This window comes from Staurois parvus, unplaced genomic scaffold (genome assembly GCF_062004578.1).
Source record: "Staurois parvus isolate SC_StPar_1 unplaced genomic scaffold, SC_StPar_1.0 ptg000847l, whole genome shotgun sequence".
Lineage (NCBI taxonomy): Eukaryota > Metazoa > Chordata > Amphibia > Anura > Ranidae > Staurois > Staurois parvus.
In genome coordinates, this window is record NW_028318643.1 from 1 (window position 1) to 72089 (window position 72089).

Sequence of the window (72089 nt, forward strand, 5' to 3'; positions counted from 1 at the left end):
AAAAAAAAAAAAAAAAGACATTTTATTTTACATATGTGAGTAAGGGAGCCTCAACATAGGTCAACCTGCAAAAGAATGTGCATTTATTATTTTTGTCCGAAAAGGTGAACCTTATCCTTTAACATTCGGCGCCGTCAGCCCTCCTGCTTCCTTGGCAAGATGCAAGATTTCAAGTTTGATTCTTAAAGCGGAGCTCCAGGCTCCCCCTCAAAAAAAATTCAAAGTCAGCAGCTACAAATACTGTAGCTGCTGACTTTTAATGTGAGGACACTTACCTGTCCAGAGATCCAGAGCCATCCTCACCCCGAGCCGATTCTTCAATCAGTTGTTGGGTGCTAGCGCCGCCATCTTGACAAAGGGAAACCGGCAGTGAAGCCTTGCAGCTGGTTTCCTACTGTGCATTAGCGAGTCGCGCTGCGCTTTGTGAATGGGCGCAGTGCTCTGGGAACTGTGAAATGTCCTAGAGGTCTGCGGGGGGATAGGGGGTGCAACTTCCGGCTCAGTTCCCTGCAACGAACTGAGCCAGAAGTGGGAGCGGGTACCTGTCAAAACCAAATGTGGTACCGGAGGGGGGTTTGAAGGAGGCAGATAAATTAGTGATTCCAAAAAAATGACTTCATAACACATCGTCACAAATTTTATATCTTGGCTATGAAACAGCAAAGCCCCTAAATCAACGGCTGCAAGGATTACCGATGATCCCCAGAGAACGTACCATTAAGGAAATCTAGAGAGTCCGCAGATATGGTGGGGATCATAGGCAGTGGATAGTCCTTTCGTTGCTGTTCCAGACGTTTCAGTCTTTCCAACTCCTCCTGCTGCGCGGTCTTGGTCTGAGCCTCTAGCTGATCTTCACGGAGAAGTTTTCTGCAACGCAAAGAAGTAAAGAATAAAAAGAAGGAAGAAACTAGAACTAAAAGTAGTTTTAAACCCTGTAAAAGCACATCTCTATTTAAGTACATTTGTGGTCTATCATACATCAATTATTTTGCTTGTAAAACTCCTAAAAACATTTAGTTTCCAGAAATGTCACCTGTGTGGTGGTTCTGGAGCAGCACTACTAGAATTTTGGTCAGGAAGCACGCAAACAATCTCTATTTGAAGCCCTGATGTTGAAACTACATGTTCTGGTGAATTGCTGTACCTTTAGGATGAATAGACTTGCCTCCAGGTGAGCCTGCTCTCTGTATGTGCATTGCTGTATATGTCCCATAGCGTGAAACTCAGATACTTCAAAGTTAGCCGTCACATTGATCAGAAGTGCCTTGAAGAGACAGAGTGGCTTCCACATGTATTTGTAAATGTACGGAACTACAACTTCTACTTTTATCCTAAGTAGCTAAAACGGATTAGTTGTGTTATTTTTTGTTTTTTTACAGGCAAGCATGAAAGTGTGTTGGAGAACCCTTTTGTACTATGTTGCCCTGTCCATGTGCACTTCTCTTTTTTGCTGGTTTCTAAGAGATCAGGCTGGCTGCCATCTTTGCTTTTGTGGATTTGGTGCAGACATACTGAAAAACTTCAGTTGCCTATAAGGGCCATGTCTGGGCTTCCAGTGTGTTGCTGTCCCTTTGAGGAAGGGTTGGCTCCAGGTTAGCCTGCTCTCTGTTTGCGCATTGCTATATATGTCCCATTGCTGGGAACTCAGATGAAACAGATTTTGTTTTTGTTACTGGCTGCTTGGGGTGTGTGCTGGGGACCCCCTTTTGTATATTGCTCTGGTCATGTGCACCTTTCTTGATTGTTACAACCAGATCAGGGTGGCTGCCATCTTTGCTTTTGTGGATTTGGTGCAGACAGACTGAAAAACTTCAGTTGCCTATAAGGGTAATGTCTGGGCTTCCGGTGTGTTGCTGTCCCTTTGAGGAAGGGTTGGTTCCAGTTAGCCTTCTCTCTGTTTGTGCATTGCTATATATGTCCCATAGCTGGAACTCAGATAGCTTAGTATTAGGGACCCCATTTATCAGAGGTGACTCAACGCAGTGACGTGGTTTCTACATGTATTTGCAACTAAAAACTTCTGTTTTAAACTCGAGTAGATGAAACAGATTTTTGTTTTTGTTACTGGCTGGCTTGTGGGGTGTGCTGGGGACCCCCTTTTGTATATTGCCTTGCTCATGTGCACCTTTCTTGATTGTTACAACCAGATCAGGGTGGCTGCCATCTTTGCTTTTGTGGATTTGGTGCAGACAGACTGACATTTTTCCATTGCCTATAAGGGCCATGTCTGGGCTTCCGGTGTATTTCTGTCCCTTGAGAAGGGTTGCCTCCAAGTCAGCCTGCTCTCTGTTTGCGCACTGCTATATATGTCCCATTGCTGGGAACTCAGATGAAACAGGTTTTTGTTACTGGCTGGCTTGGGGTGTGTGCTGGGGACCCCCTTTTGTATATTGCCTTGCTCATGTGCACCTTTCTTGATCGTTACAACCAGATCAGGGTGGCTGCCATCTTTGCTTTTGTGGATTTGGTGCAGACAGACTGAAAAACTTCAGTTGCCTATAAGGGCCATGTCTGGACTTCCAGTGTGTTGCTGTCCCTTTGAGGAAGGGTTGCCTCCAGGTGAGCCTGCTCTCTGTTTGCGCATTGCTATATATGTCCCATAGAATGGGAACTCAGAGAGCTTAGCATTACGGACCCCATTTATCAGAGGTGACCAAATGTAGTGACGTGGTTTCCACATGTATTTGCAACTAAAACTTCTGTTTTAAACTCAAGTAGATGAAACTGATTTTTGTTTTTGTTACTGACTGGCTAGGGGGGGGGGGGTGCTGGGGACCCCCTTTTGTATTGTTTTGTATATTTGCCCTGTTCATGTGTACCTTTCTTGGTTGTTACAACCAGATGAGGGCAACAGCCATCTTTGCTTTTGTGGATTTGGTGCAGACAGACTGAAAAAATTCAGTTGCTTATAAGGGCCATGCCTGGGCTTCCGGTGTGTTGCTGCCCCTTTGAGGAAGGGTTGCCTCCAGGTTAGCCTGCTCTCTGTTTTTGCATTGCTATATATGTCCCATAGCTGGGAAAGCAGATGAAACAGATTTTTGTTTTTGTTACTGGCTGGCTTGGGGGGGGGGGGGTGTGCTGGGGACGCCCTTTTGTATATTGCCCTTGTCATGTGCGCCTTTTTTGATTGTCACAACCAGATAAGGGCGGCTGCCATCTTTGTTTTTCTAGTCTTATGATGGATGTGCTCACACGTCTTTCAATAGGTTCCTTCTTTTCTTGCATTACTGCCCCAATATCTTTTTTAAAATGATCAGATTAGAGCCAAATATATAATAATTTTATAACAGCGTGTGAAAATAATGCACGCCATGTAACGAGCGGTCTACCACCTCTATGGGGATGGATACAACAGGGACAGGTGAACAGGTAAGACTAGGTATTTCTGTAAGTTTCCGCAATGGATTCATTCATTCTTTTATGTCCTTTCGGCTGCTGTCACCATCCTCTGCATTATAGGAATCTGCATCCTCCAGATACAAAAGTTTACAAGTGATCCCTGGTACTGGGGTTGCCTTGGTAACAAATGATTAATGAGCAGTCACTATGGCGTTAGAGTAGGAAGGCCTCTACTGTCTGCCGCCTGTCGGTTATTAGACATATCAACGTGCGAAATGCTACATACCACAATGGGGGGGGGGGGGGGGGGGATTTATCAAAATGCAGCATCTGTGCAAGGCACTCAGAAGAATTACATCTTTCATTTTCAAACCTTAAAGGGACAAGTCCACCTTTTTTTAAAAAGAAAAATAAGTCCATGCACAAATTCTTGCAGGAAAAAGAAAAAGATGTGCATTTATTATTTTTTTTTGCAAAGCATTGCACCCAAGATCAGAAATTCACTTCGCAACTTGTTACCTGCTACACCAGTGGTCTCCAAACTGCGGGCCCAGAGGCCGGGTGTGGCCCTTTGCTTGCCTTTATCTGGCCCTCAGGACACTTTCTCCCCACTGATATAAGACACTATCCCTTTCCGCCCACCAACAATGGGACATAATTATTACTTCTGATGTCAACAATGAGAGACTATTTCTCCCACTGACACCAATGATGGGGCACTATTCCTCCCACTGACACCAATGATGGGACGCTATTCCTCCCACTGACACCAATGATGGGGCACTATTCCTCCCACTGATACCAATGATGGGGCACTATTCCTCCCACTGACACCAATGATGGGACGCTATTCCTCCCACTGACCACCAATGATGGGGCACTATTCCTCCCACTGATACCAATGATGGGGCACTATTCCTCCCACTGACACCAATGATGGGGCACTATTCCTCCCACTGATACCAATGATCGGGCACTATTCCTCCCACTGACACCAATTATGGGGGCACTATTCCTCCCACTGACACCAATGATGGGGCACTATTCCTCCCACTTACACCAGTGATGGGGCACTATTCCTCCCACTGACACCAATGATGGGGCACTATTCCTCCCACTTACACCAGTGATGGGGCACTATTCCTCCCACTTACACCAATGATGGGGCACTATTCCTCCCACTTACACCAATGATGGGGCACTATTCCTCCCACTGACACAAACGATGGGGCACTATTCCTCCCACTGATACCAATGATGGGGCACTATTCCTCCCACTTACACCAATGATGGGGCACTATTCCTCCCACTGACACAAACGATGGGGCACTATTCCTCCCACTGATACCAATGATTGGGCACTATTCCTCCCACTGACACCAATGATGGGGCATTATTCCTCCCACTGACACCAACGGTGGGGCACTATTCCTCCCACTGACACCAATGATGGGGCACTATTCCTCCCACTGACACCAATGATGGGGCACTATTCCTTCCACTGACACCAACAATGGGGCATTATTCCTTTCATTGACACCAACGGTGGGGCACTATTCCTCCCACTGACACCAACGGTGGGGCACTATTCCTCCCACTGACACCAACGGTGGGGCACTATTCCTCCCACTGACACCAATGATGGGGCACTATTCCTCCCACTGACACCAATGATGGGGCACTATTCCTCCCACTGACACCAACGATGGGGCACTATTCCTCCCACTGACACTAACGATGGGGCGCTATTCCTCCCACTGATACCAACGATGGGACACTATTCCTCCCACTGACATCAGTGATGGGGCGCTATTCCTTCCACTGACACCAACAATGGGGCATTATTCCTTTCATTGACACCAACGGTGGGGCACTATTCCTCCCACTGACACCAATGATGGGGCACTATTCCTTCCACTGACACCAACAATGGGGCATTATTCCTTTCATTGACACCAACGGTGGGGCACTATTCCTCCCACTGACACCAACGGTGGGGCACTATTCCTCCCACTGACACCAACGGTGGGGCACTATTCCTCCCACTGACACCAACGGTGGGGCACTATTCCTCCCACTGACACCAATGATGGGGCACTATTCCTTCCACTGACACCAACAATGGGGCATTATTCCTTTCATTGACACCAACGGTGGGGCACTATTCCTCCCACTGACACCAACGGTGGGGCACTATTCCTCCCACTGACACCAACGGTGGGGCACTATTCCTCCCACTGACACTAACGATGGGGCACTATTTCCCCCCAATAAAACCAACAATAGGAAACTATTCCTCAAACTGCCAACAACCATCGGGCACTATTCCTCCCACTTACACCAATGAAGGGGCGCAATTCCTCCCCCCAATACCAAGGATGCGTTCTTTACTTGCACTGATGCTGAGACAATTTCTACTCCCTATGGCCACAGTCCGGCCACCCGAAAGTCAGATGGACAGTAAGCTGGCCCTATGTTTAGAAGGTTTGCAGACCCCTGGGCCACACCCTGGGGTTGATTTACTAAACCTGGAGGGTGCAATATCTGGTGCAGCTGTGCATGGGAGCCCATCGGCTTTTATCTTCAGCATGAAATAAAACCTGGAAGCCGATTGGTTTCTATGCAGAGCTGCCGCAGATTTTTGCACTCACGAATTTTAGTAAATCAACTACCCCAAGTACAGTTGTGACCAATCACATGGCAGAGGCGGAGTCAGCGGAGCAGGCTGAAGTGTGAAGAGTATTGGTTGCCATGCGCAGCTGCTCTAGTTTTGAAAAATCCCGGAACGCCTTTCCAATCCATCTCACCGAATGTTGCGTCTCAGATTTGAAGGTTTCAGAATCCGATTCGTCGCCTCGTCATTAGACGCCTTCTCCTCCTGTCCACTCTGGCCTGAGGTAGCCGATTGTTTAACTTCGTCCTCTCCGCCATGATTGGTGCTGTCCGCACCCACTGCAGCGCTCTGAGACTTTTCTAGAAGGAGGAAAAAAGAATGTGAGAACCCCTTATGGTGCTCACCAAGGATGGAGAGAAGTACAATATACAGGTTATAGAACTCTATTCATTTATATACCACTGCGCTGTACAGAGAACACTGAGCCGGGCCCATCAGTCTCTGTACCAGAGGAGCTTACACTCTATTGTCCCCTCCCCCACAGTCATACCAGTCTGTACCAGAGGAGCTTACACTCTAATGTCCCCTCCCCCACAGTCACATCAGTCTGTACCAGAGGAGCTTACACTCTATTGTCCCCTCCCCCAGTCACATCAGTCTCTGTACCAGAGGAGCTTACACTCTATTGTCCCCTCCCCCAGTCACATCAGTCTCTGTACAGAGGAGCTTACACTCTAATGTCCCCTCCCCCACAGTCACATCAGTCTCTGTGCCGGAGGAGCTTACACGCTAATGTCCCCTCCCCCACAGTCACATCAGTCTGTACCAGAGGAGCTTACACTCTATTGTCCCCTCCCCCAGTCACATCAGTCTCTGTACCACAGGAGCTTACACTCTAATGTCCCCTTCCCCACAGTCACATCAGTCTCTGTACTAGAGGAGCTTACGCTCTAATGTCCCCTCCCCCACAGTCCCATCAGTCCCTGTACCAGAGGAGCTTACACTCTAATGTCCCCTCCCCCACTGTCACATCAGTCTGTACCAGAGGAGCTTACACTCTATTGTCCCCTCCCCCAGTCACATCAGTCTCTGTACCAGAGGAGCTTACACTCTATTGTCCCTTCCCCCACAGTCACATCAGTCTCTGTACAGAGGAGCTTACACTCTAATGTCCCCTCCCCCACAGTCCCATCAGTCTCTGTACAGAGGAGCTTACACTCTAATGTCCCCTCCCCCACAGTCACATCAGTCTGTACCAGAGGAGCTTACACTCTATTGTCCCCTCCCCCAGTCACATCAGTCTCTGTACCAGAGGAGCTTACACTCTATTGTCCCTTCCCCCACAGTCACATCAGTCTCTGTACAGAGGAGCTTACACTCTAATGTCCCCTCCCCCACAGTCACATCAGTCTCTGTACAGAGGAGCTTACACTCTAATGTCCCCTCCCCCACAGTCACATCAGTCTCTGTGCCGGAGGAGCTTACACGCTAATGTCCCCTCCCCCACAGTCACATCAGTCTGTACCAGAGGAGCTTACACTCTATTGTCCCCTCCCCCAGTCACATCAGTCTCTGTACCACAGGAGCTTACGCTCTAATGTCCCCTCCCCCACAGTCCCTGTACTAGAGGAGCTTACACTCTAATGTCCCCTCCCCCACAGTCCCATCAGTCCCTGTACTAGAGGAGCTTACGCTCTAATGTCCCCTCCCCCACAGTCCCATCAGTCTCTGTACAGAGGAGCTTACACTCTATTGTCCCCTCCCCCGCAGTCCCATCAGTCTCTGTGCCGGAGAAGCTTACATGCTAATGTCCCCTCCCCCAGTCACATCAGTCTCTGTACCAGAGGAGCTTACGCTCTAATGCCCCTCCCCCACAGTCACATCAGTCTCTGTACAGAGGAGCTTACACTCTATTGTCCCCTCCCCCACAGTCACATCAGTCTCTGCACTAGAGGAGCTTACACTCTAATGTCCCCTCCCCCACAGTCACATCAGTCTGTACCAAAGGAGCGAACATTCTAATGTCCCCTCCCCCACAGTCCCATCAGTCTCTGTACCAGAGGAGCTTACACTCTATTGTCCCCTCCCCCACAGTCCCATCAGTCTCTGTACCAGAGGAGCTTACACTCTAATGTCCCCTCCCCCACAGTCACATCTGTCTCTGTACCAGAGGAGCTTACACTCTAATGTCCCCTCCCCCAGTCACATCGGTCTCTGTACCAGAGGAAGCTTACACTCTATTGTCCCCTCCCCCACAGTCCCATCAGTCTCTGTACCAGAGGAGCTTACACTCTATTGTCCCCTCCCCCAGTCACATCAGTCTCTGTACCAGAGGAGCTTACACTCTAATGTCCCCCCCCCCCCCACAGTCACATCAGTCTGTACCAGAGGAGCTTACGCTCTATTGTCCCTTCCCCCAAAGTCACATCAGAGGAGCTTACACGCTAATGTCCCCTCCCCCACAGTCCCATCAGTCTCTGTACAGAGGAGCTTTCGCTCTAATGTCCCCTCCCCCACAGTCACACAATTATATTATACATGTATATAGCTCTGACATATACAGCGGCGCTGTACAGAGATCACTCAGCCAGTCACTGGAGTTGGTTTGAAATTCGCATCGCATGGCAAGTTGCACTCGTATGATCGGCACTCAGACACCAAAAACAAATCCTGTAAGGCAACAATGCTGAGTTCCCGGGTCTGTACACCCACTGTGCCCATTATGAGGGGTTCCCACCATCCCTGTGCTGAGTTCCCGGGTGTGTACGCCCACTGTGCCCATTATGAGGGGTTCCCACCATCGCTGTGCTGAGTTCCCGGGTCTGTACACCCCGCTGTGCCCATTATGAGGGGTTCCCACCATCCCTGTGCTGAGTTCCTGGGTCTGTACGCCCGCTGTGCCCATTATGAGGGGTTCCCACCATCCCTGTGCTGAGTTCCCGGTCTGTACACCCACTGTGCCCATTATGAGGGGTTCCCACCATCCCTGTGCTGAGTTCCCGGAGTGTACGCCCACTGTGCCCATTATGAGGGGTTCCCACCATCCCTGTGCTGAGTTCCCGGGTCTGTACCCCCGCTGTGCCCATTATGAGGGTTCCACCATCATTTTGCTGGGTTCCCGGGTCTGTAACACCCGCTGTGCCCATTATGAGGGTTCCCACCATCCCTGTGTTGATTCCCGGGTCTGTACATCCGCTGTGCCCATTATGAGGGGTTCCCACCATCCCTGTGCTGAGTTCCCGGGTCCTGTACACCCGCTGTGCCCATTATGAGGGATTCCCACCATCCCTGTGCTGAGTTCCCGGGTCTGTACACCCGCTGTGGCCCATATGAGGGGTTCCCATCATCCCTGTGCTGAGTTCCCGGGTCTGTACACCCGCTGTGCCCATTATGAGGGGTTCCCACCATCCCTGTGCTGAGTTCCCGGGTCTGTACACCCGCTGTGCCCATTATGAGGGGTTCCCACCATCCCTGTGCTGAGTTCCCGGGTCTGTACACCCGCTGTGCCCATTATGAGGGGTTCCCCCATCCCTGTGCTGAGTTCCCGGGCACCTACAACTGAAACACCAGATGGAATATGTCTTTAAAGCAGAATTGCAGGTACGGCTATTTCTGCATAATTACAATGCCCCACCTTGGACAATGTACATATGTCTGTGCTGGGGGGGGGGGTCGACACCTCTGTAGTAGGCACTGCTATGATCTTCTCTGGGGGGGGGGGGGGGGGATTACACAAACTTCATTTTAAATGATGAAACACATACAGAGTCAGAGCCGGACAGGACAGAAGTTTGCGCATACCTGCAGGTTGCGTAGACTCATCGAGAAGACGCATGTTGGCCCCGGGGCCCCCAGGATCAGGGACAGCCTTGTGGATTCCAGGTAGGGACAGACGCCGGGCTGAGCTCTGACTACAGCCGCTGCACTCTTATGTAAGAGGTGAGAGGAGTGAGGGAGAGCGATGGAGGACAACACCATCCATTCATCAGCCGGTCCTCTGACTCCACCTGCAGGAGCCCCAGGGAAACACGCCTCTGATATTAGATAACACATCACTCCCATCACCCGCAGACACAACATAGCAATGACACACAATGAGGACAATCTGCCCCGCACCCTGACACCAGGCACTGCAAGTGATCAACACCACACAGACCTCTCTGGCTGGACTTTGTCTTTTTTAAATTTTGAAAAGAATTATTTACTTCATGCGTCTCCCACCTATACCATAAGGAGGTACACTCAGCTATTGTCTCTTCATTGTCACACAGCAAGACCTTCACTCTCTACTCATGTGCAGGTGTAGCGGCTCCTCCCCCTCAGTCTTCCACAGGTGTAGCGGCTCCTCCCCTCAGTCTTGCACAGGTGTAGCGGCTCCTCCCCCTCAGTCTTCCACAGGTGTAGCGGCTCCTCCCCCTCAGTCTTCGCAGGTGTAGCGGCTCCTCCCCCTCAGTCTTGCACAGGTGTCTTGGCTCCTCCCCTTCAGTCTTGCACAGGTGTCCCGGCTCCTCCCCTTCAGTCTTGGCACAGGTGTACCGGCTCCTCCCCTTCAGTCTTGCACAGGTGTAGCGGCTCCTCCCCTTCAGTCTTGCCCAGGTGTAGCGGCTCCTCCCCTTCAGTTTTGCCCAGGTGTACCGGCTCCTCCCCTTCAGTTTTGCCCAGGTGTACCGGCTCCTCCCCTTCAGTCTTGCCCAGGTGTAGCGGCTCCTCCCCTTCAGTTTTGCCCAGGTGTACCGGCTCCTCCCCTTCAGTATTGCCCAGGTGTACTGGCTCCTCCCCTTCAGTCTTGCCCAGGTGTACCGGCTCCTCCCCTTCAGTCTTGCCCAGGTGTACCGGCTCCTCCCTTCAGTCTTGCCCAGGTGTATCGGCTCCTCCCCTTCAGTCTTGCCCCGGTGTACTGGCTCCTCCCCTTCAGTTCTTGCCCAGGTGTACCGGCTCCTCCCCTTCAGTCTTGCCCAGGTGTACCCGGCTCCTCCCCTTCAGTCTTGCCCAGGTGTACCGGCTCCTCCCCTTCAGTCTTGCCCAGGTGTACCGGCTCCTCCCCTTCAGTCTTGCCCAGGTGTACCGGCTCCTCCCCTTCAGTCTTGCCCAGGTGTACCGGCTCTCCCCTTCAGTCTTGCACAGGAGTACTGGCTCCTCCCCTCCAGTCTTGGACCAGCTCCTCCCCCCTTCAGTCATGCACAGGTGTACCGACTCCTCCCCTTCAGTCTTGCTCAGGTGTACCGACTCCTCCCCTTCAGTCTTGCGCAGGTGTACCGACTCCTCCCCCTCAGTCTTCCACAGGTGTAGCGGCTCCTCCCCCTCAGTCTTCGCAGGTGTAGCGGCTCCTCCCCCTCAGTCTTGCACAGGTGTCTTGGCTCCTCCCCTTCAGTCTTGCACAGGTGTCCCGGCTCCTCCCCTTCAGTCTTGCACAGGTGTACCGGCTCCTCCCCTTCAGTCTTGCACAGGTGTAGCGGCTCCTCCCCTTCAGTCTTGCCCAGGTGTAGCGGCTCCTCCCCTTCAGTTTTGCCCAGGTGTACCGGCTCCTCCCCTTCAGTTTTGCCCAGGTGTACCGGCTCCTCCCCTTCAGTCTTGCCCAGGTGTAGCGGCTCCTCCCCTTCAGTTTTGCCCAGGTGTACCGGCTCCTCCCCTTCAGTATTGCCCAGGTGTACTGGCTCCTCCCCTTCAGTCTTGCCCAGGTGTACCGGCTCCTCCCCTTCAGTCTTGCCCAGGTGTACCGGCTCCTCCCTTCAGTCTTGCCCAGGTGTATCGGCTCCTCCCCTTCAGTCTTGCCCCGGTGTACTGGCTCCTCCCTTCAGTCTTGCCCAGGTGTACCGGCTCCTCCCCTTCAGTCTTGCCCAGGTGTACCGGCTCCTCCCCTTCAGTCTTGCCCAGGTGTACCGGCTCCTCCCCTTCAGTCTTGCCCAGGTGTACCGGCTCCTCCCCTTCAGTCTTGCCCAGGTGTACCGGCTCCTCCCCTTCAGTCTTGCCCAGGTGTACCGGCTCCTCCCCTTCAGTCTTGCACAGGAGTACTGGCTCCTCCCCTCCAGTCTTGGACCAGCTCCTCCCCCTTCAGTCATGCACAGGTGTACCGACTCCTCCCCTTCAGTCTTGCTCAGGTGTACCGACTCCTCCCCTTCAGTCTTGCGCAGGTGTACCGACTCCTCCCCTGGACCGGCTTCCTCTGATGTCACTGCACACTGGGAGCTTCTCACAATGTGCATTAGAAGTTGCAGCCAGTCAGATAGAGCTCCGCCTCATTTCCTGTCTGGAGGACGTCCCGCATCATCTAGCTATTTGCTCCTCAGCCTGACTGTCCTTGGCCCCGCCCCTTTCATTAGATTTCAGTATCCCATGTGGGTATTACCTATGCAAATACAACCCGTCTAGGAAGCCCACTCCTCCAGACCGACACCCACGCATCCAGGCATGCTGATGTTTGCATAACTCCTCCCACTGCTCGCAGAAGGACTGAGGGCTCTTGAGAGGAGTACTAAGGGGCTGTGATGTTTATGAGAAGCACTATGCTGGCCCCTCCCACTAGTCATGATCTGCCTGCATTGTATAGCGAAGCACAGAGAACCAGTAATGACATCACTGGATCTAACACAACGTATGTAATGAAAATGGAAAGGTCCTGTTGATAAAGTTCAGCAGGTTGGCAAAGGGGGAGAAGTAACCTAATGCTGCTTACCAGTCCGTAGATGTGGTGACTGCGAAGTGTGCCACTATCAGGAATTGTTTTCATTATTTTCACCTGGTGATCCTGACAATAACTTTCCTGCCCTAGGATGACAACACTCTCTGTACTGAATTTATTAAAAAGCATGTTGTCCCTTTAAGACAAGACTACAGGACCCCTTTCTTACATGGGAGGTGTTCTGTAGTCACTGTGCAGTCAGCTCACTACAGCTAGATATTTATCAGGAGATCGTTAGATGTCTGTGCTTTGAAAGAGATGACAATGGGGAAATGTGCTTGTATTGCCAGGTATATGTCATGTCTGTCCTTGTATGCTCAGGCATACAGCGCCTTGTAAAGTCTTCCTCCCCCTTGAAATATTCCCCCATGTTGTCTTCCTCCTCCTTGAAATGTCCCCATGTTGTCTTCCTCCCCCATGAAATGTTCCCCATGTTGTCTTCCTCCCCCATGAAATGTTCCCCATGTTGTCTTCCTCCCCCATGAAATGTCCCCATGTTGTCTTCCTTCCCCCATGAAATGTCCCCATGTCTTCCTCCCCCATGAAATGTCCCCATGTTGTCTTCCTTCCCCCATGAAATGTCCCCCATGTTGTCTTCCTTCCCCTTGAAATGTCCCCATGTTGTCTTCCTCCCCCATGAAATGTTCCCCATGTTGTCTTCCTCCCCCATGAAATGTTCCCCATGTTGTCTTCCTTCCCCCATGAAATGTCCCCCATGTTGTCTTCCTTCCCCTTGAAATGTCCCCATGTTGTCTTCCTTCCCCCATGAAATGTCCCCATGTTGTCTTCCTTCCCCCATGAAATGTCCCCCATGTTGTCTTCCTTCCCCTTGAAATGTCCTCATGTTGTCTTCCTTCCCCCATGAAATGTCCCCATGTTGTCTTCCTCCCCCTTGAAATGTCCCCATGTTGTCTTCCTCCTCCATGAAATGTCCCCATGTTGTCTTCCTCCTCCATGAAATGTCCCCATGTTGTCTTCCTCCCCCATGAAATGTCCCCCATGTTGTCTTCCTCCCCCATGAAATGTCCCCCATGTTGTCTTCCTCCCCCATGAAATGTCCCCCATGTTGTCTTCCTCCCCCATGAAATGTCCCCCATGTTGTCTTCCTCCCCCATGAAATGTCCCCCATGTTGTCTTCCTCCCCCATGAAATGTCCCCCATGAAATGTCCCCCATGTTGTCTTCCTCCCCCATGAAATGTCCCCCATGTTGTCTTCCTCCCCCATGAAATGTCCCCCATGTTGTCTTCCTCCCCCATGAAATGTCCCCCATGTTGTCTTCCTCCCCCATGAAATGCCCCCCCCCATGTTGTCTTCCTCCCCCATGAAATGTCCCCCATGTTGTCTTCCTCCCCCATGAAATGTCCTCCATGTTGTCTTCCTCCCCCATGAAATGTCCCCCATGTTGTCTTCCTCCCCCATGAAATGCCCCCCCATGTTGTCTTCCTCCCCCATGAAATGTCCCCATGTTGTCTTCCTCCCCCTTGAAATGTTCCCATGTTGTCTTCCTCCCCCATGAAATGTCCCCATGTTGTCTTCCTCCCCCATTAAATGTCCCACAAGTTGTCTTCCTCCTCCTTGAAATATCCCCCATGTTGTCTTCCTCCAACATGAAATGTCCCCATGTTGTCTTCCTCCCCCTTGAAATGTCCCCCATGTTGTCTTCCTCCCACCTTGAAATTTCCCCCATGTTGCCATGTTACAATGTGTTTTATTAGGATTGGATGTGATAGACCGACACAAAGTGGCACATCATTGTGAAGTGGAAGGAAAATGAGAAATGGTTTTCAACATTCGTGACCAATAAATCTGTGAAAAGTGTGGCGGCATTTGTATTCAGCCACCTTTACTCTGATCCCCCTAACTAAAATCTAGTGGAACCAATTGCCTTCAGAAGTCACCTAATTAATAAATAGAGCCCCCCTGTACGTCATGTGATCTCAGTATAAATCCAGCTGTTCTGTGAAGCCCTCAGAGATTTGTTAGAGAAAATTAGTGAACAAACAGCATCAAGGAACACACCAGACAGGTCAGGGATAAAGTTGTGGAGAATTTTAAAGCAGGGTCGGTTATAAAAAAAACAATCTCCCAAGCTTTGACCATCTCACTGATCAATCCATCATCCGAACATGGAAAGAGTACGGCACAACTGACAACCTACCAAGACATGGCCGTCCAACTAAACTGACTGGCCGGGCAAGGAGAGCATTCATCAGAGAAGCAGCCAAGAGGCTCATGGGAACTCTGGAGGAGCTGCAGAGATCCACAGCTCAGATGGGGGAATCTGTCCACAGGACAACTATTAGTCGTTACTCCACAAATCTGGCCTTTATGGAAGAGGGACAAGAAGAAAGTCATTGTTGGAGGAAAACCATAAGAAGTCCCGTTTGCAGTTTGTGAGAAGCCATGTGGGGGACACAGCAAACATGTGGAAGAAGGGGCTCTGGTCAGAGGAGACCAAAATGGAACTTTTTGGCCTAAAAGCAAAACACTGTGTGTGGGGGAAAACTAACACTGCCCATCCCCCTGAACACACCATCCCCACTGTGAAACATGGTGGTGGCAGCATCATGTGGTGGGGATGCTTTTCTTCAGCAGGAACAGGGAAGCTGGTCAGAGTTGATGGGAAGATGGATGGAGCCAAATACAGGGCAATCTTAGAAGAAAACCTGTGAGAGTCTGCAGAAGACTTGAGACCGGGACGGAGGTTCCCCTTCCAGCAGGACAACGACCCGAAACACACAGCCAGAGCTACAATGGAACTGTTCAGATCAAAGCATCTTCATGTGTTAGAATGGCCCAGTCACAGTCCAGACCTAAATCCCATGGAGAATCTGTGGCCAGACTTGAAAATTGCTGTTCACAGACTGCTGGGGAGAAGGACTGCCCACCCTGTCTCACTGGAGCTTTGGAAGTGCTGTTGGTGCTGAACAGAGGCCAGTGGCGCTCTGCAGTGATGCCAGCTCTTCCGCTGAGAAACAAAATTAAAAATTCGGTGACCTCGCACAAATCCTCCAGCGCCACTGATTTTTGTAGGCAGAGGTCAGCAGCACTCAAAGCCAACTGTTCTGCTGGAGACTCACTGGGTTGTTCCTCCTTAGCAGGAACGTCTATTAAATCCTCAGTCTGTGGAACTGCTCAAAATCCAGAACATGGGCTGGCAGCACTTGGGCCCGGTGCCGGCACTTCGGTGGGTAACTCCTAATCCATACCATCCATGGGTGCCGGGGCATACGGCTGAGCTTTGTCGAACTGTCTTTTATACGCTTGTTCCAGCTCCCATTCCTGAAGGGTTAGAAACTCCATATCTTCCTGTGCCCAGGGCACTTCCGAGATGTTCAGGACCTGGTCTCTATAATCCAAGATTTCCTCCAATCGCCATTCCAAAGTCAGGGTTCTTTGACAGCCTCCAGAAAACAGCCCCAAGCAGTCATAGCCAAAGCCTTCCGTCATCTGCTGTCCAAGGGCATGCTTGGGCTACATGCCAACGGAGGGCTTTGTAGCTTTCATCCAGCCACATCTCTGCCTGGACCAGCCTGCTAAACGCAGCTTCCCACCCCTTGTGTGGTTGTTCCCTCAAAAACAGCATCCGTATAACATACTGCAACCAGCACCTTTCCTGGATGGAGAGAAGAATTTTTCCTTGGCAGCACTGCTCTCGGACTAGTGCTTCCGTCCAGAGCTGCTAGCAGACAGAGTCATGCCATCCCAGCAGGACCTGCATTGGTCCTCTGTGCTGCACTTGCACCTCTTGCAATCTCCTTACAAATTCCTCTTCCATGGCCGTTGGTGCCTGTACCTCTCTTCTGCTAACTGGACCTCAGATCCTGGTGGTGGTTTGAACGTCCCAGACTACAGGAAGCATCCCACTGCTGGCCACCAAATGTGACCATCCCAGCAGGACCTGCACTGCACTTGCATCTCTTGCACTCTCCTTACAAATTCTTCTTCAATGGCGGCTGGTGTTTGCACCTCTCTTCTTCTGCTAACTGGACCTCTGCTAACTGGACCTCAGATCCCGGTGGTGGCTTGGGCGTCCCAGACTACAGAAAGCATCCCACCTTTGCCACCAAATGCGACCATCCCAGCAGGACCTACATGGGTCCTCTGTGCTGCACTTGCATCTCTTGCACTCTCCTTACAAATTCTTCTTCAATGGCGGCTGGTGTCTGCACCTCTCTTCTTCTGCTAACTGGACCTCAGATCCTGGTGGTGGCTTGGGCCTCCCAGACTACAGAAAGCATCTCACCTTTGCCACCAAATGTGACCATCCCAGCAGGACCTACATGGGTCCTCTGTGCTGCACTTGCATCTCTTGCACTCTCCTTACAAATTCCTCTCCCATGGCGGCTGGTGTCTGTACCTCTCTTCTGCTAACTGGACCTCAGATCCCGGTGGTGGTTTGGACTTCCCAGACTGCAGGAAGCATCCCACTGCTGGCCACCAAATGTGAAGGAACGCCTGGCCACCCAGCTTGTGCCTATCGCCAGAGAACCGTTTCTTGGCCACAGGCCCAAGGTAATATAGCCGGGCATTGCACCCGAGACTAGGCGACACTAGCTTGATGCAAACGGGAACTGCTTCATTGAACAGAAACACAGATATTTATACACTAAAAAATAAGGGCAGTGCCCCCCCATGAATGAAACAAATATTATGTCCCACACTGATTAGATAACGAGGTGAAGCTGCCATCAGTCTAATCTCATTATGCAGGAGCCTCCAGGAGGACTTGCCAAAAGACACGCAATAGGTGAGTCAATTACCAATGGGAATGCACACCTAGGAGGCACACAATGGGAGAAGATAGTGAACAGTTGGAGTCCTCACATCAGGTCGAGTCCTCACATGGGTCAAGTCCTCACATGGGTCAAGTCCTCACATGGGTCAAGTCCTCACATGGGTCAAGTCCTCACATGGGTCAAGTCCTCACATGGGTCAAGTCCTCACATGGGTCAAGTCCTCACATGGGTCAAGTCCTCACATGGGTCAAGTCCTCACATGGGTCAAGTCCTCACATCGGGTCCTTCTGCTAATCACATCAAAATCTTCTCAGGGGTTTCTGAGTCTGGGAAGGAGGGGGTTAAAGCAGTCAATGCTAGTTTGGGCACAGAGACCCCAAATCTGTATGTTGGTCCTCCGGTTCTCAGAGTCTGTGTGTATTGGGGAGACATGGACTTGAATTCCAAGTAACTACTCCAAAGGTCTCCCCCCCCCCCCCCCCCACAGGCACACATTAAAAAATTGAGCCCCCTCAGATGCCACGGCCATGGTCAGTAGGCAAGAGGCTCCCCTCCACAAGCCCCTGTCCCGGTTGGGTCACATGTCCACTCTGTGCTGGTCTATCCCATAAAATCCCAATAAAACACATTGACGGTTCTGGTTGTAACATGACAACACGGGGAACATTTCAAGGAGGAGGAAGAGTTTTTTAAGGCACTGAAGACTTTAAAGAGAATTCAGTCAGATCATCGGGAACTAACGAAACCATGACTGACACCATTCACTGACACCGCATATCACGCATGTCCACATAATGTGCAATAACCAGAAACATTAATGAGTGACAACACGAGAAATACCAAAATCCTCCTACACATCCAATCCTGCACCCCACACCCCTAATATAAGATGGGCTCTGATCCTCCTCTCCTGAAATACTCTGCGCTGCTGGAGGACTCCTCTCCTTCCTCTATAACTCCTCTCCTGAAATACTCTGCTCTGCTGGAGGACTCCGCTCCTTCCTCTATAACTCTCCTCTCCTGAAATACTCTGCACTGCTGGGGGACTCCGCTCCTTCCTCTATAACTCTCCTCTCCTGAAATACTCTGCTCTGCTGGAGGACTCCGCTCCTTCCTCTATAACTCCTCTCCTGAAATACTCTGCACTGCTGGGGGACTCCGCTCCTTCCTCTATAACTCCTCTCCTGAAATACTCTGCTCTGCTGGAGGACTCCGCCCCTTCCTCTATAACTCTCCTCTCCTGAAATACTCTGCACTGCTGGAGGACTCCGCTCCTTCCTCTATAACTCTCCTGAAATACTCTGCACTGCTGGAGGACTCCGCTCCTTCCTCTATCACTCCTCTCCTGAAATACTCTGCACTGCTGGAGGACTCCGCTCCTTCCTCTATAACTCTCCTCTCCTGAAATACTCTGCACTGCTGGAGGACTCCTCTCCTTCCTCTATAACTCCTCTCCTGAAATACTCTGCACTGCTGGAGGACTCCGCTCCTTCCTCTATAACTCTCCTCTCCTGAAATACTCTGCACTGCTGGAGGACTCCTCTCCTTCCTCTATAACTCTCCTCTCCTGAAATACTCTGCACTGCTGGAGGACTCCGCTCTTTCCTCTATAACTCTCCTCTCCTGAAATACTCTGCACTGCTGGAGGACTCCGCTCCTTCCTCTATAACTCCTCTCCTGAAATACTCTGCACTGCTGGGGGACTCCGCTCCTTCCTCTATAACTCCTCTCCTGAAATACTCTGCACTGCTGGAGGACTCCGCTCCTTCCTCTATAACTCCTCTCCTGAAATACTCTGCGCTGCTGGAGGACTCCGCTCCTTCCTCTATAACTCCTCTCCTGAAATACTCTGCGCTGCCGGAGGACTCCGCTCCTTCCTCTATAACTCTCCTCTCCTGAAATACTCTGCACTGCCGGAGGACTCCTCTCCTTCCTCTATAACTCCTCTCCTGAAATACTCTGCACTGCTGGAGGACTCCGCTCCTTCCTCTATAACTCTCCTCTCCTGAAATACTCTGCACTGCTGGAGGACTCCGCTCCTTCCTCTATAACTCTCCTCTCCTGAAATACTCTGCACTGCTGGGGGACTCCGCTCCTTCCTCTATAACTCTCTTCTCCTGAAATACTCTGCTCTGCTGGAGGACTCCTCTCCTTCCTCTATAACTCCTCTCCTGAAATACTCTGCGCTGCTGGAGGACTCCGCTCCTTCCTCTATAACTCCTCTCCTGAAATACTCTGCACTGCCGGAGGACTCCTCTCCTTCCTCTATAACTCCTCTCCTGAAATACTCTGCACTGCTGGAGGACTCCGCTCCTTCCTCTATAACTCTCCTCTCCTGAAATACTCTGCACTGCTGGAGGACTCCGCTCCTTCCTCTATAACTCTCCTCTCCTGAAATACTCTGCACTGCTGGGGGACTCCGCTCCTTCCTCTATAACTCTCTTCTCCTGAAATACTCTGCTCATCACCCCCCCAACTCAGAAATCACCCTCCCCTCAACAGCCATCATTTTTTTATGTTTCTTTGTAATGCTGGAGTAGCCAATATACAGGACCCGAAACCAGCATAGCCCCGCCTCTTTTGTCTTGCGTACCCCTGTGACCAACTATGAACTGCTGAGAAGTAGGAGGAGCCAAGAAAAGAAAACAAAAACAAATCCATGCACATGCAGCCGACAGTTATCTCCCCATCCTTCTCACTTGCCTTTCTTAGGTGTCTCGTCCTCGTCGTCTCCATCGTTCTCCTCATCTGTCCCATCTTCTTCATCGGCTTCATCATCCTCATCATCATCGTCATCATCATCCTCCTCCTCCTCTTCTTCCTCCTCCTCGTCCTCTTCTTGTGGGTCCAGCTCTGGCTCGCTTGCCGAGACGGAGGCGTCAGACATGGCAGATCGGTCCGGGGAGCGGCACGTTACCTGCTCATCCTGCCCAGACAGAGAGACGGAGAGCTGCGGACAGACAGACAGATGGAGGATGAGCATCTCAGAACATCTCATGAGCAACACAGAACTTACCAGAGCCTGGAAAAATCACACACAGAGTTCAGGATCCAGACAGGCCGAGCTGGAGGAACCAGTGACTTCAAAACAGGAAAGTCAGGTGATCGAAATGCTGGGGGCGTGGCTACCTGGCTCCAAGATTCCCCCCTTTGCTTAAGGGACAGAAATGTGTTGTCACCACGGAGCTGCCCTGACCCGGTGACACCAAACACTTTCCTCTTTATAGTGGAACTCCAGGCTAATCCTAAAACTGTCCACTCCCCCCTCCAACCTCACTAACCTGTGTAAAAAAAGATGTATATACTTCCCTACTTTCAACCCCCTCCGGTCATGTGATCTCCCCTGTAACAGCCAGCGGCAGCTGCAGGGGAGAGATCAGAGTGCTCAACAACGGCTGGCATGCCTAGGAGCGGTGATGTCACAGCCCATCCGATGCCAGGGCTCCCTCCTCTCCCCTGCAGTCCTGGGATCACATGACTGGACCGGAGCATCCTCAAAATAGGTAAGTATTCTAACACAGGTTAGTCGGCATAGGTAGCAGAAGGGGGAACTTAAGGGGCTGCTGGAACCCTTAAACGGCAGGGAAGCGCCGGCGCCAAGGGGTTAAGATTAGTTAGGTTTAGCCTGGAATACCACCCTAAACGAATATTATAATGTATGGTGGCCCATATGGAAGAAAAATATACTTGAAATACTACAATTTTGGCCATATTCAATAAATTAAAAAAAAAATAAAAAATTATATATATATGAATGAAATGCGTTTATTACAAAATATATGAAAAATATTTTTAAAAACAAACTTAAATATCCTGAACGTCTTTAAAAATAAAAATCTACATTTTTTTTAATGCATTTACAAACATATGTAAAAATATATGTTAAAATGACTTTTTTTATATGTTAAAAAAAATCTGAAGAATATATTTTTAAAAAAAGATATTTTTAAAAACATATATATTTTTAAATATATTATTCAGATTTTTTATTAACATATAAAAAAAGTCATTTTAACATATATTTTTACATATGTTTGTAAATGCATTCCAAAGATGCAGGTTTGTATTTTTAACCCCTTGACGCAGATACGCGGCCTCTCTGCATCTGGGCCTTGACGCCGAGCGGACGCATATTTGCGTGCAATTAAAAAATATATATGTGCTGAGAGTGCGCGACCAGCACATATGTCCGCTACTCCAGGAAAGGTCCCGATCTCCCCTTTCGATCGGGTCCTTTTCCGATCATGTGACCGCCCTGACGGCGGTCACATGATCCTAAAACCCCACCCACCTCCTGGCTTCTGAAACTCTCAAAGGGCTGGAAGGAGCCAAGAGGTTAAAGACATACATTATATTTGAAATTTATTTTTAAAAATATTTTTCATATATTTTGTAATAAAAACATACTTCAATGTGCAGATATATATATATATATATAGTATGTTGAAATGTGTTTTTATTACAAAATACAAAAAAAAGGTTTTTAAAAATATATTTTCAAATATACTGTATGTTTTTAAAAATACATTTAATCTACACTTTTGGAATGCATTTACAAATATATGTAGAAATATAAACTAAAAAGACTTTATATGTTAAAAAAAAAATCTAAAAAAATATATATTTTTAAAAATATTTTTCATATATTTTGTAATAAAAACGTATTTCAATGTGCAGATATATATATATATATATATATATATATATATATATATATATATATATATATATATAATGTTGAAATGCGTTTTTATAACAAAATACAAAAAAAAGGTTTTTCAAAATATATTTTCAAATATACTGTATGTTTTTAAAAATACATTTAATCTACACTTTTGGAATGCATTTACAAATATACCGTATTTGCCGGCGTATAAGACGACCCCCTACTTTTCCTGTTAAAATATAGGGTTTGAGCTATACTCGCCGTATAAGACTACCCCTCTTCCAACGCACACCAAATAAAAATGAAAAAACATCAGATTTGATTTCAATATGGTATGGTATTTCAGTATGGTATTCCAATGATGGGACACTATTCCTCCCACTGACACCAATGATGGGGCACTATTCCCACTGACACTAATGGTGCCCCATCATTGGTGTCAGTGGATGAAATAGTGTCCCATCATTAGTGTCAGTGGGAGGAATAGTGCCCCATCATTGGTATCAGTGGAAGGAATAGTGCCCCATCATTGGTGTCAGTGGATGAAATAGTGCCCCATCATTGGTATCAGTGGGAGGAATAGTGCCCCATCATTGGTGTCAGTGGGAGGAATAGTGTCCCATCATTAGTGTCAGTGGGAGGAATAGTGCCCCATCATTGGTGTCAGTGGATGAAATAGTGTCCCATCATTAGTGTCAGTGGGAGGAATAGTGCCCCATCATTGGTGTCAGTGGATGAAATAGTGCCCCATCATTGGTATCAGTGGGAGGAATAGTGCCCCATCATTGGTATCAGTGGAAGGAATAGTGCCCCATCATTTGTATCAGTGGGAGGAATAGTGCCCCATCATTGGTGTCAGTGGGAGGAATAGCACCCCATCATTGGTGTCAGTGGGGGGAGGAATAGTGCCCCATCGTTGGTGTCAGTGGGGAGGAGGAATAGTGCCCCATGGTTGGTGTCAGTGGGGGAGGAATAGTGCCCCATCGTTGGTGTCAGTGGGGAGGAGGAATAGTGCCCCATCGTTGGTGTCAGTGGGGAGGGGGAATAGTGCCCCATCGTTGGTGTCAGTGGGGGAGGAATAGTGCCCCATCATTGGTGTCAGTGGGGGAGGAATAGTGCCCCATCATTGGTGTCAGTGGGGGAGGAATAGTGCCCCATCATTGGTGTCAGTGGGGGAAGAATAGTGCCCCATCATTGGTGTCAGTGGGGGAAGAATAGTGCCCCATCATTGGTGTCAGTGGGGGAGGAATAGTGCCCCATCATTGGTGTCAGTGGGGGAGGAATAGTGCCCCATCATTGGTGTCAGTGGGGGAGGAATAGTGCCCCATCATTGGTGTCAGTGGGGGAGGAATAGTGCCCCATCATTGGTGTCAGTGGGGGAGGAATAGTGCCCCATCATTGGTGTCAGTGGGGGAGGAATAGTGCCCCATCATTGGTGTCAGTGGGGGAGGAATAGTGCCCCATCATTGGTGTCAGTGGAGGGGGAATAGTGCCCCATCATTGGTGTCAGTGGGGAGAATAGTGCCCCATCATTGGTGTCAGTGGGGAGGAGGAATAGTGCCCCATCATTGGTGTCAGTGGAGGAGGAATAGTGCCCCATCGTTAGTGTCAGTGGGGGAGAGGAGCGGCTGCTCCTTCTTTCAGTTCGGCAGCTTGATTTTCGCGGGGCCGTTCGGCTCCGCCTCCTCTCCGGTGATTGGTCACCTGTGTGCGCTGGCGCCCAATCACCGGTAAGGAGGCGGAGCCGAGCGGCCGAACTGAAAGAAGGAGCAGCCGCGCTTCCTGGACCGGATCATCATGGGACCGGAGCCAGGTAAGGTACAGCAGCCCCTCTGCCCACCCCTGTCCTTAGTGTCCGTTGGAGGACACCGCCCCTGGAAAAAGTGCCGCCCTGACACACCGGCTCGCCGTATACCGGCGTATAAGACGACCCCCGACTTTTCAGAAGATTTTCAGGGGTTGAAAAGTCGTCTTATACGGCGGCAAATACGGTATGTAGAAATATAAACTAAAAAGATTTTATATGTTAAAAAAAAATCTAAAAAATATATATTTTTAAAAATATTTTTTCATATATTTTGTAATATATAAAAAATGCATTTCAACATCCAGTATATATATATTTGGAAATATATTGAATACGGCCAAAATTGTAGTATTTCAAATATATGTCAATATATTTGGGAAGAATATTTTTTAAATATATTTCAAATATATATTTTCTTCCATGTGGGGGATGATGGTGGGGTAACCAAACGGTTACTACTGTGACCAGTATGAGACGCTTTAAGTGTCCTTTCACACGGACGGAACCGTTTAGGGGATCCTCTTGCTCAGCGGGGGAGGATCTCTCCACTGATCCCCGCTGAGCAGGCAGAGGGCAGGTCTGTGTCCGCTCCGCTGCTGCAGAGCGGACACAGAGCAGTTTGCTCTCCTCAATGGGGGGGTGGATGAAAACGGTTTGCCTGTCTGTTTCCATCTGACCCGATCTGACAGGCGGAAGGGGAATTGGATCCCCCATCCGTTCCTTTTTTGCGGATCAGATTGGATGTCGGTGGGTGTGAACAGACAAGTCCCGTTAACAGCCGCCGCTCCATAGAGATGTATGGAGGTCATGATCGGGTTCTCCTAAAACATGGGCAGGCGGACCCGATCGGAACATCCGTGTGAAAGAGGCCCGACTCTGCTTGCTGGATTCTTTATTATTGTACAGAGATGTGACGGGACATGCACACATGTGATAAAGTGGGAGGAGACTAAGAGTGATGGCAGAAGGTGTCACCCACGCTGATTTTATTATATATATATTACATACACAAGAACATACATACATGTGTGAACTCTCCTGTCTTCAGGGGGTGATGGCGTGTACACGAGCACCAGGAGGGTTTATCATTCTTCCTCTTATTATGTGAAGATACAAAGGAAAGTCCTCAGACAGTATTGGAGGAGAGAAGATACAATGTAGCAGATGTTTCCACCATCACACCTGAGGAACGCTCCCAGCTGTCACTGATACATTGTATCTTCTTCTGGGCGGAACACTTCCATGTGAATCTTTTATTATTTTACACTCCAACCCTCCTCCTCTATACAGACCAGTCCTCTTACACACTGATCCCTCCTCTATACAGACTAGTCCTCTTACACACCGATCCCTCCTCCTCTATGCAGACCAGTCCTCTTACACACTGATCCCTCCTCCTCTATACAGACCAGTCCTCTTACACACCGAGCCCTCCTCCTCTATACAGACTAGTCCTCTTACACACCGATCCCTCCTCCTCTATACAGACCAGTCCTCTTACACACCGATCCCTCCTCCTCTAAACAGACCAGTCCTCTTACACACTGATCCCTCCTCTATACAGACTAGTCCTCTTACACACCGAGCCCTCCTCCTCTATACAGACCAGTCCTCTTACACACCGAGCCCTCCTCCTCTATACAGACCAGTCCTCTTACACACCGAGCCCTCCTCCTCTATACAGACCAGTCCTCTTACACACCGAGCCCTCCTCCTCTATACAGACCAGTCCTCTTACACACCGAGCCCTCCTCCTCTATACAGACCAGTCCTCTTACACACCGAGCCCTCCTCCTCTATACAGACTAGTCCTTTTACACACCGATCCCTCCTCCTCTATACAGACCAGTCCTCTTACACACCGAGCCCTCCTCCTCTATACAGACTAGTCCTCTTACACACCGATCCCTCCTCCTCTATACAGACCAGTCCTCTTACACACCGATCCCTCCTCCTCTATACAGACCAGTCATCGTACACACCGATCCCTCCTCCTCTATACAGACCAGTCCTCTTACACACCGAGCCCTCCTCCTCTATACAGACCAGTCCTCTTACACACCGAGCCCTCCTCCTCTATACAGACCAGTCCTCTTACACACCGAGCCCTCCTCCTCTAAACAGACCAGTCTCTTACACACCGAGCCCTCCTCCTCTATACAGACCAGTCCTCTTACACACCGATCTCTCCTCTACAATACAGACCAGTCCTCGTACACACCGAGCCCTCCTCCTCTATACAGACCAGTCCTCTTACACACCAATCTCTCCACCTCTATACAGACTAGTCCTCTTACACACCGATCTCTCCTCCTCTATACAGACTAGTCCTCTTACACACCGATCCCTCCTCCTCTATACAGACTAGTCATCGTACACACCGATCCCTCCTCCTCTATACAGACCAGTCCTCTTACACACTGATCTCTCCACCTCTATACAGACTAGTCCTCTTACACACCGATCTCTCCTCCTCTATACAGATAGGTCCCCTTACACACCAATCCCTCCACCTATATACAGGTAGGTCCCCTTACACACCGATCCCTCCACCTATATACAGATAGGTTCCCTTACACACCAATCCCTCTTCCTATATACAGATTTTATACACTGATTCTCCCCTCTCTTTATATAGACAGGTACACTTATTCACCGATCCCCCCTTCTCTGTTCTGACTGTTTCTCTTACACATAGATTCCTTCTCTTGTATACAGACTGGTCCTCGTACACACCGATTCCTCTTCCTCTTTACTGACCATTCCTCTATACAGACCGATCCTCTTGCTCACCAATCCCTGCTCTTCTATACAGATCAATCCTCTAGCACACTGATCCCTCCTCCTCTATACAGGCTCGTCCTCCTACAGACTGATCCCTCCTCCTATATAAACACAGGTTCTCTTACTCACTAATTCCTACTCCTCTAAACAGACCGGTCCTCTTGCCCACTGATCCCTCCTACTCTATACAAACCAGTCCTCTTATTTACCAATCCCTCCACTTATACACAGACTGGTCTCCTTACCTACCGATCCCTCCTTCTCTATACAGACCGGTCCTCCTATACACACACAGATACAATGGTGCCCCATAGACAGGTCCTCTTTGCTCCCCTCCTCCACACACACACTGCCCCTCATGCAGCCAGGTCCCCTTCCCTGAGGATCGGCTCCCCCCTTCCCCTCTTCACAGACAGCTTCTCTTGGCCCCCCTCCAGCACACACATACCTGGCTCGGTAGTCTGGTGTCTTCTCGGCTCTCCCCGGGCTCCACTTCCGGTCTCTCCTCCTCCCTGCAGGCCTGTCCGCTCAGCCCCGCCCCGCCGGGAACACAGCACCCGCACACAGCGTTCCGCCCCCAACACAAAGGTTCCGCCTGCAGGAAGGTCACAAAGAATCAGCCCCTTCCCCCATCCTGAGACCTGACCCCCCCCACACACACACACCCCAGTACCAAAGGCACCCCCATATATTCATCACCCCCTCTAATACCTGACACCCCAGATATTCATCACCCCCCCATCTGACACCCCAAATATTAATCTCCCCACCTGACACCCCAAATATCCACCCCCCTTCCCCCATCCTGAGACCTGACACCCCCCTACCACAGGCACCCCCAACATACATCACCCCCTCCAATACCTAACACCCCAAATATTCATCACCCCCCACCTGACACCCCAAATATCCACCCCTTCCCCCATCCTGAGACCTGACACCCCCCCCACCACAGACACCCCCAACATACATCACCCCCTCCAATACCTGACACCCCAAATATTCATCACCCCCCACCTGACACCCCAAATATCCACCCCTTCCCCCTCCTGAGACCTGACAACCCCCCACCACAGGCACCCCCTCCAATACCTGACACCCCAAATATTCATCAACCCCCCCCCCCGACACCCCAAATATACACCCCCCTTTCCCCATCCTGACACCCCCCACCACCACAGACACCCCCAAGATACATCACTCCCTCCAATACCTGACACCCCAAATATTCACCACCCCCCACCTGACACCCCAAATATCCACTCCCCCATCCTGAGACCTGACACCCCCCCCCACCACAGGAACTTCCAACATACATCACCCCCTCCAATACCTGACACCCAAATATTCATCACCCCCCCCACCTGACACCCCAAATATCCACTCCCCCATCCTGAGACCTGACACTCCCCGACCACAGGCACTCATAACATACATCACCCCCTCCAATACCTGACACCCCAAATATTCATCACCCCCCCACCCGACACCCCAAATATCCACCCCCCTTCCCCCATCCTGAGACCTGACACCCCCACACCACAGACACCCCCAACATACATCACCCTCCAATACCTGACACCCCAAATATTCATCACCACACCTGACACCCCAAATATCCACCCCCCCTTCCCCCATCCTGAGACCTGACTCCCCCACCACCACAGGCACCCCCAACATACATCACCCCTCCAATACCTGACACCCCAAATATTCATCGCCCCCCTGACAACCCAAATATCCACCCCCTTTCCCCCATCCTGAGACCCGACACCCCTTCACCACAGGCACCCCCAACATACATCACCCTCCAATACCTGACACCCCAAATATTCATCACCACACCTGACACCCCAAATATCCACCCCCCTTCCCCCATCCTGAGACCTGACACCCCCCTACCACAGGCACCCGCAACATACATCACCCCCTCCAATACCTGACACCCCAAATATCACCCCCCACTTGACACCCTAAATATCAATCAACTCCGTCACCCATCCTGAGACCTGACAACCCCCCACCACAGACACCCCCAACATATATCACGCTCTCCAATACCTGACACCCCAAATATCCACCCCCCTTCCCCCTCTTGAGACCTGACAACCCCCACCACAGACACCTCCAACATATATCACCCCCTCCAATACCTGACGCCCCAAATATGCATCATCCCACCCCCCCCACCTGATACCCCAAATATTCATCACCCCACCTGATACCCCAAATATCCATTACCCCCTTCCCCCTCCGGAGACCTGACAACACCCCACCACAGACATCACCCCACCCCCCCCCATACTTGACACCCAAAATATCCATCACCCCCTCCCCCTCCTGAGACCTGACACCCCATATATCCATCACTCCTCTCCCCCTGAGACCTTACACCCCAGATACCTATTACCCCCTTCCCCATCCTAAAGCCTAACAGCCCCCCACCTCAGATATTACTCCCCCCAGTAACTGACCCCCAAAATAACCCCACTACCACTGATATTACCCCACAATACCTGACACCCCCTTAACATCCATCACCCCCTTCCCCCTCCAAGACCTGACAAATCCCCAGTACAGATATAATCCCCCCCCCCCCCAATACCTGACAACCCAAATAATCATCACCCCCTCCTGAGAACCAACACCACCACCATATTCATTACTCCAAATACCTAACCCCCCCCCAACATACATCACCCCCCAATACCTGACAACCCAAATATCCATCACTCCCTTACCTTCCTGAGACCTGAAAACCACCGATTCCCCCCGCCCACACCACCACCACCACAGACATTACCCCCAATACCTGACTCCCCCAACATACATCACCCCCTCCCTAGACCTGACAGCTCCCCACCACTGATATAAACACCCCAATACCTGACAACCCAAATAACTAGATATCCTTCCCCCTCCTGAAACCTGACAACCCCCTCACCACCACAGACATTACCCCCCGATACCTGACACCCCAAATATCACTCACCCCCTTCCCCTTCCTGAGACCTGGTACCCCAAATATCTATTCCTCCCTCCCCCCCCCCCCCCGAGACCTGTTACCAAATACCTATGTCCCCTTCCACCTCCTGAGACCTGACCTTATAACCCCCCCACACACACACGCACATACCACGGATGTCACCCCCCATTGTAACTCCCACCCCAAATATCCATCACCCACCTCCCCCTCATAAGACACAACCCCCTCCAATCGCCACCACAGATATCACAGGCATCCATCACCACTCCAAATACTCCCCCCCCCCCCCGACACCACAGCCCTGAACTTCCCAATACCTAACACCCCCAATATCTATAACCCCTTACCCTTCCTGAGACCTGCCAACCCCCACCACCTATACCACCCCTCTTACCTGACACCCCACCAAAGGTATTTCCCCTCCAACCCCTATTTTATCATCTATATCACCCCATTCTAGACCCCCCATCATGTATATTACATTATCCTATAACCACCATTCTGCCCCCAACACTAAGGACACAAAGAGTCACCCCATCCTGACATCAGACACCCCCCCCCCCCCACCACAGAAGACATCGCCACTCAAATACCTGAAACCATCACCCCTTCCCTCCCCATCAATACCTGACACCCCAAACCTTCTATTCTTGAAGCACTTTCCGCATCGGATATAATCACTTCTGCAGCTCCTTTATCTTTTAATCCTTTCCTATGTTCCTGTTTAATCTGGTGCCCCACGTCTCCTGTTTCTGCCTGTGAAGACCAGAAGTTAAGGGAAGCAGCACTGAGAGAGCAGGAGCCCGCAGTATTGAAAGTTGTAAACTGCAAGTTCTGGGGTAAGAATTTTACTAAATAGTTTACTGGGGAATGTTTATCTGAAATCTGACACCCCATCTACCACCAGACATCACCCCCCTAATACCTGAAACCCCTTCAATATCTATCACCCACTTCCTCTCCTAAGACCTGAGATACCCCTCTACCTGTATCTCCCCCTTTACCTGACACCCCCATCCAAAACCTGACACCTTATGATATATATGTATGTATATAGTACTGTAGATCCCTTCCGGCAACAATAGACCTCCCCAGCAACAATAGACCTCCATGCAAAGATATATCCCCTCCAGTGGCAATAGATCCCCCAGCAGCCAGTACTGTAGATCCCTTCCGGCAACAATAGACCTCCCCAGCAACAATAGATTCCCCAGCAACAATAGACTACCATGCAAAAATAGATCCACTCCAGTGACAATAGATTTCCCAGCAGCCAGTACTGTAGATCCCTTCCGGCAACAATAGACTTCCCCAGCAACAATAGATCACCACACAAAAATAGATCTCCTCCAGTGACAATAGATTCCCCAGCAGCCAGTACTGTAGATCCCTTCTGGCAACAATAGACCTCCCCAGCAACAATAGACCACCATGCAAAAAGAGCTCCCCTCCAGTGACAATATATCCCCCAGCAGCCAGTACTGTAGATCCCTTCCAGCAACAACACACCACCACGCAACAATAGATCCCATCCAGTGACAATCCCCCAGTAGCCAGTACTGTAGATCCATACTGGCAACAATAGACCTCCCCAGCAACAATAGACCACCATGCAAAAAGAGCTCCCCTCCAGTGACAATATATCCCCCAGCAGCCAGTACTGTAGATCCCTTCCAGCAACAACACACCACCACGCAACAATAGATCCCATCCAGTGACAATCCCCCAGTAGCCAGTACTGTAGATCCATACTGGCAACAATAGACCTCCCCAGCAACAATAGACCACCATGCAAAAAGAGCTCCCCTCCAGTGACAATATATCCCCCAGCAGCCAGTACTGTAGATCCCTTCCAGCAACAACACACCACCACGCAAAAATAGATCCCCTCCAGCAGCCAGTACTGTAGTTCCCTTCCAGCAACAATAGACCACCATGCAACAATAGATCCCATCCAGTGACAATACATCCCCCAGCAAGCAGTGCTGTAGATCCCTACTGGCAACAATAGACCTCCCCAGCAACAATAGACTTCCACGCAAAAATTGATCCCCTCCAGTGACAATATATCCCCCAGCAGCCAGTACTGTAGTTCCCTTCCGGCAACAATAGACCTCCCCAGCAACAATAGACCACCATGCAACAATAGATCCCCTCCAGTGACAATAGATCCCCCAGCAGCCAGGAGCCAGCATCAACAGACCCTCCAGCCTCCCTTGCCATTACATACATTCAGTGCTAGAGGTGCTAGAGGTGCCAGAACTGCGTTCCCGCTGAAAAGAAGCCCTGCCTACTACAGATATCACCCCCAAATACCTGACACCCCAAAACGTAGCTATAGAGAATGCCTTTGTCCCCATAAAAAGTGAACATATTTTAATGCTTAACCCATTCCTGCCCAGGACTTCCCAGGAATCAGCAGTGACACCATCATTCAATGCGAAGAATCAGGGTCCACAATGCAAGTAGCCGGCAGCTCGGAAAGCTTCTTCATAGAAATCTTTATTGGTTACATAAATACAGGATCCATAACTGACGCGTTTCGGCTTCACAAAGCCTTTCTCATAGGATATGCTATGAATAAGGTTTTGTGAAGCCGAAACGCGTCAGTTTTATGGATCCTGTATTTATGTAACCAATAAAGATTTCTATGAAGAAGCTTTCCGAGTTGCCGGCTATTTGCATTGTGGATATTTGCTGTGAGGATTGGATGCCTCAGCCAGTGCACCGGTCTCCTGTCTACATGTGATGAATAGAGCAGTTGAGCCTGGGTAAGATTGTTTTCATAGAGAATCAGAGTGGCCTGGGGGACATGCAGCAATACGTTCTATCACTTATATCTTGTACTATACATACCGGAAAGGTTTCTTCACAGTAAGAGCTGTGAGAATGTGGAATAGACTCCCTCAAGAGTTGGTTGTGGCCAGCTCAGTGGATTGCTGTAGGAAAGTCCTGGATTCTTTCTTGGATACACAGAATATAACTGGATATAACATTTATAGGGAAATTTGATCCAGGAAATATCCGATTGCCTCTCGGGGGATCAGGAAGGAATTTTTTTCCCTGCAGGAGCAAATTGGATCGTGCTTTCCTGGGTTTTTTGCCTTCCTCTGGATCCACTGTGGGGGTCGGATTATAACCTTTTTTTTTTTTTTTTTCTATGGTTGAACTGAATGGAATTTTGTCTTTTTTCAGCCAGACTAACTATGTAACTATGTACCGGGAGAAAATGTGCAACCTCCAGGTCTATTGATGGGGAGCTGCATCAACCTCATCTCCTGTGTGCCACATTCACGCCACATTGCAGTGTCTACACGCCAAGGACATCTGAGCATGTTTCTGCAACGCAAATGAAAAGTTAATAAAAAAGGAAAAGAAAAACTTTCTAGTAATTGATCTGTCTACTGCCCTGTAGGCAAAGTTGATGCTTCCACTAGGCAAGCTAGGCGGCCGCCTAGGGCGCACTGTCATCAGGCCAGCACTCTCTGTGAGACGCCGCCATGTCATGAATGATCCTGCAGCTGATAGGAGGGGCGGCAGAGGGGAGGAAGAAAGGACAGAGGAAGATGCCGGGTGTCTGGGGCCAGTGTAGCAGCTGAGCTGCCGCCCCTTCCAGTGTTCCTCTCAGACACAGTCTGGCTGGCGGCTGCTGATCGCTGTGGAGTTCCTGCCCTTCTCTTCCCAATCATCAGCGGAGGTGGAGGAAGGTAATGTCTGACTCTGATGTCTCACATCTGTGTGAGTGTGACACGGCCAGACATCCATCACACGTGCAATGTGTGTCAGTGAGTGATGACATCATCCCGATCCCACAGCCTGCTCTTCTAGTACCTGCTGATCTGTGTCAGTGTTGGTGGTGGTGTGTTGTGTCGGATCTGTCACTGTGTGGGAGCGCTCGTTCAGCTTCCTGCTGTCACAGCGTTTTACCGCCCCCCCCATTGCCAGGGGAATTCCAGCCTGGGATCTCAGGCACAGGTGTCAAACTGGCGGACCTCCAGCTGTTGCCAAACTACAAATCCCATGAGGCATTGCAAGACTGACCATTACAAGCATGACTCCCAAAGGCAGAGGCATGATGGGACTTGTAGGTTCGCAACAGCTGGAGGGCCGCTAGTTTGACACCCCTCTGTGTGGATCCATCATCCTCCACTCACTGCAAGTGTCACCCAGCACTGCCAGCCACAGATACAGTCCGTCCGTGACACTGATCTTGTTTTTAACCACTTCCCATCCGGCCGCTGTATATAAATGGCTGGACGGGAGCAGTGCAGGGGCGGGTTTGTGCACTCTCCCTGGGAGCGTGCGGCACCGTGATCTGGTGCACACTGTGTCCTCCGGACACGGCGGAACACCGATCGCTGTACGGGATCTCTGTGATTGGCCAATCAGTGATCACATCGCTTCTCGGCCTTTTGGCTAAGATCAAGTGTAGTATCTGTTCTTATCAGTGCCCAGTGGGGGTGCTCCCGACCACTCTGTCTTTGTGGGGTTGGTTGGATAGTACCCTCACTGGTATGATGGGGGTCCGGAAGGCTGGACCGGAGGGACAGAAACCGGGGAGCGCCATGATTAGTTCTGGGGCCTCGGGAGTAATTCCTCTGGGAAGGCTGGAAAGACCCAGTACCTCCTGATTTGAGCAAGCTACCTTGGTCTGGCCAGGGGCTGGGGACGCAAAAAGTCCGCAAACTCAGTGCCCCCTGGGGAGACGCGCTCAGGGGTGTCACTAGTAACACCTGGGTGTGGGACCCCACGGTGTGAAAATGACACTTGGTCACTGTTTTTACACATCTTTTTGCACAGCGCCCTAAGGACCAGGTCTTTTGGCTAAGTCCAGGGCAATTTTTGCTACGGGCCTCAGGGCCTGGTCTGTGCACAATTCGGCACGGTACCACTTTTTTATTTTTTCTTTACTTTATCTTCTATTTATTTATTATGCACTTCCCACGTTTTGTCACTTTTTACTTTACTTATGTGTGTGTTTTCACGGATGGAGGGTGTGGGTCCTTGGGCCTACCCTGAAGTCTAGGGGGAGGATGTGTGGCCATACGGTTCCTTCCTCCCCTGATCCCTAGGGGACTCTTCTTCGGGAGAGTCCCCTTGCCTAGTACTGGATGTCCGGCTTCGGCTGGGCATAGGGAACGGTGGTCCACCAGGCCTTTTGGCCAGGAGGACCAATTGGGAACCTTGTCCCCGTCAGGAGCTTCGTGCCCCGGGGGATCAGGGTAAGCGGTCCAAGCCCCTTTAGGGGTAGGACACAGCACACCCCTAAGTGCACTTTTTCGTGTGGTGTTTTGCACTTGCACTTTTTTTGTGAACACTTACGGGTTTTTTTCGTTACAGTTGCACGTTTGCGGACTTAAAAAAAAAAAAAAATCAGTGATCACATGCAGAGTAGTAAGCAAGATGTCACTTCTGACATCATTGCTTACTACGTGTGAAATCTGTGAATGATCACAGAGATCACAAGGTACAGGGCTATTCACAACAGCCTTGTACCATGTGACAAGCTGTGACCAATCACAGCTCTCACAGTATTTCTCAATGGTTACAAGAATGCAGCCAGAGAGAAGGAGAAATGATTGCTTTTACAGCCTTTATGGGTGTAAAAGAAATCAGTGTAAAAAAATAAAAAAAAAATCATTACCCCCCCACAAGTAGTACAGTGTCACCATGGTGACACTGTATTGCTAGGGTGACAGTATGTAAAAAAAAACCCCCAAAAAACATAAATAATAATATAAAAAAATAAAATAAAAATGTAAAACGTTTTTTTAATAATTATAATTTTTGGTTATAAACTAATTTGGGTTATTTTTTTTTTACTAAAAAGATAACGGAATACATTTTGGCCAAGATTTATGAAGAAAGATTATTTATTTGCAAACTTTTATAAGAAAAACGCTTTTTTCAAAATTTTTGGACTTTTTCATTTATATAGCAAAAAAAAATAAAAATCCCAGCAGTGAATAAATACCACCAAAATAAAGTTTTATCTGTCTCAAAAAAATGCTACAAAATTCATACGGGTACAGTGTTGCATGACCGCGCAATTGTCATTCAAAATAAGACAGTGCTGAAAGCTGAAAATTGTCCTGGACTGGAGGGGGGGAAAGCGTCCGGACTGGAAGGGGGGGAAGCGTCCGGACTGGAAGGGGGGAAAGCGTCCGGACTGGAAGGGGGGGAAGCGTCCGGACTGGAAGGGGGTGAAAGTGTCCGGACTGGAAGGGGAGGGAAAGTGTCCGGACTGGAAGGGGAGGGAAAGTGTCCGGACTGGAAGGGGGGGAAGCGTCCGGACTGGAAGGGGGTGAAAGTGTCCGGACTGGAAGGGGGGTGAAAGTGTCCGGACTGGAAGGGGGGGGAAAGTGTCCGGAGTGGAAGGGGGTGAAAGTGTCCGGACTGGAAGTGGTTAATATTGGTGCCGGTGGCATCTTACGGCACTTATTTTTGCAAATTAAAAGAAATATAAGTTTCATGTTTTGTTGATTTAATATTTTCTGTTTTTAAAATTTTTTATTTATTAATTTTTTTTGAGAGGGGGGGGGCACAAGTAGCTGATCTTGACTAGCACCAGCCCTGCCTGTAGGGTATCCATCTTGGGGTCGAAAGAAGAGAGGGTATGCTAGTAGTACCTTGTGCAGGACTTTATAGTGTGAACAAGCCCTTAAAGGATACGTCCACCTTGGGGAACATGTTACATGTTCCACCTGTTTATAGGACAATATAGTGAATGCGGGGTTCGGGGAGGGCGGATATAGTGAATGCGGGGTCCGGGGAGAGCGGATATAGTGAATGCGGGGTCCGGGGAGAGCGGATAGAGTGAATGCGGGGTCCGGGGAGAGCGGATATAGTGAATGCGGGGTCCGGGGAGAGCGGATATAGTGAATGCGGGGTCCGGGGAGAGCGGATATAGTGAATGCAGGGTCCAGGGAGAGCGGATATAGTGAATGCGGGGTCCGGGGAGAGCGGATATAGTGAATGCGGGGTCCGGGGAGAGTGGATATAGCAAATGCGGGGTCCAGGGAGAGCGGATATAGCAAATGCGGGGTCCGGGGAGACCAGATATAGCGAATGCGGGGTCCGGGGAGAGAGGATATAATGAATGCGGGGTCCGGGGAGAGCGGATATAGTGAATGCAGGATCCGGGGAGACCAGATATAGTGAATGCAGGGTCCAGGGAGAGCGGATATAGTGAATGCGGGGTCCGGGGAGAGCGGATATAGCGAATGCGGAGTCCGTGGAGAGCGGATATAGTGAATGCGGGGTCCGGGGAGAGCGGATATAGTGAATGCGGGGTCCGGGGAGACCAGATATAGTGAATGCGGGGTCCGGGGAGAGCGGATATAGTGAATGCGGGGTCTGGGGAGAGCGGATATAGTGAATGCGGGGTCCGGGGAGAGCGGATATAGCGAATGCGGAGTCCGTGGAGAGCGGATATAGTGAATGCGGGGTCCGGGGAGAGTGGATATAGTGAATGCGGGGTCCGGGGAGAGTGGATATAGTGAATGCGGGGTCCAGGGAGAGCAGATATAGTGAATGCGGGGTCCGGGGAGAGCGGATATAGTGAGTGCGGGGTCCGGGGAGAGCGGATATAGTGAATGCAGGGTCCGGGGAAACCAGATGTAGCGAATGCAGGATCCGTGGATGAATGACCGCGCATGCACAGTTCAGTGTACATTCTCACTGCTGCGATATATGAACTTGTGCTCATGTGCAGCTTAGTATACATTCTTGGCATGACCCGGTGCCGAGATGAATGAACTCCCATATGCATTTACAGCTCAATGTCCATTCTCAGTGCTGCATTGAATGAACTCCCCTCTGCATGCACAGCTCATTGCATGCTTCAGTACTGGGATGAATGAACTCAAACTCTCATGCACAGCTTAGTGTACATTTCCGGCACTCCTTGGTGCCGAGAACTCCTATTTGCACACACACTGCAGTGCACATTCTTGGCACATCTCTGCACTGGAATGAATGAAGTCCCCTGCACATGTGCAGCTCAGTGTGCATGCTCAGCACTCCTCAGTGCTGGGATGAATGAACTCCCGTAGCTCAGTGTGCATTCTCTGCACTCCTCAGTGCTGGGATGAATGAACTCCTATGGGCAACTCAGTGTGCATTCTTGGCATGCCTCAGTGTCAGGATAAATGAACACATGTGCATGCACAGCTCAGCGTACATTCTCAGTGCTGAGGTGAATGAACTCCCATGCGCATGTGCATCTCAGTGTGCATGCTCAGTACACCTCAGTGCTGGAATGAATAAACTCCCATGAGCATGTGCAGCTAAGTGTGCATGCTCAGGACGCCTCAGAACTGGGATGAATGAACTCTCATGTGCATGCTCGGGAGTTATGTCATCCCAGCCAGTCAAGGTGGGTGAAGACCCCAAACCTGGAAGCTAGGGATGAAAATGCACTGGTGATGGTGCATCACTGCACCACCACCACCACCGCTTTGTTCAGGTACCAGAAAAAATTATAGTAAGACCTATACCAAGTCCTGACTTGGAGCTTAAAAAGACCTGCGGACTCTCTCCCCATCCCCATGTAACAACACAGAGTCCATGAGCAACCATTTGCCAAGGACCAGCCCTTTTCCATGGAAGGAAAGAGACTGGATCACATGATCCCCATATCAGGAAGTACTGGACAGATCACCTTGCCTCACTGGGCGGACATAACAGAAATGGAGTTGATAAGAATGTGGATGGGGTAAAACATCTGCCAGGTTGTAATTGCTGTCTGTGTGACCCCCAGGGAGGACGTTATGGACAATCACTCCAATATGGGCACAGGCAGCATCACGTTCTTAGTAGAGTGCAGAACGGCTTGGATTTCTATGAGGTTTTTGGGGGGTCTGTACCGTCATGTCCTGGTTCTGCACACATTGTTTTACCTGTGAAAGGAGATGCTTTTCTGTCCAACCAGTCCTGAGCAGGGGCGGACAGACAACTCATGGGGCCCCCGGGCAATAGGGGATCATGGGGCCCCTGTGTCTTTGCCCAAACTCAAACCATATCCAAAAAAGCCTATGAAAGGTACCAGGGGCATCTCATGGGGCCTCTTACTGACCTCGGGGCCTCGGGCAGTGCCCGAGCTTCCGAATGGTCAGTCTGCCCCTGGTCCTGAGATTTAAAGAGCTCTGCCACAGAGCACAGCCTTGTCTGGGAAGGGGACCTGATTGATCTCTGCTACTGTTCAGTAGCTGAATTGTGATTGGACAGTAAATGGAGAAGTAGCAGACTGATGAGCTCATCTCTCTGTCACTTTAAAGTCTCCTCCTATCAGCCAGCTTCCCATGAGAACATGAGCACAGCTGATTGGCTCCTGATGTAAGAAACGTCAGGGCGGAGCGGCAGATTCTCTTGTAGGATTAACCTCCCGCATGTATATCTCCCACCACTCCAATCCTCTGGCAGAGATCTGATTCCTAATCCATGGGTAAGCTTTGTGTCAGCTGGTCAACCTCTTCCTAATGTGACGGCGTTCAGGTCAGGTGATTGGCCCAGACCCCTATCCACTCTCTATCCAGAGACCCATTCCCCCATCCTCTTATTCTCCAGAGCCCCAGATCCCCAACCCCTCCAGAATACCTGATCTCCATCCTCTCCTCTTCCAGGGCTCCAAAACCCCATCCTTTTCTTCTTCAGAGCACCAGACCTCATTTTTCTCCTCCAGAGCTCAGGATCCTCTTCCTCTCCCCCTCCAGAGTCTCAGACCCCCATCCTCCACCCCCTCCAGAGCCTTGGACAACCGTCCTCTCCCCCCTCCAGAATCCCAGACCCCATCATCTTCCCCTCCAGAGCTCCAGACCTTCATTCTCTCCCCCTTCAGAGCTCCAGACACTCATCCTCTCCCACTCCAGAGCCCTGGACCTTCATCCTCTTCCCTTCCAGGGCCTCAAACTCACATCCATTTTCTCCTCATATTTCCACACCTCATTCCCTTGTCCTCCAGAGCTCAGGACCCCCATCCTCTCCCCCTCCAGAGCCCAGGCCCTCAGCCTCTTCCCCTCCAAAATCCCATCCTCCAAAACTCTATCCTCTCACCCTCAAGAACCCAAGACCCCATCTTCAACCCCACCCCCCCAGAGTCCTCGATCCCCATCCTCTCCCCCTCCAGAATCCCAGACCTCCATCCTTTCACCCTCCAGAACCCCGGACCCCCATCCTCTCCACCTCTGGAGCTCAGAACCCCTATTCTCTCCCTTCCAGAGGCTCGGACCCCCATCCTCTCCCCCTCCAGAGCCTCAGGCAACCTTTCTCTCCCCCTTCAGAATCCCAGACCCCTATTCCCTCCCTCTCCAGAGCCCTGGACCCTCATCCTCTATTCTTCCAGGGCCTCAAACCCCATCCTTTCTCTCTTCAGACCTCTCATCTCCACACCTCATTCTCTTGTCTTCCAGAGCTCAGGACCCTCATCCTCTCCCCCTCCGGAGCCCTGGACCCCCATCCACCCCCCTCCAGAGCCCTGGTTAACCTCTTCTTAATGTGATAGCGTTCAGGTCAGGTGATTGGCCAGGTAGGCCAAAGCAACGCATCCTGGTAGAAGGTCAGATGCTTCACCCGGGTATTTACCAAAATATATTCCAACTCTAGTTCTATAATGGATATTGGCTGAAAGTGCTCCCGCTCAGGTTTAATTTAAGGGTATGTACATCCAAATTGGAGGAGTGGTTTAGGAATTACAGCTCTTAAGAGTAGCCATCCCCCCTTTTTCAAGGGACCAAAAGTAATTGGACAATTGAATCAAAAGCTGTTTCATGGCCAGGTGTGGGCTACTTCTTCGTTATTTCATCAATTAAGCAGGTAAAAGGTCTGGAGTTGATTCTAAGTGCGGTATTTGCATTCAGAATCTATTGCTGTGAATCTACATCATGCATTCAAAGGAGCTGTCCATGCAAGTGAAACCGGCCATTGCAAGGCTTCAAAAACTAAATAAATCCATCAGAAAGATCGCAGCAACATTAGGAGTGGCCAAATCAACAGTTTGGTCCATTCTGAGGAATGAAGAACGCACAGGTGAGCTCAGCAACATAAAAAGGCGTGGACGTCCATGGAAGAAAACAGTGGTGGATGAACGCAGGATCCTCTCTATGGTAAAGACAAATCCATTCACAACATCCAGACAAGTGAAGGACACTCTCCAGGAGGTGGGCGTATCATTGTCAAAGTCTACAATCAAGAGAAGACTTCATGAGAGCAAATACAGAGGGTTCACCACAAGGTGCAAACCATTCATAAGCCTGAAGAATAGAAAAGCCAGATTAGACTTTACCAAAAAACATCTAAAAAAGCTGGACCAGTTCTGGAAAAGCATTCTTTGGACAGATGAAACTAAGATGAATCTGTACCAGAACGACAGGAAAGAAAAAAGTGTGGAGAAGACTTGGAACAGCTCATGATCCAAAGCACACAACGTCATCTGTAAAACACGGTGGAGGCAGGGTGATGGCATGGGCATGCATGGCTTCCAGTGGCACTGGGTCATTGGTGGTTATTGATGATGTGACAGAAGCAGCCGGATGAATTCTGCCGTGTATACAGATATACCGCCAGCCCAGATTCAGCCAAATGCAGCAAAGGTGATTGGACGGCGCTTCACAGTACAGATGGACAATGATCCAAAACACACTGCAAAAGCAATCCAGGAGCTTGTGAAGGAAAAGAAGTGGAATATTCTGCAATGGTCGAGTCAGTCACCTGATCTCAAACCAATTGAGCATGCATTTCACTTGCTGAAGGTAAAACTAAAAGCAGAAAGACCCACAAACCAAAAACAACTGAAGACAGCTGCAGTTAGAGCCTGGCAAAGCATCAGAAAGGAGGAAACCCAGTCTTTGGTAATGTCCATGGGTTCCAGACTTCAGGCAGTCATTGCCAGTAAAGGATTCTCAAAATATTAAAAATGAACATTTTATTTATGATTTTATTCATTTGTCCAATGACATTTCAGCCCCTGAAAATGGAGGGACTGTGTATAAAAATGGTTGCAGTTCCTACAATTTGTACTTGATATTTATGTTCAACACCTTGAATTAAAGCTGAAAGTCTGCACTTCAATTCATGTGGATTGTTTCATTTTAATTTATTCTGGTGGCATACAGAGCCAAAAGTATGAAAATTGTTCCTGTGTCCAAATGTATATGGACCTAACTGTATATAGCAAAAGTAGTGGAACACCCCTCCCAGGAGTTCAGACGTTTCCAGTGAAGGATACTGTACATCATATAAAGGCATTGTAGACAACTGAACTCTTCCCAACCTTGTGGTAGCAGTTTGGTGAAGACCCTTTTCTGTTCCACTGTGACTGTCCCTGGGTACAAAGCCAGCTCCATAAAGACATGGTGTGACCAGTTTGGTGAGGAGGAACTTGAGTTTCCTGTACAAAGCCCTGACCTCAACCCCACTGAGCACCATTGAGATGAATTAGAACGACAGTGGTGAGCCAGGTCTTTTCTTTTGCTGCCAATGTGGGGCCCAACATACAGTGTGAGCTATTAGAGCTACTAGAAGAGTGGAGCCAGCTCCGTAAAGACATGGTTTGACAAGTTTGGTATGAAGGAACTCGAATGTCCTGCACATAGCCCTGACCTCAACCCTACTGAACACCTTTAGGATGAATTGGAACTCCAATTGTAAGCAAGGGCTTTTCTTTTGGTGCCCAACATGTAAGCTACTAAAAGAGTGGAGCCAGCTCCATAAAGACATCGTTTGACCAGTTTGATGTGGAGGAACTCAAGTATCCTGCACAGAGCCCTGAGCTCAACCCTAGTTCTGTTCCACGGTCACTGTGCCCGTGTACAAAGCCAGCTCCATAAAGACATGGTTTGACCAGTTTGGTGAGGAGGAACTCAAGTTTCCTGTTCACAGCCCTGACCGCAACCTACTGAACACCTTTAGGATGAATTGGAACTCCAATTGTAACCAAGGGCTTTTCTTTTGGTGCCCAACATATGAGCTACTAAAAGAGTGGAGCCAGGTCCATAGACATTGTTTGACAAGTTTGGTGTGGAGGAACTCAAGTGTCCTGCACAGAACCCTGACCTCAACCCTACTGAACACCTCCCTCTATTATTATTATTATACAGTATTTATAAAGCGCCAATAGTTCGCTCAGCGCTGTACATTACAAAGGGGGACAGAACATGTGACAGAACCATGGACCCCCATCTTTCCCCCCTCCAGTATCCTGGACCCCCATCCTCTCCCCCTCTAGAGCCTTGGGCTCTAATCCTCTCCTTCTCCAGAGCCCTGGACCCCCATCCTCTCCCCCTCCAGAACCCCTATCCTCTCCCCCTTCAGAGCCCCGGGACCTCATCCTCCCCTCCTCCAGAACCCTGGACCCCCATCTTTCCCCCTCCAGAACCCCATCCTCTCCGCCTCCAGAACCCCATCCTCTCCCCTTCCAGAGGCCCAAGCCCTCATCCTCTCCCCCTCCAGAGCCCTGGATCCCCCATCCTCTCCCCCTCCAGAACCCAGGACCCCCATTCTCTCCCATCCAAAGCTTTGGACCCCCATCCTCTCCCCCTCCAGAGCTTTCATGGTGCCCTTCTCATTTTTCCATGTACCGCAGTATGTCGGTGACACTCATTTGTCGCACAGGTCACCATAGCAGCAGGTGAGCACTCGCTGAGTTTTGTTAGCAAATTGCCAATAGCAACAGGTTCATTAGTATGACAGGTCAGCTGTAGTCTATCAGTCGTCAACAACCAATAGATGATAACACACGATCAGCGATCACAACACAGCGCAGACGCAACTGGCGCACACAGGGCCACCATTTTCCATGACTTCTGTTACAATTGCACCAACACCCCCAACAGGGCACCCCTCACTGACATTCTCCCACCACAGCCCCACACTTCCATCTAGGCGCCCTGACACCATTGTCCAGAGGACAACAAAGCCACAGGGTGTGCCAATATGGCGGCGGGGCACTTCCTGCGGTTACACAACAGAGGGGGGTCGAGGGCAGCTGGGGGACCACAACAACTTCCGGCCTGGCAGAGGAAAGCCTTTCCGCGCACGCGCATACAGCAGACAAAGGAGCGCACCGTGCGCAGGCGCGGAGGGAAGCGGGCGTTGCCGAGGAGACGGGGGAAGCGGCGCGTGCTCAGTGCGTATCGCGTGCTGTCTCCATGGTAATAGCTGGAATTGGCTCTGAGCACCAGGAGAGATGGAGGAGAGTCCGGTGCTGCTGTATGGAGAGGCTGAGGGCATGGTGCAGAGCCTGCAGAGCTTCCCCCTGAGGGACACCGGATCTGGGGGGTAAGGAAAGAAGATGGGGGTCTGGATTCTGGGGTGAGGAAAGGGTTCTGTGGGGGGAGAAGATGGGGGTCTGGATTCTGGGGTGAGGAAAGGGGTCTATGGGGGGAGAAGATGGGGGTCTGGATTCTGGGGTGAGGAAAGGGGTCTGTGGCAGGAGAAGATGGGGGTCTGGATTCTGGGGTGAGGAAAGGGGTCTGTGGGCGGGGGGGAGAAGATGGGGGTCTGTACTCTGGGGTGAGGAAAGGGGTCTGTGGGGGGAGAAGATGGGGGTCTGGACTCTGGGGTGAGGAAAGGGGTCTATGGGGGGAGAAGATGGGGGTCTGGATTCTGGGGTGAGGAAAGGGGTCTGTAGGGGGAGAAGATGGGGGTCTGGACTCTGGGTTGAGGAAAGGGGTCTATGGGGGGAGAAGATGGGGGTCTGAATTCTGGGGTGAGGAAAGGGGTCTGTGGGGTAGAAGATGGGGGTCTGGACTCTGGGGTGAGGAAAGGGGTCTATGGGGGGAGAAGATGGGGGTCTGGATTTTGGGGTGAGGAAAGGGGTCGGGGGGGGGGGAAATGGGGGTCTGGATTCTGGGGTGAGGAAGGGGGTCTGCGGGGGAGAAGATGGGGGTCTGGATTCTGGGGAGAGGAAAGGAGTCTGTGGGGGAGAAGATGGGGGTCTGGATTCTGGGGTGAAGAAAGGGGTCTGTGGGGGAGAAGATGGGGGTCTGGATTCTGGGGCGAGGAAAGGGGTCTGTGGGGGAGAAGATGGGGGTCTGGACTATGTTGAGGAAAGGGGTCTGTGGGTGGAGAAGATGGGGATCTGGATTCTGGGGTGAGGAAAGGAGTCTGTGGGGGAGAATATGGGGGTCTGGGGTTCTAGAAGAGGGGGATCTGAGATTTTGGAAATTAGACTATAGTGGTCTGAAGTTATATAGAGGGAAGAATGGGAATCTAAGATTCTAGAGTTACAAAGATTTTGGGTTCTGGAGAATAGAGGATGGAAGTCTAGGTTCTGGAGAGGATGGGAGTCTGAGGTTCTGGAGTATAGAGAATGGAAGTCTAGGTCCTGGAGACCATGAGAGTCTGAGGTTCTGGAGAGGTAAGGATGGGAGTCTGAGGTACTGGAGAGCAGAGGATGGGATTCTGAGGTTCTAGAGCAGAGGATGGGAATATAAATTCTGGAGAGGATGGGAGTCTGAGGTTCTGGAGAGTAGAGAATGGGATTCTGAGGTTCTAGAGAGGAGAGGATGGGGATCTGAGGTTCTGGAGAGGAGAGGATGGGGTTCTGGAGAGAAGAGAATACGGATCCTAGATTTTGGAGAGGAGAGGCTGGGGGTCTGAGGTTCTAGAGAGCTTCTCAAAAGGAGTGTATGGGAACCTTAGGTTCTGGAGAGGGAGAGGATGGGGGTCTGAGGTTCAGGAGAGGATGGGAATCTGAGGTTCTAGTAGAGTATGAGGATCTTGGGTTCTAGAGATGATAGTATGGGGATCTGGAAAGTAGAATAGGGGGATCTAAGGTTTTGCAGAGGAGAAGATAGTGATCTGAAGTTACAGTATGTAGAGGAGAGAATGGGAGTCTGAGGTTCTAGAGAGGAAAAGATGGGGATCTGAGGTTCTTAGAGGAGAGGATGGAAGTCTGAGGTTCTGGAGAAGAGAGGATGGAAATCTGAGGTTATTGAGAAGACAACATGGAAGTCTAAGGTTCTGGAGAAGAGAGGATGGATGTCTGAGGTTCTGGAGAAGGAGGATGGGAGTCTATGGTTCTGGAGAACAGAGGATGGAAGTCTGAGGTTCTGGAGAAGAGAGGATGAGAGTCTGAGGTTCTGGAGAAAAGAGGATGGGAGTCCGAGGCTCTGGAGAAGAGAGGATGGGAGTATGAAATTCTTGAGTAGAGAGGATGGAAGTCTGAGGTTCTGAAAAAGAGAGGATGAAGTCTGAGGTTCTGGAGAAGAGAGGATGGAAATCTGAGATTCTGGAGAAGAGAGGATGGGAGTCTGAGATTCTGGAGAAGAGAGGATGGAGTCTGAGTTTCTAGAGAAGAAAAGAAGGATGTCTGAGGTTCTGGAGAAGAGAGAATGGAAGTCTGAGATTCTGGAGAAGAGAGGATGGGAGTCTGAGGTTCTGGAGAAGAGAGGATGGAAGTCTGAGATTCTGGAGAAGAGAGGATGGGAGTCTGAGTTTCTGGAGAATAAAAGATGGAAGTCTGAGGTTCTGGAGAAGAAAGGATGGAAGTCTGAGGTTCTAGAGAAGAGAGGATGGAAGTCTGAGATTCTGAAGAAGAGAGGATGGGAGTCTGAGATTCTGGAGAAGAGAGGATGGAGTCTGAATTTCTAGAGAAGAAAAGATGGATGTCTGAGGTTCTGGAGAAGAGAGGATGGAAGTCTGAGATTCTGGAGAAGAGAGGATGGGAGTCTGAGGTTCTGGAGAAGAGAGGATGGAAGTCTGAGATTCTGGAGAAGAGAGGATGGGAGTCTGAGGTTCTGGAGAAGAGAGGATGGAAATCTGAGGTTATTGAGAAGACAACATGGAAGTCTAAGGTTCTGGAGAAGAGAGGATGGATGTCTGAGGTTCTGGAGAAGGAGGATGGGAGTCTATGGTTCTGGAGAACAGAGGATGGAAGTCTGAGGTTCTGGAGAAGAGAGGATGAGAGTCTGAGGTTCTGGAGAAAAGAGGATGGGAGTCCGAGGCTCTGGAGAAGAGAGGATGGGAGTATGAGGTTCTTGAGTAGAGAGGATGGAAGTCTGAGGTTCTGGAAAAGAGAGGATGAAGTCTGAGGTTCTGGAGAAGAGAGGATGGAAATCTGAGATTCTGGAGAAGAGAGGATGGGAGTCTGAGTTTCTGGAGAATAAAAGATGGAAGTCTGAGGTTCTGGAGAAGAGAGGATGGAAATCTGAGGTTATTGAGAAGACAACATGGAAGTCTAAGGTTCTGGAGAAGAGAGGATGGATGTCTGAGGTTCTGGAGAAGGAGGATGGGAGTCTATGGTTCTGGAGAACAGAGGATGGAAGTCTGAGGCTCTGGAGAAGAGAGGATGGGAGTATGAGGTTCTTGAGTAGAGAGGATGGAAGTCTGAGGTTCTGGAAAAGAGAGGATGAAGTCTGAGGTTCTGGAGAAGAGAGGATGGGAGTCTGAGGTTCTGGAGAAGAGAGGATGGAAGTCTGAGATTCTGGAGAAGAGAGGATGGGAGTCTGAGGTTCTGGAGAAGAGAGGATGGAAATCTGAGGTTATTGAGAAGACAACATGGAAGTCTAAGGTTCTGGAGAAGAGAGGATGGATGTCTGAGGTTCTGGAGAAGGAGGATGGGAGTCTATGGTTCTGGAGAACAGAGGATGGAAGTCTGAGGCTCTGGAGAAGAGAGGATGGGAGTATGAGGTTCTTGAGTAGAGAGGATGGAAGTCTGAGGTTCTGGAAAAGAGAGGATGAAGTCTGAGGTTCTGGAGAAGAGAGGATGGAAATCTGAGATTCTGGAGAAGAGAGGATGGGAGTCTGAGTTTCTGGAGAATAAAAGATGGAAGTCTGAGGTTCTGGAGAAGAAAGGATGGAAGTCTGAGGTTCTAGAGAAGAGAGGATGGAAGTCTGAGGTTCTAGAGAAGAGAGGATGGAAGTCTGAGATTCTGGAGAAGAGAGGATGGGAGCCTGAGATTCTGGAGAAGAGAGGATGGGAGTCTGAGTTTCAAGAGAAGAAAAGATGGAAGTCTGAGGTTCTGGAGAAGAGAGGATGGAAGTCTGAGATTCTGGAGAAGAGAGGATGGGAGTCTGAGGTTCTTCAGGGGAAAGAATGGGACCCTGATGTTCTGGAGAGGAAAGGATAGTGATATGAGGTTTTGTAGAGGAGAAAATGGAAGTCTCAGGTTGTGGAGAGGAGAGGATGGCAGTCTGAGGTTCTGGAAAAGAAATGCTGGGGATCTGATGTTCAGGAAGAGTTAGGAAGGGGTGTGGGGCTACAGAGGGGAGGATGGGAATCTGGGGCTTGAATGATTTATCCAAATTTGTATGTGGCATAGACCTCACTTATTTCCTAAATTTGCAGCATTTACAGCAAACTCAATATTTACTTTGATGAATTGACTGCGGTGTGTAATATTTCCAAAAGAGATATCACATGAGACAATCATCAGTGGATGGACGTCACTGTGAACTAATTGTATCCTCCCATCAGGTGGTTCAAGCAGCATGAATATGTTGAAAAGCTGAACATGCAGGCAATCTTGAATGCCTCCACTGGACAGGAAGAGATGATCAAAGATCTTCTGCTCACCCATGGCAAGGTAACCTATATCATATAATGCCCGTCCCTGGACCCCGCATTCACTATATCCGCTCTCCCCGGACCCCGCATTCACTATATCCGCTCTCCCCGGACCCCGCATTCACTATATCCGCTCTCCCCGGACCCCGCATTCACTATATCCGCTCTCCCCGAACCCCGCATTCACTATATCCGCTCTCCCCGGACCCCGCATTCACTATATCTGGTCTCCCCGGACCCCGCATTCACTATATCCGCTCTCCCCGGACCCCGCATTCACTATATCCGCTCTCCCCGGACCCCGCATTCACTATATCCGCTCTCCCCGGACCCCGCATTCACTATATCCGCTCTCCCCGGACCCCGCATTCACTATATCCGCTCTCCCCGGACCCCGCATTCACTATATCCGCTCTCCCCGGACCCCGCATTCAGTATATCCGCTCTCCCCGGACCCCGAATTCACTATATCCGCTCTCCCCGGACCCCGAATTCACTATATCCGCTCTCCCCGGACCCCGCATTCACTATATCCGGTCTCCCCGGACCCCGCATTCACTATATCCGGTCTCCCCGGACCCCGCATTCACTATATCCGCTCTCCCCGGGCCCCGCATTCACTATATCCGCTCTCACCGGACCCCGCATTCACTATATCCGCTCTCCCCGGACCCCGAATTCACTATATCCGCTCTCCCCGGACCCCGCATTCACTATATCCACTCTTCCCGGACCCCGAATTCACTATATCCGCACTCCCCGGACCCCGAATTCACTATATCCGCACTCCCCGGACCCCGAATTCACTATATCCGCACTCCCCGGACCCCAAATTCACTATATCCGCTCTCCCCGGACCCCGCATTCACTATATCCTCTGTCCCCGGACCCCGCATTCACTATATCCTCTGTCCCCGGACCCCGCATTCACTATATCCGCTCTCCCCGGACCCCGCATTCACTATATCCGCTCTCCCCGGACCCCGCATTCACTATATCCGCTCTCCCCGGACCCCGCATTCGATATATCCGCTCTCCCCGGACCCCGCATTCGATATATCCGCTCTCCCCGGACCCCGCATTCACTATATCCGCTCTCCCCGGACCCAGCATTCACTATATCCGCTCTCCCCGGACCCCGCATTCACTATATCCGCTCTTCCCGGACCCCGCATTCAGTGTATCCACTCTCCCCGGACCCCGCATTCACTATATCCGCTCTCCCACAGTATACAGCACATTGAAATGCAATTATTTTAGTAAATATAAACTGCTAAATCCCTTTTCTCATCAGCAGTTAGAGCAGTCTTGTGACTTCAGCAGAGCACTGGTTAAAGCTTGTAGAAGGAGTTTTTTTTCTGCTGTAGGAGGATGCAGGACCCCTGATTTCTGTCTGGACAGTGCTGTTCACATGCACTCTCCGTAGAAAAAAAAAAAAAACCTCTCTAGCAATATACACTAAACTGAGCATGTGCAGAAGGGCTAGGGGTTCAGCCTGTCTTATCAGCATGGTAATTTGAAGAAGAGGAGGGACAGGATCAAACAGCCTTTTTACACAGTGCAGAGGATTAACCCCTTAGGTCCCACAGTGAGTATAACAAGCATGCTTCATTGCATCTACAGACTGATTGGACTGTTGTGGGTTCAGTAACACTTTAATACTGCTTCAGTCCCCGTCATGTACTGTACACGTCACTTTGTTACATTTTTGTTCAGTTTTTCTGTAAAACAAAAGTGCAGAAACATTGTAGAACTTTGTTCTTATCAAATAAAACTTGTTGATGAAACAAATATGGACGTTGTCACCTGTCCCCTCTCCTTGCCTCTCTCACAGATCCCCATATTAATCCGCCAGCTGGTCAGCGTAGAGATCTGGAAGCTGAAAGTCTTCCCTGTGTTCTGCCAGCTACAAGATTTCCAGCCCAGCAGCACCTTCCCCCTCTACATGGTGGTAAGTACCGTGTCAGCTCCGACGTCCAATGATGGGGCTCCGTATCCAGACATTGGTGATCATCTATTATCATTATACAGGATTTATGGTGCCAACAGTTTGCTCAGCGCTTTACAATATAACGGGAGACAATACAGCAACAATACAGTTCAATACAAGAGGGATAGGAGGGCCTGATCCTGGGAGCTTACAATCTAAGGGGGAGGGGCTAGTGGTACAAAAGGTAGTAACTGTGGGGGATGGGCTGGTTGGAAGAGTAGAAGATTCCATTATTAGCTGAGGGCAGGATAGGCTTCCCTGAAGAGATCGGTTTTCAGAGATCGCCTAAAAGTGAGCAGAGTAGGCGATAGTCTGATAGATTGGGATAGAGAGTTCCAGAGGATGGGGGAAGCTCTGGAGAAGTCCTGGAGACGAGCATGGGAGGAGGAGACAAGGGAGCTAGAGAGCAGGAGGTCGTGCGAGGAGCGGAGAGGACAGTTTGGGTGATATTTAGAGACAAGATCGGTGATGTAATTTGGGGTGGAGTTTTAGATGGCTTTATATGTTATTGTTAATGTTTTGAATTGTTTTAGTTGGGCAATGGGAAGCCAGTGGAGGGATTGGCAGAGAGGGGTGGAGGACACTGAATGGGGGCCAGTGGAGGGATTGGCAGAGAGGGGTGGAGGACACTGAATGGGGGCCAGTGGAGGGATTGGCAGAGAGGGGTGGAGGACACTGAATGGAGGCCAGTGGAGGGATTGGCAGAGAGGGGTGGAGGACACTGAATGGAGGCCAGTGGAGGGATTGGCAGAGAGGGATGGAGGACACTGAATGAAGATCGGTGGAGGGATTGGCAGAGAGGGGTGGAGGACACTGAATGAAGATCGGTGGAGGGATTGGCAGAGAGGTGTGGCAGATACAGAACGGTTAGTAAGGTGGATTAGTCTGGCAGCAGCATTCATGATAGACTGAAGAGGGGATAGCCTGCAATGAGGTCGGCCAATGAGGAGGGAGTTACAGTAGTCAAGACGAGAGATAACCAGGGAGGGAATAAGTTGCTTAGTGGTTTCCGAGGTTAAGAACGGGCGTATCTTGGAGATGTTGGGGAGGTTGGAGATGTTGGGGAGGTTGGAGATGTTGCGGAGGTTGGAGATGTTGCGGAGGTTGGAGATGTTGCGGAGGTTGGAGATGTGGCGGAGGTTGGAGATGTTGCGGAGGTTGGAGATGTTGCTGAGGTTGGAGATGTTGCGGAAGCAGGAGGTGTTGCTGAGGTTGGAGATGTTGCGGAGGTTGGAGATGTGGCGGAGGTTGGAGATGTGGCTGAGGTTGGAGATGTGGCTGAGGTTGGAGATGTGGCGGAGGTTGGAGATGTGGCTGAGGTTGGAGATGTGGCGGAGGTTGGAGATGTGGCGGAGGTTGGAGATGTGGCGGAGGTTGGAGATGTGGCGGAGGTTGGAGATGTTGTGGAGGTTGGAGATGTTGGAGATTTTGCTGAGGTTGGAGATGTGGCGGAGGTTGGAGATGTGGCGGAGGTTGGAGATGTTGTGGAGGTTGGAGATGTTGGAGATGTTGCTGAGGTTGGAGATGTGGCGGAGGTTGGAGATGTTGGAGATGTTGCTGAGGTTGGAGATGTGGCGGAGGTTGGAGATGTTGCGGAGGCAGGAGGTGTTGCTGAGGTTGGAGATGTTGCTGAGGTTGGAGATGTTGCGGAAGCAGGAGGTGTTGCTGAGGTTGGAGATGTTGCGGAGGTTGGAGATGTTGCGGAGGCAGGAGGTGTTGCGGAGGTTGAAGATGTGGCGGAGGTTGGAGATGTGGCTGAGGTTGGAGATGTTGCTGAGGTTGGAGATGTGGCGGAGGTTGGAGATGTTGCTGAGGTTGGAGATGTGGCGGAGGTTGGAGATGTTGGAGATGTGGCTGAGGTTGGAGATGTGGCGGAGGTTGGAGATGTGGCGGAGGTTGGAGATGTTGTGGAGGTTGGAGATGTTGGAGATGTTGCTGAGGTTGGAGATGTGGCGGAGGTTGGAGATGTGGCGGAGGTTGGAGATGTGGCGGAGGTTGGAGATGTGGCGGAGGTTGGAGATGTTGCGGAGGTTGGAGATGTGGCGGAGGTTGGAGATGTGGCGGAGGTGAAGTCTACAAGATTTGGACAGCGATTGGATTTGGGGCTGAAAGGACAGATTGGAGTCCAGGACTACACCTAGTACCCTGGCATGAGGGGAGGGACTGATGGCCGTTTTATTGATCATCTATGGTATGTCCTCTCTCTACAGATACATCATGAGGCCACCATCATTAACCTGCTGGAGACGATCTCCTATCACAAGGTGAGGATGGCCGATGTTCACACACCGGGACCCAAAGACATTTGTATAAATGTAAACGCTGGGCAATGGGTTCTCAACCTTTTTTGAGACCAGAGTCCGGTAAATTCTTCCAGAACCTTCCATGCCCGCACAGTAAAAAAGTAAAGTTTAGTCCATAACTATCCATCATTTTAAAAGTCCACTTTCATGGCTGCAGCTCCTCTGGCATTGGCTAATCTCTGGACTGTAACAACAATAACCTACACTTACAATAATCTGCACTTAGACGGTGGCGCCCCCTATCCGTTTATTGTGTAGGACGGGGGGCGCCACCATCTAAGTGTAGATGTTTATTGAACCGTAAGGAAAGGGTTGAAATGCAGATATAGGCCCATCACAAGGCACTGCAGAGTCCATCAGGAGAGAGGCTGGGTGTTGCGGAGTCCGTCAGGAGAGAGGCCGGGTGTTGCACAGTCCGTCAGGAGAGAGGCCGGGTGTTGCACAGTCCGTCAGGAGAGAGGCCGGGTGTTGCGGAGTCCGTCAGGAGAGAGGCCGGGTGTTGCGGAGTCCGTCAGGAGAGAGGCCTGGTGTTGCACAGTCTGTCAGGAGAGAGGCCGGGTGTTGCACAGTCCGTCAGGAGAGAGGCCGGGTGTTGCGGAGTCCGTCAGGAGAGAGGCCGGGTGTTGCGGAGTCCGTCAGGAGAGAGGCCGGGTGTTGCACAGTCCGTCAGGAGAGAGGCCGGGTGTTGCGGAGTCCGTCAGGAGAGAGGCCGGGTGTTGCGGAGTCCGTCAGGAGAGAGGCCGGGTGTTGCACAGTCCGTCAGGAGAGAGGCCGGGTGTTGCGGAGTCTGTCAGGAGAGAGGCCGGGTGTTGCACAGTCCGTCAGGAGAGAGGCCGGGTGTTGCACAGTCCGTCAGGAGAGAGGCCGGGTGTTGCACAGTCCGTCAGGAGAGAGGCCGGGTGTTGCGGAGTCGTACCTGGAAGCGGTTGGGGTAGTTATGGAGCGTTCAGTACGGCATTGCAGAGCTTGAAGTAGGAAGCAGCCGGGAGCAGTAACCAGCATGGAGAGCAAACAGTGGCAGGAAACTGGAACCGGAAGCGACGTAGTGGCGTGCCGGCGGGCTTGGCGACGCGTTTTGGGGCATTGGAACCACCCTTTGTCAAACCCAGAGGCTTACGGCGCCCCCTGTCTTTTTATTATGAAAATGCTGGATGGCTGTGAACGGGGCGGAGTGTCACTGGGATGGAGGGGAAGGGGGTTAGTGGAGTGGGTTACGGGACTCTGCAGCAGTCGCCATGTAGGGGATGAGGTTTCTAGGGAGGGGTGGGGGGACTGTAGGATACTGATGGGGGTTAGAGGCACAATGGAGTGCTGGAAGCTCAGCAGCAGACTGGGGGGGGGGGGAGCACTGTGGGAGGTTGGGGGGCAGTTTGAAGGTTGAGGGCTCTCAGGGACCCTGGGGGGGGGGGGGGGGTTTGGCCACCATGAGAGCCATGAGGCACGCTGCAAAGTTAGGAGATTTGCAGCAAACCGAAGGCCCAGGAGGGAGGAGGCCGCGGTCCAGTGGTTGGGAACAACGGCTCTGGGATACTCAGTAAAGTGGAACTAAACCCACCGAGAACAAAATGGTTCCATTCAAAGCATGACATGAGTGATACCTGTCACAGTTGCTCGTGCTCTCAACCCAAATGTCAAGCCATCAAATGGCTGTAGTCATAAGTGATCACAAGCAGCACCATGGCAACTGAAGATCAAAAAGCGGCTAAGATGGCAGCTTCCATGGCTACAAAGGATAGGAGGGTTTACTTCTGCTATGATGTCATTAGTCTACTGCAGGCAGGAGGAGGCATTTCCTCAGTCTCCCCTCCCCCAGGGATCAGACTGTACATTGTAACTTTGTAGAAGGAGGAGGAGGCAATTCCTCAGTCTCCCCTCCCCCAGTGATCAGACTGTACATTGTAACTCTGTAGAAGGACGGAGGAAGCATTTCCTCAGTCTTCCCTCCCCCAGTGATCAGACTGTACATTGTAACTTTGTAGAAGGAGGTGGAGGCATTTCCTCAGTCTCCCCTCCCCCAGTGATCACACTGTACATTGTAACTTTGTAGAAGGAGGAGGAGGCATTTCCTCAGTCTCCCCTCCCCCAGTGATCGGACTGTACATTGTAACTTTGTAGAAGGAGGAGGCGGCATTTCCTCAGTCTCCCCTCCCCCAGTGATCAGACTGTACATTGTAACTTTGTAGAAGGAGGAGGAAGCATTTCCTCAGTGTCCCCTCCCCCAGTGATCGGACTGTACATTGTAACTTTGTAGAAGGAGGAGGAAGCATTTCCTCAGTCTCCCCTCCCCCAGTGATCAGACTGTACATTGTAACTTTGTAGAAGGACGAGGAGGCATTTCCTCAGTCCCCCCTCCCCCAGGGATCAGACTGTACATTGTAACTTTGTAGAAGGAGGAGGAGGCATTTCCTCAGTCTCCCCTCCCCCAGTGATCAGACTGTACATTGTAACTTTGTAGAAGGAGGTGGAGGCATTTCCTCAGTCTCCCCTCCCCCAGTGATCAGACTGTACATTGTAACATTGTAGAAGCAGGAGGAGGCATTTCTTGAGTCTCCTCTGAGGAAGTGTTACAATGACACATTGCTTGGCATACAAACATATATTTGATAACATCTCCGCTGTAAGTAATACGGAAGGGCTTGTCGCCGGTTTCTATGACATCAGCGCAGCAGCACTGTACCTGGCTGGTTCTGTTTTGGGATTTATTGTTACCTGTCAGCAGATCTGAGCTCCTCTGACTCCCTGGATGTGTCCATGTTGTGTGCAGGAAGTGTGCGAATCTGCAGAGGATCTGGTCCTGGATCTGATCGATTACTGTCACCGCAAACTCGCTATGCTGGCAGCGAAGGGATCCTCCGGAGAGTCACCGAACCAGGAAAGGATGATGGCGAATGTGTCCGAGGATGTCTCTTCACTAGAGGTAAGTGGTAACCAAGTCATGTGATGACCTCCGGCCCCCCTCCAGTCATGCCCAGGTGTACCGGCTCCTCCCCTCCAGTCTTGCACAGGTGTACCGGCTCCTCCCCTCCAGTCTTGCACAGGTGTACCGGCTCCTCCCCTCCAGTCTTGCACAGGTGTACCGGCTCCTCCCCTCCAGTCTTGCACAGGTGTACCGGCTCCTCCCCTCCAGTCTTGCACAGGTGTAGCGGCTCCTCCCCTCCAGTCTTGCACAGGTGTACCGGCTCCTCCCCTCCAGTCTTGCACAAGTGTACTGGCTCCTCCCCTCCAATCATGCACAGGTGTACCGGATCCTCCCCTCCAATCTTGCACAGGTGTACCGGCTCCACCCTTTCAGTATTGCACAGGTGTATCGGCTCCTCCTCTCCAATCTTGCACAGGTGTAGCGGCTCCTCCCCTCCAGTCTTGCACAGGTGTACCTGCTCCTCCCCTTCAGTCTTGCACAGGTGTACCGGCTCCTCCCCTTCAGTCTTGCACAGGTGTACCGGCTCCTCCCCTTCAGTCTTGCACAGGTGTACCGGCTCCTCCCCTCCAGTCTTGCACAGGTGTAGCGGCTCCTCCCCTCCAGTCTTGCACAGGTGTACCGGCTCCTCCCCTCCAGTCTTGCACAAGTGTACTGGCTCCTCCCCTCCAATCATGCACAGGTGTACCGGATCCTCCCCTCCAATCTTGCACAGGTGTACCGGCTCCTCCCTTTCAGTATTGCACAGGTGTATCGGCTCCTCCTCTCCAATCTTGCACAGGTGTAGCGGCTCCTCCCCTCCAGTCTTGCACAGGTGTACCTGCTCCTCCCCTTCAGTCTTGCACAGGTGTACCAGCTCCTCCCCTTCAGTCTTGCACAGGTGTACCGGCTCCTCCCCTTCAGTCTTGCACAGGTGTACCGGCTCCTCCCCTTCAGTCTTGCACAGGTGTACCGGCTCCTCCCCTTCAGTCTTGCACAGGTGTACCGGCTCCTCCTCTTCAGTCTTGCACAGGTGTACTGGCTCCTCTCTGGGACTGAAATGGCTTCCTCTGATGTCACCGCACACTGTGAGCTTCTTCATTAGAAACTGCAGTCAATCAGATAGAGCTCCGCCTCATTTCCGGGCTGGAGGGCGTCCAACATCATCTAGCGCTTTTACCCCAGCCTGACTGTCCCTGGCTCCGCCCGACTGTCCCTGGCCCCGCCTGACTGTCCCTGGTCCCGCCCCTTTCATCCATCGGATTGCAGTTCTTACAATCATGGAGGCTCAGCATCACCAAGAGTGGTCTGCATGCAAATACAGCCTGCCTAGAACGGCCACTCCTCCAGACTGACTCCACCCATCAAGCCATTTGAAATTTGCATAGGTCCTCCCACTGCTTGTATCATTGCTGAGGGCTCTTGAGAGGAGTGCTGAGGGGCGGGGTGCTGTGATGTTTTCTGGAAGCTATGTACAGCACCCTGCTGGCCCCTCCCATCAGCCATGATCTGCCTGCACTGTATGAGATGCACAGAGATCCAGTGATGTCATCACAAGGTCTTCAAAAAAAAAAAGTCATGAAAATGGGAGGTTTTATTTAAAATTTTAGTTAGCATGTTAATGAGGGGGAGGAGCCACGGAAGGTAAATATAAGCAGATTAAACATCAGCTCCTCATACATGTGCGGTGGGTTGGGACGTGTGTCACCGACGTACATAATCATGCAAAATTCGGCTCACGCACATTCGTTAGGCAGCCCATCTATATGAATAGAAAGTCAATTCAGCAGACGTAGCGCACATGTGTTGGGGAGCTCTTTACTCCCTCCTTTGGATAATGGACCATAAAGGGTTCAAGAATAGCAAACCAAAAAAAAAAAGTTCAGTGGCTTAGTGGTTAGCACTTCAGCCATGTAGCACGGGGTCCTATATTCAAATCCTGGCTACCAGCCATAATCTGCCTGCGTTGCATAGAGAAGCACAAAGACCCAGTGATGACATCATTGGATCTAAAATAAGGGGGAAAAAAAAAAGAATGTCATGAAATCGATTTTTTTTTTCAAAATCGTGCAATTTTCATTGAGACTTTACAGTGCAACTTGATGTGACTTTGGATGAGTGCGACTTTGGTTTTGAGCAAGGATGATTGTGCTGTGCAAAGTCGCACACAAGTCGCATGTATTAGGCCGGGTTCACACTAATGCGGGGTGGTACATCGCATGTGATTCGCACAGGAACCGCACCGCATTCCCTGCAGATCACATGTGATTTATATTTATTTTATTTCAGGTACTTATATAGCGCCGTCAATTTACGCAGCGCTTTACATATATATTGTACATTCACATCAGTCCCCGCCCCCGAGGAACGTACAATCTAAGGTCCCTAACCCTCAAGGGGCGTACAATCTAAGGTCCCTAACCCTCAAGGGGCGTACAATCTAAGGTCCCTGACCCTCAAGGGGCGTACAATCTAAGGTCCCTAGCCCTCAAGGGGTGTACAATCTAAGGTCCCTAGCCCTCAAGGGGCGTACAATCTAAGGTCCCTAACCCTCAAGGGGCGTACGATCTAAGGTCCCTGACCCTCAAGGGGCGTACAATCTAAGGTCCCTAACCCTCAAGGGGCGTACAATCTAAGGTCCCTAACCCTCAAGAGGCGTACAATCTAAGGTCCCTAGCCCTCAAGGGGTGTACAATCTAAGGTCCCTAACCCTCAAGGGGTGTACAATCTAAGGTCCCTAACCCTCAAGGGGTGTACAATCTAAGGTCCCTAGCCCTCAAGGGGCGTACAATCTAAGGTCCCTAACCCTCAAGGGGCGTACAATCTAAGGTCCCTAGCCCTCAAGGGGTGTACAATCTAAGGTCCCTGACCCTCAAGGGGTGTACAATCTAAGGTCCCTAGCCCTCAAGGGGCGTACAATCTAAGGTCCCTAACCCTCAAGGGGGGTACAATCTAAGGTCCCTAACCCTCAAGGGGCGTACAATCTAAGGTCCCTAACCCTCAAGGGGCGTACAATCTAAGGTCCCTAACCCTCAAGGAGCGTACAATCTAAGGTCCCTAACTCACATTCATACATACACATACTAGGGACAATTTAGACAGGAACCAGTTCACCTCCTGGCATGTCTTTGGAGTGTGGGAGGAAACCGGAGTACCTGGAGGAAATCCACGCAGCCACAGGGAGAACAAGAAAACTTCAGGCAGGTGGTGTCCTCGTTGGGATTCGAACCAACGACCCGAGTACCGCCAGGTGGAAGTGCTAACCATTGAGCCAATGTGCTGCCCTATATGTGGTGCAATCAGAGCTGTACATTTTGTATGGCTCAAATCGCACTGCACCCAAAAGGTCAGCACTAGAATCGGTTCGCACGGGTATTCACACCTATACAATCTCGATTCTGCACATCGCACTGCGTTTTGCGGACCGATTTCGGGGTGTTAACATACACACCAGCAGAGGTTCGCGTGAACGGGGTGCGATTCTGACACGGTGCGGAAAACGCTGAGAATTCCGCAGCGCATCGGTGTGAACCCGGGCTAATATAGAGGTGCGACTTTCAGGTGACTTAAAAGGGTTTACATTGAAGTCTATGGCCCTCAAGTCACATGAAAGTCGGACCAAAGCAGTGCGGGAACGACTTGGAGCTGCACAGATATGAATGATGCTCATTGCGGGCAGCACAGTGGCTAAATGGTTAGCACTTCTGCCTGGCAGTACTCGGGTCGTTGGTTCGAATCCCAACCACGGCACCACCTGCCTGGAGTTTGCATGTTCTCCCTGTGCCTGCGTGGGTTTCCTCCGGTTTCCTCCCACACTCCAAAGACATGCTGGTAGGTGAATTGTCTCCTGTCTAAATTGTCCCTAGTATGTGTATGTATGAATGTGAGTTAGGGACCTTAGATTGTACGCTCCTCGGGGGCGGGGACTGATGGGAATGTACAATATATACTGTATATAAAGCACTGCGTAAATTACCGGCGCTATAGAAGTACCTGAAATAAATAAATAAAATAAATTGGGAAACATGAGGTGTGACTTGTCAGGCGACTTTGAACCCCAAAGTCACATGACAAGTGTGATTGGCTCTTAATGTCATGGAAGGAAACGGGGGAGGTAAACGACAAGTCGATTAAATTTCAGCTGTAATCACTGAACCGTTTTCCTGCACGAATAGTTCACGAAACCCTCTGCTACCCCTTCCAGGAACTGAAGCGACAATCTGCGGCTCTGGAGTTTGACATCGCCCTGAAGTGTCTGTCAGTCCTGCGTTACGTCACCGACCACACAGACAGGTGAGGATGGCGAAGGGTCGGGTCCGGTCATAGGAAGAGATATATGAGATTCTTTGTCTGTTCACAGTCTGTCGCTTAGTGTGACCACACGGCTACTGAACACCCACAACCTGCCCTGCGTTCTGGTGGAGCTGCTGCAGCATTGTCCCTGGAGCCGGCGACACCAAGGTACCCGTATCATGGGGGGAGGGGGAGGGAGGCAACGCTGACCGTGTATGAGCGCACCACACTGGGTTTGGGTCCTTTCACCCGGGCGTTCCGTAGGTCCGTTTACGGATGAAATACGGACCCCCATGTATTCCTGTGGATCCAGAGGGAGGCAAAAAAACCAGCAAAGCACGATCCAATTTGCTCCTGCTGGGAAAAAATTCCTTCCTGATCCCCCCCGAGAGGCAATCGGATATTCCCGGGATCAACTTTCCCTATAAATTGGTAAAGGATGTGAAAAACGGATGTAAATGGATGAAATACTTATGTAAACGGATCTGTATTTTCTTTGAAAAAACGTGACTAAACTGATGAAAAAAACAGAACACCCGTGTGGAAGGACCCTATAGCCGCATCCGTTAACATCCGTTTTTTTAAATGGAAGAAAACCCTATTTTTCTTCTGTTAAAAAAAACCCGGAACGGATGAAAAACTGATGTAAATGGACATACTGTCTGTTTTTGTAATGGTAAAGGATGTAAAAAAAAGGGATGTAAACTGATGAAAAACTGATGTGAAATGATCGTTTTTTCTTTAAAAAAAAAAACATGACTGAACTGATGAAAAAAACAGACCGCCGGTGTGAAAGAACAGATGCGGCTATAGGGTCCTTTCACACGGGTGTTCCATTTTTTTCATCAGTTCAGTCACGTTTTTTCAAAGAAAAAATGATCAGTTCATGTCAGTTTTTCCTCAGTTTACATCCGTTTTTTTTAACATCCTTTACCAATGCAAAAATTGTCAGTATATCCATTTACATCCGTTTTTCGTCCTTTCCGGGTTTTTTCATGGAAGAAAAATAATGTTTTCTTCCTTTTAAAAAAAAAACGGATGTTAATGCATGCGGTTAAAGGGTCAACATCCGTTTTTTTAAATGGAAGAAAACCCTATTTTTCTTCCATAAAAAAACCCGGAAAGGACGAAAAACGGATGTAAACGGATTTACTGACCATTTTTGCATTGGTAAAGGATGTTAAAAAAAAACCGGATGTAAACTGATGAAAAACTGATGTGAACTGATCCATTTTGTCTTGGAAAAAACGTGACTGAACTGATGAAAAAAACGAAACACCCGTGTGAAAGGACCCTATAACCGCATCCGTTAACATCCATTTTTTTTAATGGAAGAAAACCCTATTTTTCTTCCATAAAAAAACCCAGAACGGATGAAAAAAGGATGTAAACGAAAGTTAATGGACAATGTTTTTGCATTGGTAAAGGATGTAAAAAAAAAGGATGTAAACTGATGAAAAATGGATGTGAACTGATGTGAACTGATCCATTTTTGCTTGGAAAAACATGACTGAACTGATGACCAAAACGGAACACCCGTGTGAAAGGACCATATTTTTCTTCCGTAAACAAAACAGAATGGATGAAAAAAACGGATGTAAATGGATGAAATACTGATGTAAACAGATCTGTATTTTCTTTGAAAAAACGTGACTAAACTGATGAAAAAAACAGAACACCCGTGTGAAAGGACCCTATAGCTGCATGCGTTAACATCCGTTTTTTTAAATGGAAGAAAACCCTATTTTTCTTTCATTAAAAAACCCGGAACGGATGAAAAACTGATGTAAATGGACATACTGTCTGTTTTTGCATTGGTAAAGGATGTAAAAAAAAAAACCGATATAAACTGATGAAAACTGGATGTAAACTGATGTGAACTGATCCGTTTTTTTCTTGGAAAAAATGTGACTGAACTGATGAAAAAAACGTAACGCCCGTGTGGAAGGACCCTATAACCGCATCCGTTAACATCCGTTTTTTTTAAATGGAAGAAGACCCTATTTTTCTTCTGTTAAAAAAAACCCGGAACGGATGAAAAACTGATGTAAATGGACATACTGTCTGTTTTTGTAATGGTAAAGGATGTAAAAAAAAGGGATGTAAACTGATGAAAAACTGATGTGAAATGATCGTTTTTTCTTTAAAAAAAAAACATGACTGAACTGATGAAAAAAACAGACCGCCGGTGTGAAAGAAGGGATGCGGCTATAGGGTCCTTTCACACGGGTGTTCCGTTTTTTTCTTCAGTTCAGTCACGTTTTTTCAAAGAAAAAACGATCAGTTCATGTCAGTTTTTCATCAGTTTACATCCGGTTTTTTTTAACATCCTTTACCAATGCAAAAATGGTCAGTATATCCGTTTACATCCGTTTTTCATCCTTTCCGGGTTTTTTCATGGAAGAAAAATAGGGTTTTCTTCCTTTTAAAACAACAGATGTTAACACATGCGGTTATAGGGTCAACATCCGTTTTTTTAAATGGAAGAAAACCCTATTTTTCTTCCATAAAAAAAACCTGGAAAGGACGAAAAACTGATGTAAATGGACATACTGTCTGTTTTTGCAATGGTAAAGGATGTAAAAAAAAAGGATGTAAACTGATGAAAAACTGACATGAACTGATCGTTTTTTCTTTGAAAAAACATGATTGAACTGATGAAAAAAACAGACCGCCGGTGTGAAAGAACGGATGCGGCTATAGGGTCCTTTCACACGGGTGTTCCATTTTTTTCATCAGTTCAGTCACGTTTTTTCAAAGAAAAAACGATCAGTTCATGTCAGTTTTTCATCAGTTTACATCCTTTTTTTTTTAACATCCTTTACCAATGCAAAAATGGTCAGTGTGTCCATTTACATCCGTTTTTCGTCCTTTCCGGGTTTTTTTACAGAAGAAAACTAAGGTTTTCTTCCTTTTAAAAAAATGGATGTTAACGCATGCGGTTAAAGGGTCAACATCCATTTTTTTTAAATGGAAGAAAACCCAATTTTTCTTCCATAAAAACCCCCCAGAAAGGACGAAAAACAGATATAAACGGACATACTGACCATTTTTGCATTGGTAAAGGATGGTAAAAGAAAACGGATGTGAACTGATCCATTTTTTCTTGGAAAAAATGTGACTGAACTGATGAAAAAAACAGAACGCCCGTGTGAAAGGACCCTATAGCTGCATCCGTTAACATCCGTTTTTGTTAATGGAAGAAAACCCTATTTTTCTTTCATTAAAAAACCCGGAACGGATGAAAAACTGATGTAAATGGACATACTGTCTGTTTTTGCATTGGTAAAGGATGTAAAAAAAAACCCGATATAAACTGATGAAAACTGGATGTAAACTGATGTGAACTGATCCGTTTTTTTCTTGGAAAAAATGTGACTGAACTGATGAAAAAAACGTAACGCCCGTGTGGAAGGACCCTATAACCGCATCCGTTAACATCCATTTTTTTTAAATGGAAGAAGACCCTATTTTTCTTCTGTTAAAAAAAACCCGGAACGGATGAAAAACTGATGTAAATGGACATACTGTCTGTTTTTGTAATGGTAAAGGATGTAAAAAAAAGGGATGTAAACTGATGAAAAACTGATGTGAAATGATCGTTTTTTCTTTAAAAAAAAACATGACTGAACTGATGAAAAAAACAGACCGCCGGTGTGAAAGAACGGATGCGGCTATAGGGTCCTTTCACACGGGTGTTCCGTTTTTTTCTTCAGTTCAGTCACGTTTTTTCAAAGAAAAAAAACGATCAGTTCACGTCAGTTTTTCATCAGTTTACATCCGTTTTTTTTTTAACATCCTTTACCAATGCAAAAATGGTCAGTATGTCCATTTACAACCGTTTTTCATCCTTTCCGGGTTTTTTCATGGAAGAAAAATAGGGTTTTCTTCCTTTTAAAAAAACAGATGTTAACACATGCGGTTATAGGGTCAACATCCGTTTTTTTAAATGGAAGAAAACCCTATTTTTCTTCCATAAAAAAAACCTGGAAAGGACGAAAAACTGATGTGAATGGACATACTGTCTGTTTTTGCAATGGTAAAGGATGTAAAAAAAAAGGATGTAAACTGATGAAAAACTGACATGAACTGATCGTTTTTTCTTTGAAAAAACATGATTGAACTGATGAAAAAAACAGACCGCCGGTGTGAAAGAACGGATGCGGCTATAGGGTCCTTTCACACGGGTGTTCCATTTTTTTCATCAGTTCAGTCACGTTTTTTCAAAGAAAAAACGATCAGTTCATGTCAGTTTTTCATCAGTTTACATCCTTTTTTTTTTAACATCCTTTACCAATGCAAAAATGGTCAGTATGTCCGTTTATATCTGTTTTTCGTCCTTTCTGGGGGGTTTTTATGGAAGAAAAATTGGGTTTTCTTCCTTTTAAAAAAATGGATGTTAACGCATGCGGTTAAAGGGTCAACATCCGTTTTTTTAAATGGAAGAAAACCCTATTTTTCTTCCATAAAAACCCCCCAGAAAGGACGAAAAACAGATATAAACGGACATACTGACCATTTTTGCATTGGTAAAGGATGGTAAAAGAAAACTGATGTGAACTGATCCATTTTTTCTTGGGAAAAATGTGACTGAACTGATAAAAAAAAACAGAACACCCGTGTGAAAGGACCCTATAACCGCATCTGTTAACATCCGTTTTTTTAATGGAAGAAAACCCTATTTTTCTTCCGTAAAAAACCCCAGAAAGGACAAAAAACTGATGTGAATGGACATACTGTCTGTTTTTGCAATGGTAAAGGATATAAAAAAAAAAAAGGATGTAAACTGATGAAAAACATGACTGAACTGATGAAAAAAACAGATCGCTGGTGTGAAAGAACAGATGCGGTTATAGGGTCCTTTCACACGGGTGTTCCATTTTTTTCATCAGTTCATGTCAGTTTTTCATCAGTTTACATCCGTTTTTTTTTATATCCTTTACCATTGCAAAAATGGTCAGTATGTCTGTTTACATCCGTTTTTCGTCCTTTCCGGGTTTTTTCATGGAAGAAAAATAGGGTTTTCTTCCTTTTAAAAAAACGGATGTTAACACGTGTTTTTTTTAAATGGAAGAAAACCCTATTTTTCTTCCGTAAAAAACCCCGGAAAGGACGTAAAATGGATGTAAACGGATATACTGACCATTTTTGCATTGGTAAACGATGGTAAAAGAAAACGGATGTGAACTGATGAAAAACAGATGTGAACTGATCCATTTTTTCTTGGAAAAAATGTGACTGAACTGATAAAAAAAACAGAACACCCGTGTGAAAAGACCCTATAACCGCATCTGTTAACATCCGTTTTTTTAATGGAAGAAAACCCTATTTTTCTTCCGTAAAAAACCCCAGAAAGGATGAAAAACGGATGTAAACGGACATACTGACCATTTTTGCATTGGTAAAGGATGTTAAAAAAAAACGGATGTAAACTGATGAAAAAATGATCTGAACTGATCCATTTTTTCTTGGAAAAAATGTGAAAGAACTGATGAAAAAAAACAAAACACTTGTGTGGAAGGACCCTATAACTGCATCTGTTAACATCCGTTTTTTTTAATGGAAGAAAACCCTATTTTTCTGCTGTTAAAAAAAACCTGGAACAGATGAAAAACTGATGTAAATGGACATACTGTCTGTTTTTGCAATGGTAAAGGATGTAAAAAAAAGGGATGTAAACTGATGAAAAACTGACGTGAAATGATTGTTTTTTCTTTAAAAAAAACATGACTGAACTGATGAAAAAAACAGACCGCCGGTGTGAAAGAACGGATGCGGCTATAGGGTCCTTTCACACGGGTGTTCCATTTTTTTCATCAGTTCAGTCACGTTTTTTCAAAGAAAAAACGATCAGTTCATGTCAGTTTTTCATCAGTTTAAATCCATTTTTTTTAACATCCTTTACCAATGCAAAAATGGTCAGTATGTCTGTTTACATCCGTTTTTTCGTCCTTTCCGGGTTATTTTTATGGAAGAAAAATAGGGTTTTCTTCCTTTTAAAAAAACGGATGTTAACGCATGCGGTTAAAGGGTCAACATCCGTTTTTTTTAAATGGAATAAAACCCTATTTTTCTTCCGTAAAAAAACCTGGAAAGGGCGAAAAACGGATGTAAACGGACATACTAACCATTTTTGCATTGGTAAAGGATGGTAAAAAAAACGGATGTAAACTGATGAAAAACTGATGTGAAGTGATCCATTTTTTCTTGGAAAAAATGTGACTGAACTGATGAAAAAAACAGAACACCCGTGTGAAAGGACCCTATAACCGCATCTGTTAACATCCATTTTTGTTAATGGAAGAAAACCCTATTTTTCTTCTGTTAAAAAAAACCCGGAATGGGTGAAAAGCTGATGTGAATGGACATACTGTCTGTTTTTGCAATGGTAAAGGATGTAAAAAAAAAAGGATATAAACTGATGAAAAACATGACTGAACTGATGAAAAAAACAGACCGCCGGTGTGAAAGAACGGATGCGGCTATAGGGTCCTTTCACACGGGTGTTCCATTTTTTTCATCAATTCAGTCACTTTTTTTCAAAGAAAAAACGATCAGTTCACGTCAGTTTTTCATCAGTTTACATCCGTTTTTTTAACATCCTTTACCAATGCAAAAATAGTCAGTATGTCTGTTTACATCCGTTTTTCATCCTTTCCGGGTTTTTTTACAGAAGAAAAATAGGGTTTTCTTCCTTTTAAAAAAATGGATGTTAACGCATGCGGTTAAAGGGTCAACATCCGTTTTTTTAAATGGAAGAAAACCCTATTTTTCTTCCATAAAAACCCCCCAGAAAGGACGAAAAACAGATATAAACGGACATACTGACCATTTTTGCATTGGTAAAGGATGGTAAAAGAAAACTGATGTGAACTGATCCATTTTTTCTTGGGAAAAATGTGACTGAACTGATAAAAAAAAACAGAACACCCGTGTGAAAGGACCCTATAACCGCATCTGTTAACATCCGTTTTTTTAATGGAAGAAAACCCTATTTTTCTTCCGTAAAAAACCCCAGAAAGGACAAAAAACTGATGTAAATGGACATACTGTCTGTTTTTGCAATGGTAAAGGATATAAAAAAAAAAAAGGATGTAAACTGATGAAAAACATGACTGAACTGATGAAAAAAACAGATCGCTGGTGTGAAAGAACAGATGCGGTTATAGGGTCCTTTCACACGGGTGTTCCATTTTTTTCATCAGTTCATGTCAGTTTTTCATCAGTTTACATCCGTTTTTTTTTATATCCTTTACCATTGCAAAAATGGTCAGTATGTCTGTTTACATCCGTTTTTCGTCCTTTCCGGGTTTTTTCATGGAAGAAAAATAGGGTTTTCTTCCTTTTAAAAAAACGGATGTTAACACGTGTTTTTTTTAAATGGAAGAAAACTCTATTTTTCTTCTGTAAAAAAACCCGGAAAGGACGTAAAACGGATGTAAACGGATATACTGACCATTTTTGCATTGGTAAACGATGGTAAAAGAAAACGGATGTGAACTGATGAAAAACAGATGTGAACTGATCCATTTTTTCTTGGAAAAAATGTGACTGAACTGATGAAAAAAACGAAACACCCGTGTGAAAGGACCCTATAACCACATCCGTTAACATCCATTTTTTTTAATGGAAGAAAACCCTATTTTTCTTCCATAAAAAAACCCAGAACGGATGAAAAAAGGATGTAAACGAAAGTTAATGGACAATGTTTTTGCATTGGTAAAGGATGTAAAAAAAAAGGATGTAAACTGATGAAAAATGGATGTGAACTGATGAAAAATGGATGTGAACTGATCCATTTTTGCTTGGAAAAACATGACTGAACTGATGACCAAAACGGAACACCCGTGTGAAAGGACCATATTTTTCTTCCGTAAACAAAACGGATGAAAAAAACGGATGTAAATGGATGAAATACTGATGTAAACGGATCTGTATTTTCTTTGAAAAAACGTGACTAAACTGATGAAAAAAACAGAACACCCGTGTGAAAGGACCCTATAGCTGCATGCGTTAACATCCGTTTTTTTAAATGGAAGAAAACCCTATTTTTCTTTCATTAAAAAACCCGGAACGGATGAAAAACTGATGTAAATGGACATACTGTCTGTTTTTGCATTGGTAAAGGATGTAAAAAAAAAACCGATATAAACTGATGAAAACTGGATGTAAACTGATGTGAACTGATCCGTTTTTTTCTTGGAAAAAATGTGACTGAACTGATGAAAAAAACGTAACGCCCGTGTGGAAGGACCCTATAACCGCATCCGTTAACATCCATTTTTTTTAAATGGAAGAAGACCCTATTTTTCTTCTGTTAAAAAAAACCCGGAACGGATGAAAAACTGATGTAAATGGACATACTGTCTGTTTTTGTAATGGTAAAGGATGTAAAAAAAAGGGATGTAAACTGATGAAAAACTGATGTGAAATGATCGTTTTTTCTTTAAAAAAAAAACATGACTGAACTGATGAAAAAAACAGACCGCCGGTGTGAAAGAACGGATGCGGCTATAGGGTCCTTTCACACGGGTGTTCCATTTTTTTCATCAGTTCAGTCACGTTTTTTCAAAGAAAAAATGATCAGTTCATGTCAGTTTTTCCTCAGTTTACATCCGTTTTTTTTAACATCCTTTACCAATGCAAAAATTGTCAGTATATCCGTTTACATCCGTTTTTAGTCCTTTACGGGTTTTTTCATGGAAGAAAAATAATGTTTTCTTCCTTTTAAAAAAAAACGGATGTTAATGCATGCGGTTAAAGGGTCAACATCCGTTTTTTTTAAATGGAAGAAAACCCTATTTTTCTTCCATAAAAAAACCCGGAAAGGACGAAAAACGGATGTAAACGGATATACTGACCATTTTTGCATTGGTAAAGGATGTTAAAAAAAAACGGATGTAAACTGATGAAAAACTGATGTGAACTGATCCATTTTGTCTTGGAAAAAACGTGACTGAACTGATGGAAAAAAACGAAACACCCGTGTGAAAGGACCCTATAACCGCATCCGTTAACATCCATTTTTTTTAATGGAAGAAAACCCTATTTTTTCTTCCATAAAAAAACCCAGAACGGATGAAAAAAGGATGTAAACGAAAGTTAATGGACAATGTTTTTGCATTGGTAAAGGATGTAAAAAAAAAGGATGTAAACTGATGAAAAATGGATGTGAACTGATCCATTTTTGCTTGGAAAAACATGACTGAACTGATGACCAAAACGGAACACCCGTGTGAAAGGACCATATTTTTCTTCCGTAAACAAAACAGAATGGATGAAAAAAACGGATGTAAATGGATGAAATACTGATGTAAACGGATCTGTATTTTCTTTGAAAAAACGTGACTAAACTGATGAAAAAAACAGAACACCCGTGTGAAAGGACCCTATAGCTGCATGCGTTAACATCCGTTTTTTTAAATGGAAGAAAACCCTATTTTTCGTTCATTAAAAAACCCGGAACGGATGAAAAACTGATGTAAATGGACATACTGTCTGTTTTTGCATTGGTAAAGGATGTAAAAAAAAAACCGATATAAACTGATGAAAACTGGATGTAAACTGATGTGAACTGATCCGTTTTTTTCTTGGAAAAAATGTGACTGAACTGATGAAAAAAACGTAACGCCCGTGTGGAAGGACCCTATAACCGCATCCGTTAACATCCATTTTTTTTAAATGGAAGAAGACCCTATTTTTCTTCTGTTAAAAAAAACCCGGAACGGATGAAAAACTGATGTAAATGGACATACTGTCTGTTTTTGTAATGGTAAAGGATGTAAAAAAAAGGGATGTAAACTGATGAAAAACTGATGTGAAATGATCGTTTTTTCTTTAAAAAAAAAAACATGACTGAACTGATGAAAAAAACAGACCGCCGGTGTGAAAGAACGGATGCGGCTATAGGGTCCTTTCACACGGGTGTTCCATTTTTTTCATCAGTTCAGTCACGTTTTTTCAAAGAAAAAACGATCAGTTCATGTCAGTTTTTCATCAGTTTACATCCTTTTTTTTTAACATCCTTTACCAATGCAAAAATGGTCAGTATTTCTGTTTACATCCGTTTTTTCGTCCTTTCCGGGTTATTTTTATGGAAGAAAAATAGGGTTTTCTTCCTTTTAAAAAACGGATGTTAACGCATGCGGTTATAGGGTCAACATCCGTTTTTTTTAAATGGAATAAAACCCTATTTTTCTTCCGTAAAAAAACCTGGAAAGGGCGAAAAACGGATGTAAACGGACATACTAACCATTTTTGCATTGGTAAAGGATGGTAAAAAAAACGGATGTAAACTGATGAAAAACTGATGTGAAGTGATCCATTTTTTCTTGGAAAAAATGTGACTGAACTGATGAAAAAAACAGAACACCCGTGTGAAAGGACCATATTTTTCTTCCGTAAACAAAACAGAATGGATGAAAAAAACGGATGTAAATGGATGAAATACTGATGTAAACGGATCTGTATTTTCTTTGAAAAAACGTGACTAAACTGATGAAAAAAACAGAACACCCGTGTGAAAGGACCCTATAGCTGCATGCGTTAACATCCGTTTTTTTAAATGGAAGAAAACCCTATTTTTCTTTCATTAAAAAACCCGGAACGGATGAAAAACTGATGTAAATGGACATACTGTCTGTTTTTGCATTGGTAAAGGATGTAAAAAAAAAACCGATATAAACTTATGAAAACTGGATGTAAACTGATGTGAACTGATCCGTTTTTTTCTTGGAAAAAATGTGACTGAACTGATGAAAAAAACGTAACGCCCGTGTGGAAGGACCCTATAACCGCATCCGTTAACATCCATTTTTTTTAAATGGAAGAAGACCCTATTTTTCTTCTGTTAAAAAAAACCCGGAACGGATGAAAAACTGATGTAAATGGACATACTGTCTGTTTTTGTAATGGTAAAGGATGTAAAAAAAAGGGATGTAAACTGATGAAAAACTGATGTGAAATGATCGTTTTTTCTTTAAAAAAAAAAACATGACTGAACTGATGAAAAAAACAGACCGCCGGTGTGAAAGAACGGATGCGGCTATAGGGTCCTTTCACACGGGTGTTCCGTTTTTTTCATCAGTTCAGTCACGTTTTTTCAAAGAAAAAATGATCAGTTCATGTCAGTTTTTCCTCAGTTTACATCCGTTTTTTTTAACATCCTTTACCAATGCAAAAATTGTCAGTATATCCGTTTACATCCGTTTTTAGTCCTTTCCGGGTTTTTTCATGGAAGAAAAATAATGTTTTCTTCCTTTTAAAAAAAAACGGATGTTAATGCATGCGGTTAAAGGGTCAACATCCGTTTTTTTAAATGGAAGAAAACCCTATTTTTCTTCCATAAAAAAACCCAGAAAGGACGAAAAACGGATGTAAACGGATATACTGACCATTTTTGCATTGGTAAAGGATGTTAAAAAAAACCGGATGTAAACTGATGAAAAACTGATGTGAACTGATCCATTTTGTCTTGGAAAAAACGTGACTGAACTGATGAAAAAAACGAAACACCCATGTGAAAGGACCCTATAACCACATCCGTTAACATCCATTTTTTTAATGGAAGAAAACCCTATTTTTCTTCCATAAAAAAACCCAGAACGGATGAAAAAAGGATGTAAACGAAAGTTAATGGACAATGTTTTTGCATTGGTAAAGGATGTAAAAAAAAGGATGTAAACTGATGAAAAATGGATGTGAACTGATCCATTTTTGCTTGGAAAAACATGACTGAACTGATGACCAAAACGGAACACCCGTGTGAAAGGACCATATTTTTCTTCCGTAAACAAAACAGAATGGATGAAAAAAACGGATGTAAATGGATGAAATACTGATGTAAACGGATCTGTATTTTCTTTGAAAAAACGTGACTAAACTGATGAAAAAAACAGAACACCTGTGTGAAAGGACCCTATAGCTGCATGCGTTAACATCCGTTTTTTTAAATGGAAGAAAACCCTATTTTTCTTTCATTAAAAAACCCGGAACGGATGAAAAACTGATGTAAATGGACATACTGTCTGTTTTTGCAATGGTAAAGGATGTAAAAAAAAAACCGATATAAACTGATGAAAACTGGATGTAAACTGATGTGAACTGATCCGTTTTTTTCTTGGAAAAAATGTGACTGAACTGATGAAAAAAACGTAACGCCCGTGTGGAAGGACCCTATAACCGCATCCGTTAACATCCATTTTTTTTAAATGGAAGAAGACCCTATTTTTCTTCTGTTAAAAAAAACCCGGAACGGATGAAAAACTGATGTAAATGGACATACTGTCTGTTTTTGTAATGGTAAAGGATGTAAAAAAAAGGGATGTAAACTGATGAAAAACTGATGTGAAATGATCGTTTTTTCTTTAAAAAAAAAAACATGACTGAACTGATGAAAAAAACAGACCGCCGGTGTGAAAGAACGGATGCGGCTATAGGGTCCTTTCACACGGGTGTTCCATTTTTTTCATCAGTTCAGTCACGTTTT

General features: G+C 47.9%; 2 protein-coding genes and 1 pseudogene across 2 annotated transcripts; 2 read left to right on the plus strand and 1 right to left on the minus strand.

Moving 5' to 3' along the window:
- Positions 1-275: 275 nt before the first annotated feature.
- On the minus strand, positions 276-27167 carry LOC149443573 (uncharacterized; the record flags this gene model as incomplete). Its single annotated transcript, XM_089655550.1, has 5 exons — positions 27078-27167; positions 20076-20322; positions 6147-6312; positions 716-867; positions 276-348 (listed from the first exon to the last, which is right to left on the minus strand). Coding segments are annotated over exons 2-5 (575 nt in total), but the record flags the coding sequence as incomplete, so codon positions are not given.
- A 6844-nt stretch (positions 27168-34011) lies between these two features.
- Positions 34012-34124, plus strand: LOC149443574 (U2 spliceosomal RNA; annotated as a pseudogene).
- Positions 34125-43684: 9560 nt separating this feature from the next.
- Positions 43685-59770, plus strand: ZMYND10 (zinc finger MYND-type containing 10; the record flags this gene model as incomplete). Its single annotated transcript, XM_089655549.1, has 7 exons — positions 43685-43889; positions 48031-48139; positions 49955-50071; positions 52321-52374; positions 55178-55330; positions 59514-59602; positions 59670-59770. Coding segments are annotated over exons 1-7 (715 nt in total), but the record flags the coding sequence as incomplete, so codon positions are not given.
- Positions 59771-72089: the final 12319 nt, after the last annotated feature.